Source organism: Scophthalmus maximus, chromosome 10 (genome assembly GCF_022379125.1).
Source record: "Scophthalmus maximus strain ysfricsl-2021 chromosome 10, ASM2237912v1, whole genome shotgun sequence".
Lineage (NCBI taxonomy): Eukaryota > Metazoa > Chordata > Actinopteri > Pleuronectiformes > Scophthalmidae > Scophthalmus > Scophthalmus maximus.
Genome location: NC_061524.1, coordinates 22,124,789 through 22,185,736, shown reverse-complemented (window position 1 = coordinate 22,185,736; position 60,948 = coordinate 22,124,789). Strand labels below are relative to the sequence as shown.

General features: G+C 44.2%; 2 protein-coding genes across 3 annotated transcripts in view; both read right to left on the bottom strand.

Moving 5' to 3' along the window:
• Positions 1-312: 312 nt before the first annotated feature.
• Positions 313-30,917, bottom strand: bmper (BMP binding endothelial regulator). The gene is made up of 16 exons (XM_035607949.2): positions 30,054-30,917; positions 24,188-24,273; positions 15,380-15,479; positions 12,446-12,528; positions 11,899-11,989; positions 11,090-11,172; positions 10,408-10,507; positions 10,122-10,231; positions 9,850-9,984; positions 9,302-9,406; positions 6,038-6,083; positions 5,364-5,533; positions 4,914-5,115; positions 3,397-3,739; positions 2,347-2,477; positions 313-1,746 (listed from the first exon to the last, which is right to left on the bottom strand). The coding sequence occupies exons 1-16, from the start codon at positions 30,157-30,159 to the stop codon at positions 1,565-1,567; spliced, it is 2,073 nt and encodes a 690-aa protein (XP_035463842.2). The 5' UTR covers positions 30,160-30,917; the 3' UTR covers positions 313-1,564.
• Positions 30,918-41,632: 10,715 nt separating this feature from the next.
• bbs9 (Bardet-Biedl syndrome 9) overlaps positions 41,633-60,948 on the bottom strand; it is a 171,393-nt gene continuing 152,077 nt past the window's right edge. For both annotated transcript variants that reach the window (XM_035608693.2, XM_035608694.2), the window contains one exon: positions 41,633-43,850. In XM_035608693.2, coding sequence (XP_035464586.1) covers positions 43,489-43,850 — 362 coding nt within the window. In that variant the 3' untranslated portion in view covers positions 41,633-43,488. The remainder of the gene's footprint in view (positions 43,851-60,948) is intronic.

Sequence of the window (60,948 nt, the reverse complement as noted above, 5' to 3'; positions counted from 1 at the left end):
GAATATTATGGTGAAACTGTAAAATATCAAGTACCTCAGTTACATTTATCTGTCATAATGGTTTGATAATGACATCTAATGGTGCGTTCACACCAGACACGGACGTCGGGCGAATGTCACCCTGTTATTTGCTTTCACGACATCGTGTCACGTGAATGTTTCGCTCAACGAGTGAAGCGAAACTTGAATCTTCTCGCATCTCTGCATAGACTTTGTACGTAATCTCATCACGTGAAAAATTTGCATCGTGTTTGTTCACCATTTGGTGCATCGACACATTTTTTTCCAATTGAAAATAGTATTGAAAATGTTTTATTCCTTAATAATCAGTATCGGCCCCAAAAATCCATATCGGTCAGACTCTATTTTCAAACCCTTGTCACAGGCTGCAAGTCTCAGCTGAGAGCAGTATTTCCTAAGGCAGAAGCAAAGAAAAGGAGAAAAGGGCCAAATAAACGTAACTTTGTTTGAGAGAATGACATTTGTCTTTGCTGCCTGCGAAACCACAGTTGCTGTCTTGGGGATTTGAACCAGCAACCTTCTGCTCAGACGTTCTCCTCTCCATTATCACAGGTTTCAAGACACGAAAGAGAAAAGACAGTAGTCAAAAAGATTTACTTTGATAAAAGATTATATTGCTGGTCTTAAATAATTGTTGTCAAGTGAAACATATGCTTAGTTGAGCACCTTCAGTTTGATACGAACCACAACAACAACCTGTACACGGAGCAAAACACAATACAGTACTTTTTCCCTGCGGTGGTGCAACAACTGAGTCACATTTGGGCATTTCTCTTCAAACAGTAACACAACAGTACACTAGAAATACATAAATAGCTTCTGTTTCCCTTTAAATCATTTATAACTCAATTATATTCATGATTCTGGCTCTTGCTACAACACGTCATTTGACTGATATATAAATTAACAACATCAACAACAAATAATAATAATAATTAGAACAATAATAATATAAAGGCTGTCTGTCTCTCATATAAATCTGGTTAGCTTACAGTATGAAATGATGATCACAAGGACAGATGCATCAGACAGTTTCTCCCTATTCCAAATGCAGATGCTCACTTTTCCCACTTCAGAGTGTTCATGGGAGAAACTCAGGCGCCATGTTGGCTCTAAACGGAGTCCACTGGCCCCGATTGCTTCCTGAGGGTCCATGGTCACATGTCGAACCTTCCTCAGATCATGGACATTGTAAAAATCTCCAAAACAGGGTCCCTTGTTTTCTCTTGGGAGTTGAGTTCTTTCTCTACCAAGGCTGAACTCCCTCCTGTGGTGGTGACTGGTATCGTAACAGTGCATGATATCGCAAGAGGAACAAAAAGGCGAGAAGCTGGATGCAGTGACGAGGATCAGCCTCCCATCCACAAAGTTTCCCTCCACTGCATCGCCACGAGAACCTTGTGACATCTGGTCTGTCAACTCCGGACCCTTCAGCGTCCTCCCTAACTCTTCTCACCAAGTTTGGCCCACATATAGTTTTGAAACCAAGTGACCCTCCCCCTAATCTAACCCGCCGCCCCCCTCCCACCCGGGCTCACAAGGGTCACCGTCCAGGGCAGGATATGGGTTTGATGCAGCGTCCCTGGAACAGCACCAGGTTGGCGGGACAGTGGCAGCCGGCAACGCACGGCTTGTGGCACGGCCCAATCTCGTTCCAGTTGTCGCATGTTTTGGTGCAGCCCGGGCCGCAGGTGTCGTACACGGCGCCGTGTTTACACTGGGTTGCTGGTGGAGGGAGGAGAAGGTTATTAAAAACACAGCCAATCATGCTGATGTTAACCTGGTTAATCGTGCATTTGATGGACTGATAACTGGTCATCTTTCTGTGGTCCATAACAACATTAGAAGATTTAAAAAAAAAACTGTTCTCCATTACTAATACGCAGAAACGTGATCTGCCTTTACTAAGCTTTGGGCCCCGCCATTATATTGAGTCTGCTTCCAGTAGATGCTATTTAAATGTTTTCTAAACATACAGCAAACAAACATTATTTTATATCTGTGAAATTTCACAGAGCTGGATTTTCACCAAAAAGTTGAAAAGCGAGAAAAAAGAGTTTCAGGGTGGTAAATCATCTTGTGAAAATGTTCCCAGACACGTGTCACATACATGTCAAGTTCAAAGTGCTTTGAACTGTTAAACATAATTATATTTGCTTTTGATTTATTTAGAAGCTGATTTAGTTGAAAAAAAATCTACATCACAATAAGCCAATAAAAAAAAAAGAAAAAGTCATGTTAAGATTTATTTGTACGATCATTTAAAATTGTCTTTGCCTTTTTATCTCATGGGAAATCGTGATTGGCTCGAGCGCTGTCACTCACCCATACAGGCGGTGTCGGGCCTCCAGACGACGGGCACGCCCTCCCTCTCGCAGGCTCGGCTGTAGGCGATGAAGGACTCGCAGTAGCAGTTTTTATGGACCGGACATTCACACATGTCCGTCACACACGACCTGCAGAGGACGGAATTTCATTCAGTGACAAGGATCAGCCTTTTTGGGGCCAGAGATTTACAGTTTCTATCAGACAGGATCAATTAGAACCATTGATGAGTACGCCTTCGTACAGCCTTAGGCCAAATTATCTGCTGATGTGTTTTTCTTGATACATCTCCTAGTTTCGATTGAGACTACTGTAAAATCCAGATAATATAAATAGTATAGTACAGTAAGGTAGGGATAAGGTTAAGGTTTATTCCGTAAAAAATAAAATATGGTTTGATATAAGGTTCCCGGGATGTGAACCTAGATCCTTCTTGCTGTAACACGACAGCGATAACAAATACACCACCGTGCAGCCCCTGATTTTTTTTACATTTGTTTGAATACAGGTGGGGTTTGATCCATAAACCATCCATTTTTCATTTTTGAGAATAAAGTTTAAATGTTCAGATGAAGCTAAATCAAAGGAGCTTTTTAAAATTTGACTCTACATTTTGAGAATAAAGTCGAAATGTCGAGAGTAAGAATACATCAAGCTACTAACATTAGCACATTTGACTGCCTCTACAAATGCCTTGTGCAGATAAAGTGGTGGAATCGGTTTCAGTAACCAGGGGCACTTTCCTCTTTTAGCTCATGGACACTTTGTGGTGACCGGTGACAGGACTTTGAAGACTTTCAGCTGAAAACTGTCTGTTCGGAAGAAGAAACCAGACGAGCCTGGAGGAGGAGGCTGTATTTGTACACACTGAAACAGCTGTTACAGCTCACATCACCAACAGTAGCTCCTCTTACTGGATCTGACGGACCAGAGGAGTTGACTTTATCCTCAACATTTCCACTTTAATTTTGGAAATTTTGACTTTATTCTCGAAATGCAAGGGGAAAAATCTTCACTTCTGGAGTTCTGAGCTTCTCGCTCCGTCCTCACCTGTAAAAAGGGCCGAAGTCGACCACACGGTGGCACTTCTGAAACTCCCACGACTTTATCTTCTGGCACTCCCGGTGAGCGCGGAACTTGACTTTGACGCTGCCGGGACACAGGAAGGAGGCCGGCCGGCGAGGCGGGGGCTGCTGGGTGCAGACCTCATTTCCCTCCACTCGCCACGACTCGGCGAACTCATCCACGTCGAACTTGAACTGGCCGTCACCTCCCATGGTGTCGTCGCGCTTGTGGCCATTGTAGTTGCCGCAGAGGCCGCAGAGGCGTCCGCGCAGGTGGGGGGCGGCTACAACCTCCACGAAACTGTCGCCGTCCCACGTGATCTCCAGGCCTGCAGAACAAAATTCAATGTTTAAAGTGATTTGAGGTAAGAAAATGATCAGAGGAGTGATGCATACCCTGCGTGAGATGATCGATAAATCTGAAGGCCAATAAAAATTGTTTCAGACTCCTTCATTCATAGACATATCGTATTGTCGGCACGCACTCATATGGAAACTAACAGAATAAACGATGCAAATAAGATGAGCATTGATCTCTATATCTTACATTATTTTCTGACTAGAGGTTCTATATATGTGATTGTATTTGTGATTTGTTTTAATTTCTAATTAATTATAATAAAGTTTATAGTTACAAAATACAGATATATCAGTATTGGAAATTAATTTACCACATTTCGGTCAGGCTTTAATATGTACTCAAATTGGACGATGCTAAGTTTTCATATTGTGATGTAATTTCATAATGATTCCTTCCATTCATATGGTCATGAATTATTTTTCGATCTATATAAGCTACAGGTCTTTTCTCTAGTACTGTAGGATGAAAAGAAAGCTGGACTTCTTCATGACGTCACCTATCATATGACATCACATTATGGGGGATCATTTTCGGATCAGTAAAAGCTTTACACTTATTCGCAGAGATATCTTAGAAAATGTGTTTTTCAGACCATATTTTTGACAACCTTGACCTTTGACCGATCAGATCTGTCCCAAGTGATATTTGTTATTTTCTACACACACACACACACACACACACACACAGACACAGGGGCAAAAACAATACCCTGCTTCTGGTTTTGTTGGCGCACAGGGTAATAAAAGGCTGAAAGGTTGGGCTCAATGTTTATTCTTGACCGCAATAACAGCAATGTTGACAAAATATTAATTTACCTGCGTTTTTCATAGATCTGAAATAAGCTGGTCTCATCAGCTCACAAGTCATGAAATCAATTGAAAGGGTCAGTAAGTCGTCCTTGAACATAGTTTATTCCGTGTGCACTTTTTCAGAGTAAAAAAAACAACAATGACATATTCATTTGTTGAATCATGCGTTAAATATTAACTGTTAAGTTTCTATAAAAATACATCAATTACATCAGAGAGACACAAAGGCTGGGAATTGATGGCCTCGTGACAATTAAAGGACTAAATGTAGGCGGCAGCGGTTTGACTAACAATTTAATTGAGTGTATTCAAATTGAAAAAAGGAACTCTGACCTGCTATGGTGGTGAGTTTGAGGAGATATCCATCCAGGTCGATGTGGACCCCGGGGCCGTGGTAGGGCAGCGCGATGCGGGTGCCGTTCCTCCGCACCGTCAGGTGCTGGTGCAGGCTGAGGCTCAGACCTCCCAGCCTCACCTCGACAGACTGAGTCCAGGAGAAAGAGCGAGTCCGCCGGGCGTCATTCTTCACCAACACCTGGGAGTTAGTGACACACGGGATGAAGGTGAAGTTTCATGTTTCACAGAAAGATTTCACAGATTCTGGGTAAAGTTAAGAATTATACAGCAGCAAATGTTCAAACACTGTGGTTTGATGGGAATTCTTGACGAAGATTGGTATCAATTTCACCTCAGTGCATTCAGTGGCAAAAACTAAAAGCAGGGGAACACAACAACTGTCTTTATTGTCATTGTATATTCATATCTGAGATTGTGTATTCCTACCGTGAAGCTGGAGTCCGGGCTGTTGATGTTGACGTGACTTCCTGGGCTAGCGGAGGGGACGCCGCCACAGTCCCGAGTCAGAACGTACTGACACGTTCCCTGGAAGTTGAAAGTCCTGCCGTCGAAGGTGTTGTAGTGAGGGTCCCCAAACACTGTGCACACACCCGGCTCTGCAGAGGGAAGAGCGACCAAAAGACACAAGTGAGTTATGGAAGAATAGATGTCGTTTGAACTTAGATAAGCTTAGAAATACCAGCAGTCAGGTCTCGTCCTAAAATCCAAGGGTTTAAAGAGGATACATGCTGATGTCTGACAGCCAGCAGCAAATACATCATTTATGATTAATGGGGAGCTGTGTGGCACGAATCAGACTGACTCAGCAGCGGAAATAGGATCTGTGCTGTGCTAAAACTCAACTAAAGTCTACATGAAGAAGAAGTGAAGACTTTGATGTCCTGAAATGGTACATTTACGGCCATTTTGGGGGGTTTTGTTGCAGTTCGCGGCCAAAAACCAAAGTAAAACGACCCGAGGGCAAACCACATCCTGGACAGAGGTTCATGGGAAACACTGAGCGGCCAGAGGGAGATTAGTTCTTTTCAAATTCAAGTCTTTTATTTCATCATTAAAGAAGAATCCTGAGGATGCTGGAGGTTTCGGAGCGACTTACTCACTTTCAGTGCAAACTGGACAGCAGCCGGTTCTGTTCAGGATCTTATTCTGCAAGAGACGAGGTCCAGACACCCAGTGTTAGACAACTGTCGCAGGGATAGACGACTCAAGGTAAAGATGACAGGACAACCGAATACAGGAAGACGGAATGCAGCAGCAGCAGCATCACAGGCTGATCGAGACAGAACTGGAGAGACAACTAGAACAGCACTCAGTAAAGAGCATACCAGATCAAAATCAGGATCTAGTGGATTCAAATTTGGTGCAGTTGAAGCATCTCTGAGATTTCAAAATTCAAGATTTAAAGTGTGTAGGACACAGGCAGCAAAACAGAAGAGAAAGCGAGGCCAGAGACAGAGAAACTGAAAATCAGTTAATGTGAAACACACTGGATATGAATGTTAAGATGCACACAGATGCATCATGGCTGGATGGCAGGAGATAAAACACTCAAAGATCTAAAACTGAATCACTCCAGTATCATGCACTTAATCCTTTTTCAAAGTTGAGACATAAAAAGTCGACCAACGATTAACCTTAAGAAGCGGTTCAACTGTCATGGATGAAAACACAACCTCTAACAAAAGGTGAGAATTCAATGAAAATTCAATGAAACATCAAAACTTAGGAAAAGTTCCCGTTTTGACAAGTTCACAGTCAAAACCAGGACGACCACAAAGACACCGATACTCGAACTGCAACCGCTGAGCTGTCTGTGTAACAGGAGCCTCTGTGTGTGTGTGTGTGTGTGTGTGTGTGTGTGTGTGTACAGTATGTTTCAACTCCCATCAGAAGCGCAGATCAGAGAACTCTTTAACACACCTACTTTTTGTTGCCTCAGGGAACCCCTTCATTGGTGTGCGCACACACACACACACACACACTCACACACACACACACACACACACACACACACACACACACACACACATACACACACGCACACACACACACACACACACACACACAATCATACACACACGCGTGCACACAGACCTCGTCTGTCATCACATACAGGAGTTCTCCATACACTGAATACACACTTCAGAGTCCTAACCTCTGCAGGGGGGGGGCACTCTCTCTCTTTGAAGAGGGCTGCCTTTTGACACACACACACACACACACACACACACACACACACACACACAGTGACAGAGATTGGTTTTCAGGGGGCCTAAATATAGGGAAACTCTTCTTTGCTGTCACTCAACCGTCACACAGACAAAAGGCCATTCGGAGACACACTGTCTCCGGAGGGACGCACACCGACCTGCCGCTGACCGCATCGTGACGGCACAGGAGTGTGTGTGTGTGTGTGTGTGTGTGTGTGAGTGTGTGTGTGCGTGTGTGTGTGTATTGGTTTAAATGAGGGTGATAGAGGCTTCGATGACCTTTGAATGAGAGTCACACTGATCACGACGTGGCACAGTTGTCTGCTCAGTGTGTGGATGTATAACGAGATTTTTCTGAGCCGTTAAAAAGTCAATTTTTAACGATTTCGTCTTTTCACTAACTGAGGGAAACGAAAACGAGCTATCGTAATTCTCTACTTATAGCTGGGTTTCCAGCGCATAAACCTCCCCAAGGAACTAGAAACCTTTGCAGGAACTCAGGGTCTAAAGTAAGTTCTGGTTTAATCACTTTATCCTCCCCAAAAAGTCCCTGCTCGAGGGGGTTGTACTTTACGCAGGTACAGCCACCTTTGGGGCGGGGCTTGCAGCGCTGAAGATGAATGGTTGGTCGAGTCCTCCAGCGTTTTATTTCAGCTTGTCAATCTCTCCAAAAGCTTTAAAAAATCTTTTTCCTCACCGAAAACCGGACTTCTGGTGAGGAAGTCCGGTTCAAAGACTTCCGGCTTTGAATGCGCTTTGATACCGTGCTCGTCTCTCTTCCGATAAACAGCATCACAATTTGAATTTCCTCCATGTTTATTGTTGTTGTAGTGTATCTGTTGCCTTTGGCATCATCACCTCCTGGTGGACTGGAGTGGAACGCTTGCGGTAGCCGTCAGTTGTTTGAACTTCAGCAGAATAATTTGCCTAATCCTGACTGGTTTTTAGATTATGAATCAGAAACGCATGTGAACAACGGTCTGCAGGAACGTTTTAGTTCCATGGAAATAGTTCCTGGGAATTAAAGTTCCAGACACTGTTGGTCAAAACAAAGCGGTAAAAATCTGTAGTGGGGGACCTCTGGCTTCTGGGCTGTATACGGCCTACGAGACAAATCAGTAATACAAAAAAAGTTGAGTCCTAAAATCTGACACCATGACGGATCTGTCAAATTAGAAATATTGTTAGAAATAATCTTAAAACCCTAAATATATAGGCTATATATACAAGTACGCTATACATCAGTATGTAATAATGACTCATTTTCCCTGCAGACCACCTACATCACCCTGCAGTCCACAAACAACAGGTGAGGGCTTGTTGTAACTGCTGGAAGCGTGTGAACTTGGACTAACGCTTTGACTGTGAGACCGCCAGCGGCCGGCGGTATGAGTGGAATCCACTTCATCACCCAGCAGCAGACAGATGACCCCCGAGCGGCCCCTGCGACAGGTGAACGCAGCGGCTCCCAGAGCGTCTGACAGCCAATGCCTCGCTTCCGCGGCGTGAAAAGTCGGCTAATGTGCTTAACCGAGCCCCTTTTTTTAAAGATAGAGGATAAAAGCATGCTGTTACAGCAAAGGGAACGCCACCGGGCCGGTCCTGCAGCACTGACACTTATCACCTGCAGGAACTAACTTTTTTTGACTGTTGGAAATCTGACATTGATGTATCATCTTTGAAATGCACAAGAAATGGGATGATATCATTCTGAATATATATATGTAGATATTTTTATGCAGCTAAATTAACCGTATATTTCCAACATTGAAACAGAAAGACTGTATTATATTTAGATTGAAGTAGCAAGTAGTAGTAGGTGGTGAGTAGGAATAACCTCTTAAAGTTAAATAAATAATTTTTGTTCACAGACACAGTTTATTTTATTTTTTGAGGGGGGGGGGGGTTTCAGTGGATCATGTGGCAGCACCGACAGTAAATCAGAACAATATGGAGGCGTCGCACATGTGCAGTGAAAATGACGGAGTTAGTCACAGGCTGTAAAGTTGGAGTGTCGGACAGAGAGAGAGGAGGGAAGATCAAGAGGAGCACAGAGACAGAGCTGCTGGACGAACGGCGACTGAACATCGCCATGTAAAATCCTGCAAATTGAACAGAAGGTTGGTAATTGGCCGTCGGGGGCCTCTCACTCACCGACGGGCAGCTGGTGATTGGGACACACTGTTTGGGCCGACACTCGATGCTTCCTTTAACACAGGCGCAGAGAGTGCAGTTCACCGACGACCACATGTCTCCTTCCTGCAGGGGAGAGGAAACACGACACTGTGAGAACACGTCCATCTTTTCATCCGCCCTCCATTCATCTGTTCACACTGTCCATCCATCCGTCCTCCATCTCTGTGGCTCTGTAAATCCATCAGTTGACAGTGTAACTGTCATCCATCCATCATTTGTCCCCAATCATTTATCTATGCGTCTGTCCGTTCTTCCCTCTTTTATCCATTCATCCATCCATCCACATCCTGTACTGAGAGTGGAGGCTGCATCGGAAGTGTACTCACAGTGGAGGCCTGCGACAGACCACCAACTTGTACATCCAACCATCTATCATCCATCCAAGCTTTCAACCATCCGTTTAGCCATCCTCCATTCATGCATCTTTCCATCCTTCCATCCCTCTGTACATTCATCCATCCATCTCTACCCATCAAACCCTCCATCTCCTGTATCTTCTCTCTCACCCTGTATATCTTGTTGCGGACTCTGCAGTACTTCACCTCCTCCACCTTCACGTAGGACAAACACTCCTCACAACACTGGTTGCCCTGGCAACTCCCCGGGCGTGAGCACCGCCTCTTGCACACCACTGTTGAATCCTGGGGGGGGAAAGGAGGCAATAGCCATGGGGTGGGATTTAGGATTCTTTTTCATTTAGTAAAGTGATAAAATAATATCAACATCAAACTTTTTGTTGCTCAATGAAAACAGCTGATATCTGTATCCAGGCCGGTACCTTGCAGGTGCAGGTGGTGCAGTTGTCATGTATGAAGGAAGTGCCGTTCTCATAGACCTCACTGTGGAACAGACAGCTTCCTAAAGACAGATCAAACACCTTCCTCTGACCTGGAGGAGGAAGACGAAGACAAAAGATGCAGAGAGACATTAAAGGAGAACTCTTGGATTTTTGCAGCTGGTTTGATTGTTAAACTTTTTCTTGGACTTTTTCTTAAAGCTTTATATCTTTCACGATCTCCCTTTTACTTTGTACCAGGTGACGGATGAATTTACTGGTTATTTACCGAGACATCTGGGACAGCACTGTCCGGGCGGGGTGTGGCTGAGGTGGGCGGGGCAGGAGAGGACAGGACACACCTCCCTCATGCAGAGAGTCCGCCCTCCCTGAAAGATAACAAATCACAGATAAGTTCACTTTTGTTCCCCATTGACCTAAACTCTCTGATCCCTGGAGCATATTATATGTACATGTATACAATTCATTTTTGGGCAGGATATTTTGGTGGTTTGAAGTTTTCACATTTAATTTAATTTTAAAAATCAACTACTTGTTTTTATAAATACCTGGTTTAAGTAAGAGTTGTACCGTTTCCCTGCATTAGTGTGCATGTAAACACATTGAAATTCAAATAAATAATAATATTTATATTATTATTTATTCAGTTTGGCAGATTTAATGTGCATGGTTTAAACATAAAATTCAGAGTAGTCCTGTTCCTTTTTCATACAGATGTTTTTTTTTTCTTTTGACACGTCTGTAAATGTGTTAACAGGCCTACAGGTGCCAGCACAGTAATGCAGAGCGTGTTTATGGACGAACCTGTAGGGTTTGTTTGGATAAAGGGGGAGGAGGTAGAGAGGTGAATTGGGGGGAGGGGAGAAGGGGGGGGCACAGAGACGTAGGAATATGGATGGAAAAAAAGAGGAAAAAGAAGAGAAACTGTGTGTGTGTGTGTCCACACTTACAGTGCAGATGCACTTGATGCAGGGTTTGCCCTCTGGACTGAACTCCTCCTTCTCTTTGTACAGACGACCCTCAAATATACAAGCTGCGAGAGAAGTCACAGAACACAAATGACTTGTTGGACACAAACATTCTGTCCCGGAGCAGAGCTTTTTTAAAAAGTGACTGAAACAAGTTGGACATACTTTGGTTCCAAGAAGAATACAAGTTTTACAAACCGGGCCAATACACAAAGGCTGGTTAATAACATTTTGAGAGTAAACTCAGTAGAGCACAAACTTCTCCTAAGGCCCAACAGTCCCCAAAAAGTCAATAAAGCTGCACAAACTCATAGATAAGTCCCTTAAATGTGCCTGATTGATTTTTTTCATCAAGATCCACAAATTACATCTTGAGAAATTGGTGAAAAGTCACAATGTTTTTGTTTGTTTGTTTGTTTGTTTGTCAGCAGGACTTTTTGGGGGATATTTTTTCTAATTCCCCAGGAAATAATTCATTGATCTTGGTGAAAATAATCAGGCAAATTTATCAGACTGATATCTATGAGTGTGTGAGATTTGATGCAGGTCCAAACAAAAATCGGGATCTAGCAGATTTAAATGTGGTTTCACATGGAGACTGTTGGGCCTTGGTGAAGGTGTGTGCTACTGAGTGACATTCTAGTTTGTTCTAGTTCTTTTTTTTTGAAATATCTTGTCTCCTTTTGTCTACGTGTTGACAAAAGCAATAACGTTCAAGTAAAAAACGACAACATTAGCCTTCACGTCTTTTTGTGGCACAACAGGAACAGTGGTTGTCAGTTGCTACTCACTGGGGCAGGTGGGGCAGCACTTCTTCGGGTGGATTTTGGGATTCTTGCAGTGGACGACACACTGCACATCTGCCTCGGTGACGACACCTTCCTGTCACAACCAGGACGTAAATCGTGTGCGTCTTTTAAAAAAAGGTGATTCATCCATCGCTACTTCCTCTGCCAAGCTTTCCTCTTCACTTTATCTTCGTTTTCTCTTCTGAACTCCATCCTAAACTTCCTTTGCCTTTCATCCCCACTCTCCCTCTGTTCGTCGATCCTTAACTCTTTCAACCATTTCTGCTTCAAACATTACTTCTTGCTTTTTAACCCCATTTCTTTCTGTCTTGCCTGTGCCCTCTCTTCCATCCCTTATATCTCTTTCTACTTGTCATGTCTTCTCCCTCCTTCCCCGTGGCCCTTTGTTCCGATGTTCCTACCTCCTCCGCCCATCCGTCCCTCGTGTGTCTTTACCTCAGAGGTCAGACATTTCAACATGACATCAGAGCTGAAAGAGCGTCTGTTCACTTCAACTCTCATCTGCTTACAAAAACACACACACACACACCTGACATCTTCGCGTTACGCAGGGTTTGGAGGACGAGGTCCAGGATACAGAGCTGTTGTAGGATCGTCCGTCCAACATGCAACCTGAGAAAGAAAAAAAAATCAGTCATAATGTAAGACATGACTTTGCGTACATTTGGATTTTCTTCTTTATTTTTTAATATAATGTAAAACACAAATTTTTTCCCAATATTTGTATTTTTTAATTTTCCTCTCACATATAAAAATTCAACATCTTGAAACCTAAAGTTGGAGTTTTTAGATTCACACACATCTGTTTTACGTTGTGTTCCTGCAAAATTATGTGGACAGGTATTTTCATGTATTTTCATGTACGAAGTAAAATAGCAAATTCTGCGCTAACTTTCTTTCCACCTCATAAGTTGGTAAAAGTATCCAGTTCATATGACAACGGACAAAAATAAAGCTTACAAACTTTAAACAGCGCAACAGGTAGAATCTAACTTGACAGAAGTTTTTCCTCTCATGTATCATGATCTTTCTGCCAATTGGCTAAATTAAGTGAGGCTGTGAGAGCGCTGATGTGGAACTATACAAATAAAATGTGACATGAAACCAAAACTCTGCACTAATGCTTAGTAAGATGCTCGCCGACATGTTGCAGACACCGATCTCTTCTTACCACTGATCAATAATACAGCAGTCAAGTCCATGTAATGTTATTCTAATGATTCCTTGAAGGGCTTGAAGTCAAATCCTTATAAAAATGCTGTGGTGACACGTTTTCACAAACACTCTCTCACATTGACGCACACTCTGCTGAGTGTTTGGATGTGACTCGGCCCGCTCAGCTCAAAATGAATCACCTATTCATTTCATCCCATTTACAGTAAGTGGTCTCAGATCAATGTTCAACTTTCCATAGACTGATATCCGATCACAGCCAAAGCTTCCGTCAGAGTAAATCCAACCCTCTGATGCGGAATCAGTGCTGAGAAGGACGAACAGCTGATCTGACCGGAGATCCTGTTCAGACAGACTGATATGACAACACTTTCCTCTGGTCGCCTGGTTATCTCTATGTCTTTATCTATAGAGCTCTGGATTCATTTAAAAACGTGTTAAAATTTTTTTAAATCGTATCATTGTAAAGTCAAGGAAACGATCTGAAGACCTGAAAACAAATTTTCTTAATCAGCTTCTTACAGTGAGCGATGACGTCTTATGCATTTTTCCGTCTTACATGAAATATTTTTTTTGTTTTTGTTTGGGCTCATCGAGCTGGTTTTAAGTTGGCAGGACTTTGTTGGACAAATATTAATTGTATTATTGTTAATTTCGATTATTGATTGTAAGATGTAATGTTGCACTCAAACCAAAAGTTACTCGTGCAAGTTTGCATCACGTTTGGTGTGAATGGACCATACGCTGGTAAATGGACTATAGTTATATAGATCTTTTCTAGTCGTATTGACTACTCAAAGCCAGATTCTCCCATTCACACACATTCATACAGCGCTGCTATTACCCAACATTTCTGTCACATTCATACACTCGCCGAAGAGGCAATTTAGAGTAACGTTTTTTGCCCGAGGACACATCGGCATGCGCACTGGGGGAGGCTGGGAGAGCGAACCGCCGACCTTCAAGTTAGTGCGTAACCGCCTCTACCTCCTGAGCCACAGCCGCCCCAAATTTGAAACTACGTATTCAGGGGCGCCACATCAATTGCAATGTTTAATGTCAAAACCCAAAATGTGAATTTTTCGGTCGATCCATCTTTCACATGGTGAGATAGGACGTTTGCTCTCCAAAAATAAATGGTTCATTACACTATATATATATAAAATTGTTCCCAGTAAACGGCGCAATCTGGCTGTGATTCTCTTTAACTGTGTGTATGATTTCATAAAAGTGAGAAAGAGTGATACGACACAAAAGGGTCCTAAAATTGGTCACAGAGGCCTCAAGTCAACCGCACAATAGAGAACTAACAAACGATTGCCGTGGCAACGTGGGGCTTTCCGCGTCCCACTTGTGCTCATTACACCTGTCTTAACGAAGTGTTGCGTCGTAAAACGCAGAACCGCAAAAACAAAAGGGCCGGACCCCAGCTGAGTGCTGGGAATTGTGTGTGTGTGTGTGTTTTTATATTTCTAACCACATGGCTTCATAAGAACAGAAAGAGCAGGAACGTCTTCCGAAGCGAAGATGTTTGACATGGCTCCTCACTTTGTTTTATTTGAATCTAACGCGCGCTGGGGCTAATAAGGAAGCGACTGACACTGCCGTTCCTCCCCATTCAAAAATAGTCAAACTGATTTGAAAGTATTGTGTAGTTAACGAAATTTTAAAGGACGATTTAAGAAATGCACACTTGCACATATATTTAAAAACAAAACTGTGAAGTACAGATGAGCCGGGGAGCTAATGCTGTCAAACGCATTGCTGGGGTGCTACCTGATGGACAGGCGTCTCAGCCTATCACAAGCCGCCGTTGGCGAGTGACTGCTCACACCTGATGCCGCTCAGATCTTCTGCCTCCAATGACGACATAAAGACTGGCAGTGAATAAATCAAATCAAAGCCTCACAACATCCTCTTCTACACAGTAATAGATGCTACGTTTAGGTTTTTACAGTGTAAGGTTTGACTAAGCTCAGGATCAGCTGAGCAGACGAGGATTTCAACAATTTTAATATATAAGTTCGCATGAATAAATACTCTGCGTCCAATAATATATATATATATATAAAGTAAAACCTTACACAGAGGAGGAAGATGCTGATCTGAAAAATGAATGTCGAGCATGTTGAGGAATTTCTGGCTAATAAAAGCAACTGTAAACCTGACGGTGACCCTGCAATGTCTCCACACACTGCAGTTGTGTGTGTGTGTGTGTGTGTGTGTGTGTGTGTGTGTGTGTAATTCAATGAGGAGGGAACTTAAAGCAGTCGAAGCGGTGGTAACTTACCTTTACACCTCTCACAGCAGGCTCCAGTCTGTTTCACCACCAGAGCACAGTCTTCAGACACCAGCGGACATTTCTCCTGTTTACAGTCGGCCTTCCCTTCCTGCAGCACAGGAAGAAAAAAACAGGAAGAGAGGAGTATATCAGTCAGAAAAGTTGCATTTTTAAGCTTCAATATTTTTGGGAATTTTCCAGGCATAGGAGATTTCTGTGCAAGCTAAATGACGCCACGTTCACATCATCATCCAAGTCATAACCATGACAAACATAGTCAAAATATCTTACTCGGGAAAGTTAACAAATATGAACAACTCACACTAGTCAGTACAAGTCAGTCTTATTCATGTGGCACATTAGAAACAGCAGGAATTGAGTCACAGTGATTTACAATCATGGCAAAGGAAAAAACAACACAAGTCTGGATAAAAAGAAAGTGGCGCAATGATAGGATCAAAAACAGTGCAAGAGACAAGACACATAACATAAAAGTAAATAAGATAAAACAATGACAGACATTAACAGAAACAGGCTAAATTAAAAGCAAGATTAATAAGGTTGGACAAGGGACAAGAGACTTTTCCAGCTCCTGAGGGGCAGCGGCAGAGAAAGCTCGGTCCACCAGCCCGTCGTTAAAAGTCCATCATTCAAGAAAGCCAGCCCCAAATTCAAAAGTTCAGCGACGTTGTCAAAGTTCAGTGTTTCCAGTCCTCACACTTTCAAGTGCTGCCTTGTCCACGTGGATTTAAAAGTTCCATGGTGAAAGTTTTTAAACTAGATCGTAAACTAATAACTTTGTCCTCTGTCCCAGCGCCAGCCAATGAAATCTCCCGCAAGAACATAAAAAGCTTTTATGAGTGTTGTCACAGTTTGATTAACTGTACATTATCCAGAAACTATTAGAAACACATCAATGCGACATACTGACGACATGTTCCTTCTTACTCTGATCGACACAGTTGCTTTTCGCTTTTTTAAAAACACACATTACTTGTTAGTAGCGGAAAATACTTATAACAAACAATATGATGCTGAAAAAATACAAAATAACATGTTTCCCCCTTCAAATGTGAATAATCATCAAAATATTTTCACATGCCAACACCTTTCACCTTATACATCACCTGTGTGCTCTGAAATCAGATGGATTTTAGGTCTGCAGCCTCAGTTTCTAAATAAAAAGTGACTCATTGTTCACAGGTTAACTGTGAATTTTCACACCAGCTCAACAGGCCTCCTGTCACCTCCATCACCATTAACTGCGCCGTGGGACTCGGCCGAATCTGTGCTCGTTTAATCCGCTCGACTTTCACACCAAGCTTTTATTGCCGATTTTATCCACATGCTGTGTGTGCGTGTGTGTGTTTTTATTTTACACACTGTGGGGGTTTATAAAGTGGAGGCTGGTGGGGCCCGGGGCCCCTGCGGCCCTGCGGCCCCGCGGCAGGCGGCTCTAACGAGGACGGATCAAAGGAGGGCGAAAATAAATCGGGGCGGTTTAATATAGCAGCGGTGCTGCAGCTAAAACCCCAACCACACCGAGGACAGATGATGTCAGGACGGAGGAGGAGGAGGAGGGGGGAAGAGAGGGACAGAGATGGAAAGAGGGGACAGAGGAAGTCAAATGAGCAATAGGGAGCAAAAAAGAAAAGGGAGATAAAAAAAAGGATCAACTCTCACATTGCACCGAGCAGAAACATTCACGTGAACGAGAGTCCATATTCTGGAAAAGTTGATCTTGCAGTACAGTAACACAGTACTGTACTGTACTGTACTCCATATACAGTTTAAACAGTTTAACATCCAAAATCTATGCACAGCCTCTGTCCCAATATGTTAACTCAACTATCCAATCAGATTAGATCCTGGATCACTTCGTCCCTTGTGGGCTTTTCCCACCCACAGCATTATCTGACCACAGTGTACAAATAAACCGAGACCACAGAGGTACCGCTGTGGCCAGATGAGCAGGAAGAAGCTGCAAAACAATGTGAAACAAACACACAACTGTCGTCTGCATTTCAACAGAAGCCCCAGTTGAATTATGATCAGTCACAATCCTCCCGTAAACTGAGCGGATCAGTTTCAACCCCCGAGACCAAGGTGTTTGCTGTTCAAGATAAACAGCAGCAGAAACACAAAGTGTGGACTGCTCCAAGGCAAGTTTCCTTTGAGGCAACGAGAAAAAGTGGTGAAACACTTCCAACACTTGTCCTGGTCCTGACTACACACATGAGAGAAATGCACTGAAGTCCTGACATTGTCCTGAACTTCTCCAGAGGGGCTGAATGTGGGAGCGCAAATTGTCGGAGAATTCTTGAGTGGGTATATTGATGACTGTAAACAAAAACTCTGGTTTCCACAGCAGAATTATCATCACGTCCTGAATCTTGCTGCTCTACACAGACGCCACAGAATGTTCCCGAAATGTTCCCGTTGCTGTGAACGTGTATGACTCGGACCAACTCGGACCAAACAGCTTCACTCACACACACACACACACACACACACACACACACACACACAACTGTCCCACCTGGAGGACAATGATTGATTTCTATTAAATGGGCTGAAAATGATGTAATGACCCTTTAAAGAGCTGGAGACAATTTGGTCCAAGGTCATGTGCTCCTCTCTCCTGCTCCTGTTATCCATTAGCACATTAGAGTGGTGTTAGTACATGTGACCCCCACCCACCCTCACCCGCCTTGTCACGGGGGTCACAGGTCACAATGGGTCACCACGCCTTATAAACACTCAACATACCACTGCGGCACCAAGGCTGGTTGACTGGACGGCTGTCTGTCGCTGAGGGCCCCCCCCCCCCCCCCCCCCACAACACACATACACACATACACACACTAAAGTGCTGGTATGCTTGAAGGAATATGTCACAGAAAGAGAAAGTGTGTGTGCGCATGTGCTTCTGGGTGTTAATGGCTTTGTTTTTGTGTTTACAAGCTCCTGCATGAAGATACAAGGTTTTTGCACCAGTTGCATTTGATAACTTGTTGATTACGCACCTATTTGTATGAACTAATATATTAACCTTAATTTAACCACAAAATATTTTTACCCCTGATAATGTGGAGGAAAACGTATTTTGTAGATACCAGCCCATCACCTGACGTTCTACTCTGTCTTTGTAGAAAGAACGGGAAGCTCCCGATTTCGGGATGTAAAAGCCCGGCGGCTGAATCAACATCACAACGGACGATGAAGAATTCAGTGTGAAGAAACAAGATTCCTTTTTATAGCTGCTTTTAGACGCGCGCTGAAGTCCGGACATTTTCCGGAACTTCTCCTGCCAGCCCCCTGGTACAATGTCCAGAAAATGTGCAAATGAGCCCATGTGAGAAAACAGAAGGAAAGACTTTGGCAGCAAGCGAGTGGGCGCTCTGCCCCCTGCACAGCCCTTTCTCCTGCTGTTGTTAACACTTCTGACTCGGACAATCTTCTGCTGTGTTCTACATATGTAAATCTTCCGGACATTTGCAATTTGAAAACAGTTTATGACTGTTAGTGAAAACAGCGGCCCTGTTAACATCATATACAATTTTTGTTTTTTGAAGTTTGCATGAAATGTTAGAAAATAATGTTGTTTTTTGGGGGGTAGTAATGATGTTAGAAATATAACATTTAAATCAGTTGAAATCAGATTATAGGTCTGGTCTTCAGGATTTCATCTTTCCTGGGTTCATAAACGACGAGGAAACGTTTCCATGAAGCTGAAACGAAGAGAAAATCTTCCTCAGAACAAATATGACATTTTTTCTTGTGAAACTTAAAACCAATAGATGCCTTCTCCGTCAGCTTGTGTGGTGCATCATCAAAACATAATAATAAGTTACTTCTACAAAGTATAAAAATAGGTTGATAATGATGAACAGTTGAGAGAGAGAAAGAAATCCAAGCTGGCCCAGATTCCATCAGATTGTTAACTTGTGATCTCAGTTTTTTATTCACATGAAACCATCTTCTCTTCTTCTGTCTTGGATCCAAACCTCCTCAGTCCTGCAACACTGTGGCTGCTCTGCCACTAGGAGGCGACAACGTTCACTTCTCCTCCTCACCAGCCCCCCCCCTTTCTTTTCCTTCTCCCTCTCTAAATCATCTCTCACCTTATTCTCTCATCCATCACTTTCTCTTCATCTGCCGATGTTTCTTTTTCTTTTTTTCTCTTCAATGTGGCCTGAAAGTTGCCGTTAGCGGCTGTATTCTTTCTTGTTCTCACACACTTCGGTTTTCATCAGTCTCCCCTTTAATTTTGAGGGGTTTCATCAAAACTCACAGCCTCTGTCTCACCCGTCCTCCTCCTCCCCCTCCTTCCCTCTCTTCCTTTTCATGCTCTCTGTCATGGTGAAGGATGGAGAGATCAGTCAGAGTCTGTCAGCGCAGGAGAGGAGCTCTAAAACTTAAAGGCCCACTTAAGCCCTTGGACTCCAACCCCTCCCTCTCCCCCTAACCTTAACCCCCTTTGCCACCAGCGACCTTTCACCTTTCACCCTTCCTCCAAAACAAACAGGTCGCGACCCCCCCTCCTGGAGAGCAGGAGCCACAGTAGCTTAGGGACGAGACGGGACGAGAGAGAGAGACGCCGATGGGAACCGGTTTCCCGGTCAAGAGAGATGCCGCAGCATCTTTTTCCCCCTTAAGCAAAGCCGCGACCCCGAGTGAAACAAGCACCTCACAGTCTGAGGGTGAAAGTTCGGCCTGACTGATTTGATTCTGAACTTGAGGATTTGAAAGTAAAATTCAAACAAAGTCTTTAGTTAAACAGCATCAGTTTGAAATGACTGTAACTGATCACTAGTTTAACAGCGATTTATAGTTTTTTCCCCAAGAATTAAAAAAATCTAAAGAGTGTATCACTGAGGGAAAAAACAATCCCTGTGAGATATTTTCTGATATAGAAGAGTAAAAATAACATGTACAACAAAGTCATGGATCCAATCCAGAACATTACACAGTGGCAGATTTTGGGCTGCAACTACTTCTACAGTAAATTATTTTAATTGACATGATTAAATCAATTTAACCGTTTTTCGTATTACTACAAAGTCTTGTAGCCAAAATTAACTTAAAGAACCAAGAACTCATAAAGTAAAAGTCACAGAGACAAACATCTGGTACCAGTGATGAAAGTCTGAAGGGGCAAAAATGTTGTAAATAAAGTCAGTCTGCGTAAAATAAAATGTCCGAAAATTAAGAGGAAAACGTCCAAGATGACGTCTTCGAGTTGCTTGTTTCATTTAAATCGACTTACAGTGATATCACATCCTCAATCACGGCGATTCGATGATCTCGTCGCTGAGGAATAATGATAAAAATGAAATCTCACTGACCCCTTCATTTGAGACGCCATTAGAAACCTTTTCTATCCTGTTTCTCCCAAATCACAGTAAACGCTGTAATAAATTTGGCTTTTTGTTCTCTCATAAAGATTCTCCTGGCACTGAGGCCACAGTCACGTTTAAATTAGTTCATTATATCCCAGAGTTTCTTCACTGAGGCTTTTTATTTGTAACTGTTGGTTTGACCAGACTCCTTTGGTTGTTTACTTGTCCTTTGTTCTCCTCCTGACCCCGTCCTGTCTGTTATCTCCTCCTCTCTGACCTCTCTGTCTTTTATATTCCTCAATCTACGTTATTTTGTGTTTTTTTACCGTTCATCTGCATTGAGGTTTCAGTTTAAAACACAAGCGAAATATTGCGTCATCAAAGTTATTTTGATTGATCGGGGGGAAATAGATTAGAGGACAACAGATAACAGAGCGAGTGTTGGTTGAGCGTTATCAGCCCATCATTAGATAAACCTCACCCCTCCTGTATTGATCAGCTTCTGTTTGAGTTGAGACACTGACAGGAAACAACCTTTAAGATTCTCTAAGATCGATCACAGGCTACACACAGTGCAAACCTCCACCACCCACAGCTTACTTATTATAAATTTGATATAATATTCAGTCGATTGGTTTCTTGTTGTTTTGTACATTAACAAACGAGGAGTTAAGTCACAGCGGGATGAGAGGAGCAGTAGAGTTGATGTGTGAGGATGTTTTCATAATTCGATAATTCGAACAATTATTTTGTCACAGAACAATGCACTGACCTCATCTTTATTCAAAGATAAAATATGATGAAACTAAAGTTAGGGTGAGGAGACTAAAACCAACAGGTAAGTGAAAACTTTCTATGACCCACATGACGTCTGCCACGGTTAAATCTTAGAATAAAAAACTTAAATATAATATGAAGAAATCAAATCAGGCCTCATTCACACCCGATATTAACAGACGTTAATGTCCCCCACAAAAAAAAGTTGAAGGAAAGTGAAAGAAAAAAAGTGAATGAAAAAAAGGAGCCAATCTGAGGGCGAGTGACGGGAGGAAGAGCCGATGAGGAAGTGGACAAAGACACGGACATGGACAGACAGATAAATGAGGGGGATGAAGAGCGTTACGGAGATGGACTGACTCCCTCCGAGATAACGGATCGTCATGGCGACCTGCCTGTCAGTCAGTCTGTCAGCCACATCCACTCCTGGCCCCATTACAGCGCTCGGCCTCACCCGAACACACACAATGGCTCTTCTGTGTGTGTGTGTGTCTCTACCCACAGAGCCATTAGCAGGTACTCTGGACCCCCCCCCCCCCCCCCCCCCCCCCCCCCACACCCACACACACACACTCCCATGTATGAGTGACACCGGTGCCCCGATGGCTCCCCATCCCCCTCAAAGACATCAAGGCGACACGCAGGACTGTCTGGAAGTGAATTGCTTGAGAATATGTTGAGGTTATAAACATGTAAGGATCCTTGTTTCTCCCCTTTTTTTCCCTGCTAACAATTAAATATACTCTGTTTTTAAGAAAAGGTTGAACTGGTTAAACGTGATTAAAACCTGGAAGTAATGTGTATCAAAGCAAATGTTTGTCTTCCTGCTACAAAAGGAAATTGTCCTGGGTTTAGAGTAAACAGGATCCTTTGAAGAAGGGCATAAGAATCCTGGACTTACAAAAGGTGAAGAAAAAATAAAGCAGTCGGATGAAACAATATTGATAATAATAATAGTTACGGTCAAACTTTAATATGTTTCTTCGGCAGAAAGAACTATTTTCAATGTCAATGTCTATCAATACAAGCTTTTATCGTTTTTCAACAAATAAATGAGGTAAAATGTTCGGAAAGAGCAGATTTTAATCTATATTTGGATTTATGTCACGTAAAGAATATGAACCTTTCATGATTTTCAATATTCAGTATGAGAAAGAAAACTTTACATTTACCAGGCAGGTGAGATTATGCCGGAAAGCAGAAAAATCTGGGTTCAAAAGAGAAAAAGAGAAATGTTTTAAGCAGATAAACAAGAGCCAAATTCAATAAAGATTGGGCCCTGAATGTATGTAAGTATATTAGTGTGTGTGTGTGTGTGTGTGTGTGTGTGTGTGTGTGTGTGTGTGTGTGTGTGTGTGCGTGTGTGTGAAGGGGGGGTTGAAGTCGAGATGAAAGGCCGACCATTGCCTGCTGATGACTGATAGCATTCAGCAGGGCTTTGGCTGATGTCTGCCTGATAACACAGAGGACGGCTGAGCCAAGGGCCACCTCACAGCAGCCAATCAGGAGCCAGAGGAAGATTTCCCGCAGCCAATCAGAGAGTCGTATTTAACAGGAATAAGTGTAGGGTATATGCAAGGTGTACATGTGCAAGGTGACACTGAGTCCCATTGTAAGAAAGATAACAGCAGAAGTGTGAGTGTGAAAGGAGTTATTCTCTCTTCTGTCACTTCTCACGCAAGTGAGCGAACGCAGCATCGTCTGCGAGGAGAGGGTCGGAAACCACAGGAGCAGTGATATCTCTCTGGAAACAAAGGGAACTAAACTATTAACCGGAGACTCAGTTGTGTTTGCTGCGACCAGTAACAAATTTATGCAAGAAATACCTCTATATGAAGTATAGATATTTATAGTTTATTTGGACTCATATGCGCATGGCCGCACACACATAATTTCAATGCCACTCAAGTGTGTGTGTGTGTGTATTTGTGTGTGGGCGGGGGGGGGGGGTCAGGGGTCAAAGAGCACATGTTCCAGGAAGGAGTCGTCCCTTAGCGTTTTGTAGGCTGGTTTTAACAACAGGCCTGAGCCAAGACAGTGTGATGACTGGCATGTCTGTTTAAACAAACAATCCGCACAATTTTGTTGTAAATCCTCAGAAAAAAGCCACACTATCTCCTGCTCTCGCAAATAATCTGCATGGTGAGAATAAACTTTGATTGTTGGGGGCCGATGTCGGTATCGATATTGGGGAGTAAAAGATATATATATATATATATATATATATATATATATATATATATATATATTTATTGATTTATTGATTTATTTATTATTATATATAATTGGAAGTTGCATTATTAAATTAGATTTTACTCGATGACTTGGCTTGTATCTTTCCTGAAAACATTTCTGAAAACTCTGTTTAAAAAAAAGGGATTTTACAACAATTCAAACTCCACTTTTCCACAGAACTCCCGCCAAAAACAAAGCATTTCAAAGTCCTGCCCATGTTTAACAAATCTTTCACAATCTGCCGATAAGAAAACGCCACACAAAGCCCAATTAATCGGCTTTGCAAATATTACTATCAGTGCTTTTTATCAGTCCAGAGTGGAAAACCTGAGGCATAAATTACACGTTGGATGAAAACAAAGTGGGCGGGCGCGGAGTCTTTCAACTGGAGCGGCGGCGCCGGCGACAACTCAAAGTCATGAAACAAACTGCTGCGAACAAAGGGAAAGTGGTGGGTTTTTACCAGGCAGACGCAGGTGATGCAGGGGTTGTCGGTGATGTTGGGGATGTGGAGGACCTCGCCTTCGTTGTCGCAGCTGGCCTCGGTACCTGTGGAGGACAGGAGGAAGGTGAGATGAAGGCGGAGGTTGGAAGTGGGGCAGAGTCTGAGAACTGTCACGCGTCAGGACCACGCCAGGTCGCGACGGGCTCGTGTTGAATAAACTCGCGTTCGGCTCATTGCATCTTTCGTGGCAGTTCCAGTAGCAGCAGAATCTGTTGCACACACTGGTCTTATCTCGACATGTGTGACTGTGAGTTAATGGAAATCTTTCTTTCAGCTGCTATTGCTTCACTGTTTGGATGACATGTCCGATTTCTGCAACGAGTGTCACGACTGCCAGTTTAGTGTTGCACATCTCCGTTTTTCTAAAAATGTAAAAGAAGCAAAAAAAAAAAAGCAAGATGTTGTCACAGGTTGACAATAAACTCATGAATGATTTCCCAAAATAAAACTAGAATTTTTAAATTCAATGTCCGCAAACGTTTCTCCTGACGTTTTCCAGAACTTTTGCAGCCAGCCCGCGGGCAAATTGTCCAGAAAATGTCAGAGTGAGACCATGTGAGAATAAAAGCGAGCAAAATTCAAGGCGAGCATGAGGACGCTCTGCCCGGGCCCCACATCTCGCCTGAGTGGACCCAATTTTCCGGACATTTCCCAGAGTTCATGTCTCGAAATGGCTCAAGTTTCATGGAAAACTGTTCAGAGTTTTTGGTGTAATCCTGCTGACAAACAAACAACCAAACATGGGTAACCGTCTTGATGGATAACAATATTGAACCTAGCCATATATCAGCCAGGCTTCGTTCTAAATTGAGGATGCGTTCAAAGCCAACGTGTTCTGGGTGGGACATTTAAACATTTATCCTCCGTTCAGTCCAGTTTGTCATTCCAGGTAAAAGCGGCAACGTTTAAAACTGAGGTCTTAAAAACGTGAGTCGGTCTGCTTGTTACGAGTGCCAGTGTAATCCGAACCAGCCACAGGAAACAACCCCAAACACAAAGGTTTATGGGTAAAGGCAGACAGATGTCAGCAGTCTCGCAGCCAGCAGTTGCTACGGCTCAGAGAGAAACGAGGACCGCACCGATGTGTCAGATTTGTTTTGAATCTCTGACATGAAAACTTCCTTCCCAGTAGGAGCTCACGGTCGTGAGCAGCGGGTTGAACCCGGGTCGAAGGAGGTGAAGGTGAATCCCCGCGCTGAGCGCTCTGTTCGAGTGTCAAACTACTTCCTGTTTCTAGCAACGTCTCCTCCAGCTGATCTTATCTCCCTCAGGAAAAGGATTGCACAAAACAGCCCTTTTACGTTTCAGGACTTTTGACATTTCATGACACACTGGACTGAACGATCTTTGTGAACCCAGAAACCAGAACGGTTCCTCTTTCCCTCCTGCGCTTGTGTCCACATCTGCTCGTGGAGAGCATTTTGATCAATATTTAGTCAGCCTCTTTATCTGTGACCTCTGACCTGCTGACTGTCTGGTTTCCTGTTAATGTTGATGACTCAGGAGATGACTGGAGGTATGTCTGAGGCCGAGAACACGGTACCCAGAACACTATAAGAATGAGCTCATTCATTGGTTCACTGCTTGCGCATACGTATTTCACATCTCCTGGAATTCAAAAGATGGCAGGCCACAGCGTAACATCTCACATAGTTTCTTAGATGTTCACACCTTTAAAGCTTTTAAGTGCTACCTTGAATTTTTGGGTGGTTATCGTTATGGTTGGGGTTGTGGTGAGGGGTTCGTTGTCGTTCGGTGTCCAATAAATTGTTTTTCAATCAATCAAAAATGTCACTTCAGCTTCTGTCGCTTTGCCGCCACATTATCTGCCACTGTCAGAGGAAAGGGAAAACTCCGGAGCAGAAGGCGCCAATAACACACCTGTTACGCTGGTTGCCAACCGCCATTAAAAACGACGAAGAAGAGTGTACAACCAATCACGTAGCGATTCTTGCGATCTCTCATCTGGTGGGGCCCAAGAACACAGCCTCAACCATGGCTCGATGACCGACAGGCCTGTCAAGCGAATACATCCACATTTCTCCACACACAATCAGACCTTTAGCATGTGTGGCTAACTAGCTTTCTTCCAACTATATTAGTTTAGTTTGTGTGGTTAAATTAGAATCAGTGCCTCGGCCAACCGGTCAAGTTGCATGAAATGTGGTCACAGTTTCCCGTTCCATTGCTGAGTTGTGGCGTTGAATCATGGCCAGAAGAGGATATAAGGATATAAGATGTCATCACTTAACAAGTTTATCGTAACAAAGACATTCGTTTGAATTTGACCTTTGTCCAAATACCGATCAAATGTGCCAGTATGTGCTTGTACAGAATGCCCTCAGAGTGTCCCTGAGATATATGACGTCGTTGAGGATCGGGACGGACGGATGAAAACATACTCCGCCTGTCTCTGGCATCAAGACATATGAAGCTGAACACATCCACAGTGAAATGATACTCCGAAAGCCGGTCTGCTGGATGCTACTTGAAATTTGCCTTAAAGTCCCCCTCCACTCAAAAAAGTGTTTTTTCTTCTGTTTCTGTCCTCTGAAATGTCTGACATTGACTATAGCGACTTGTATCTGAGCAAATCTTGTCACTATAGAGGTTTTTTTCACATAGGAAAGTTCTGTGCACTTCTCTGCAATTTGAAATTCCATTTAATCCCATTCAAATTCCCCTTATTTAAAAAGGTACGATTCATTTCTTTGCTTACTCTGCGACTCTGTTGTCACCGTAAACTAAAACTAAATCTCCCGGTTGTGGGACGAATAAAGGAATATCTCATGTAGCCTGAGGTGGAACGTCACACTGTCGCTTGGCTAATTACCTTAACAACCTTTCGAATAAGGGCTGTAAAGGGACTAAAAATCTTTTTCTTTGTCGAGCCGCCTGCGCTCGTCTCTGTGAGTTCAGCACAAAAACCAGCCTGTGGATTCGGGCAGAGCAGACAAAACCCTGCCGACTCCACCACCACTGTAAAGTTTACAGCCTTCCAGTGTAATTAAACTGGCAGGGCAGTAAGTGGTGGTGGTGGAGGGGTGAAGGTGGGGACCGGAGGAGGGGGTCGGTCAGTCCGACAAAATACCTTCCTCTCCTAACTTTAGCCTCACATCCATCCACCAACATACCTGCCCGTCTATGAATAACAATGATAAACGATGAACCTCAGAAGTAAAGTAATTGAATAAAAGAGAGAAAGAAGAAAACGTTCTGCACAGTTTCAACAGCAGTGAAATTAAAACGAGCTCCGACAGCCTGTCACGATACATATTTTTGGTTCCAAAACAAACCTGAATATATAATTTGGTCTATTGAACCCCTTCGACCAGTTAAGCTACCTTCTGATAGGTCTGGAAAAAAAAACCTCATATGTAACTTATCCTTTCATCACCAGAGCAACAACTGTGTTTTCCATCAAAGTGTCGAACTGTGGAAACATGTTCAGCTTCCAGTGTCTCACTGTGTGACCCTGAAATATACATTTCTTTATCACAAGAATGTCATTCAGGAGTGGCTCTTATGTAGAAATGTTATAGATGTTACTAGATTATAATATAATCACTGATATACTTAAGTGTTAAGGAGGTGGAGCTAATTTTAAGTACATTTGAATGCTGTTGGGTCGTATCAGATGTTATGTATGTAACATCTGAATCGAAAAAGTAAAAAAAAATGTCAAATGTTAAGGAGTAAAAAATAAAATGTACTAACTGTACTAACTTTGACAGTGTTTCAGATTAACAGGGTATTTTTGCAAATGCAGAAATATCTGATCTGAATAGTTGCATTCAAGATTTGTGCATGATTACAAACGTTAGTTTTGTTCACCTGAAAAACGTTCGGTCACAAAGCGCATTTTATTACAATCAAGAAGGTGTCAGACATGGTAAAGGGTGATCCGACTAATCAGTGAAGTCTGTGAGAAACTAACAGCAGCTACAGGCCCCCACAACCGCCTCATAACGAATCACAAAACATACACTAACACGCCATGAACACCTTTCTGTTCACGAACGGTAAATTAAACCCAAAGGAGAAGATGGGAACGACATGTGACGAGTTTTCCTGGAGAGGAGCTGAAGCGCAGCAATGCTGTGGTAGGGACACAGTCCTGACAGCGACAGGGTGACCTCTCTACCCGCTGCCGAACACACTGTGAGACCCTCTGCTCTGGGGTTCAGCAGCACAATGGACAGATGATACCGCGGGTTTGATGCCAGGTGGAGGAATCTGATCCGCTGGGATCAGAGACGCTGCGGCCTCATCACCTGATGCACAGTCTCATGTCAGACAGATGCACGTTGGACTACATGAGACCCATCTGGTACAAGTTCCGTGGCCCATCTGATTTCCATCTCTCTGTTTACCCCAGGAGAAGAGATAACCGCCAAGAGAACGGGGAGACCCTTCAAATCAGAAGTCATTCTTCTCAGGGGTGGAACAGATGTGGATCAAGTCGTGATGCTTCTTCTCGCGTGGAAGTCTACGCTGGTTTTATTAAAACTGCAAGAAGAAAGTGAAACATCTGTCTTGAATCGGCTCTAGCAAATATTTGTACTCCTTTAGTCAGTTGAACTGACATGGAACTCAACTACCTGTCGTTATGGAAACGCTCCTAATGACCCCTGCAGGCAGGACAAACCGAATACATAACCATCATCAAATGTAATGAATCCAATGCCCTTTTCCTCACGGTGCCAGGTGAGCTCAGTGAAAGCAGGTCAGCCGCAGAAGTCCCGTCCCTCGGGCTGCTGTTTGCCCAACGATAAGCGGCACGGAGGCCGGGCGGCGGGCGGCAGGCGGCGGAGCCCGGTCTGTGCGCACCACCACCGAAAGCACCACCTTTCATTCACGGCGTGCCTTTTATACTCTCTTTTCACAACAGCGCTGCAGGGCAAACGAACGACACGCTGTGATGCAATGCGGCTGTCAAAAGCGCAGCGGGGCCGGCGAGAGCGCGCGCGTAGACGGGGAGGGAGAGGCAGGAGAGGCCGCTGAGGAGGGACGCAGGGAGGGCATGGAGCTGTGACACGTTACTGCCTGCTTTTAACTTTAACTAAAAGTGGGTTAATTATAACGTGTAGAGACAAAAACAACAATTTGAGTAAAGCCCCGTTATAATTTGACGCAGACTTTCATCCTAAAGAATCCACATCCCACTGTAATCACTTCGAGTTTTGATATAAATCACCTTGATAATGACTCGTGTCGTGATTTGTGCGAGGCAGAAAACTGCTCGTGCAAAAATAACAAGCTCTGCTGCAAATAACAAGGTCGGCTGCAGAGAACAAGCGGGAGCAGTCCTCCGCAGGCTGGCACCGAGAGGATAACCCGGGTTAAACTGAGCAACGACGATCCAACTATCCAGCAAGTAAATCCACCACAACAACACAAATGAAAATGTATACACACTATATCGACCCCGAATTTATTTTTGAAAACTCTCTTTACAATGAGATTTTAAAAACAAATCAAGAGAATTTAGGTAATGCAAAATGTAGGAGGGAAGCAGTTAAAGAGAAGCCGTGACTGTTGAGCTTGCGCTCGTCTGGTGATCAGGCACCAAACTGGAGGCTGACTCGCAGGTTTCCCGGAGCCTCGGATGGACACCACATCACTGGTGCTCGGGAACAGACGCGTTTCCCGGAGCCTCGGATGGACACCACATCACTGGTGCTCGGGAACAGACGCGTCACGCTGAAGCACCACGGCGACGCGGCGGCAGACGAAATCACCGCGGTTTTGGGTCGATTTTTACGCACCGCGGGCGCCGTGATGTGCCAATTACGAAGAGGCCGTGTGATCCCTTCAATCGTACCTGTAATTAGCGGCGAGGAAGACCGGGGTGTTTGGAGCACCAGGAGAAAACAGAAGAGAACCCTACAGGTGGACCAGGAGGAAGGGTTCGGGCAGCGGAGCAACATCCTCGGGTTTGAACCGGGAAGGGGGAAAAAGTATCAAAGAGTTTCTGAGGAATAAATAAAATCAATCCAGTGAGGGGGGGGGGTGAAACGGATGCACGTCTAGCCGACTCGTGTCCCTTATTCCATCCGGGAGAGTTCGCTCAGAGCGGCATTCAAATGGAAAAAGACGCGCCGACGGGCAGGAGACGGCGGCGCTGCGCGTGTGGCGCAGGGGTCCGCCGATCGACCAGTCCCTGGTCCCGCTGACAGGAGAATCCCGGGAGGGCGGAGGAGGGAGGCGGGTTCGAAAATGGACTTCTCTCCAGTCCGGCAGTGTCCGACCAAAGTGTCCGAGGTGATGCGAGCTCAGGAAAAACATCCACGTGCCGATGAGACCGTTTCACAGCGGCTCGGGTCTGCGGCAGATCTCCAGTCTCCTGAGCGAGAGGAGTCGACTCGTATCCAAAGGTCCGTTTGGCACATGGATGCTCGACGCCGACTGTCAGAGGCGGAGGGGTGGACTGCAGTCTCTCTCTCTCTCTCTGCGTCTCTCTCTCTCTCGACCTGCCTCCCCTCCTGCTCTGGTATTAAAGCGGACCTCTGGTGTCGGGGCGCACCGCAGAGCCAAACAAGTCCTGCCTCCTCTGTGAAGCCCGGGACCTCCTCCTGCCTCCAGACGGTTTCCCAAAAACCTCCTCCAGCTCCTCTCCTGTAGACATCTCTGAGTGCTCCTCGATAAGAAAAAAAAAAAAAATCAAAATCTCTATCCATCTATCTGTCTGCTGCTGGACCTGTGTGTACTGTAAAGTTGTGTGTGTGTGTGTGTGAGAGAGAGACAGAGAGAGAGAGAGAGAGAGAGAGACCAACCTCCTGCGTTGAGATCCAGTTTCATTGCCAACCAGCCAGGGGAGCTACATGTGCTTCATGTCTCTATGTTGTAAATTTCATCCAATTTTTTTTTTAGAAGATAGAGGAGTAAGATGAGGAGGAGGAGGAGGAGGAGGAGGAGGAGGAGGAGGAGGAGGAAGAGGAGGATGCAAGGGGACTCAGGAAGTAAATTTACTTTTAAAGTTCCCAGAAATGTGATTCTGGCCCCACATTCTTCCGTTTAGAGCACACTCATATACTCTTGTTGGTAAAACACTTGATGTCGAACTGACAGGAGAAAATGACCATCTGCAACTTTTTATTTCATAATTTTAGAAAGACATTTTTCTCTTTTTGGATACTCTCTTTAAACACTTCTTTTTAAATTTGTAATCATTATACACTGTTTACACTACAAGGCCAGACTCTGGTGTCTGGGGCTGTGTTCCCTTTATCCTAGAGAAGAAGAAAAATCTATTTATCAGATTCATGAGGAACTTTACCTGCCTGGGCATGAGCCGTGATCGCCAGGCTCGTCCAACACGACTGGGTTGAGCTGGCGCTGCGACTGTGATCAGAGGCTCATCAGCTGTTGGCTCCCGAGGCTGAATGGAGCAAATTCCTGCAGGTCCAGGTCTTAAAATCTGGTAGAAAGCCTGAAAGCAGAAGATGTGGGAGGCTGTTGGATCAGGAGGTGAATGAGCAGCCATCTATAGGTGTGATGTTCAGGTGTCTGCATACTTTTGGCCATGTATCTTTTTTTTGCTCGGCTACATGTCATAGGTCAAAATGTCGAACGAGCAAAGTTGTTTATCATAGTGAACATTCCTGTAATATTTTTCAGTCACCTCTTCTCCTCCTGTAGTCAAAGGCCAGGACCCAATTAGGGGCCTTGAAAGGGCCAAAGGTCAGCGGTTCCTCATCTGGAGTCTGGCGGGAACCTCCAGGGGGCGCTGAAGTGACCCTGCCAGGGTGAGTTTATCTTCAGCTTTTGGAATAAAAAAACAATGCCATTTTTAATGGAGCAAGTGACATAAAGTGACAGTAACATGCGTCTGCAGCTCTTTCTTCTTGAAGAAAACACGCTGCTCCACTGAGCAAACTCTTCTTCATTTTAGCATTAACATCTGCAGCCTGAAGTCGACATTAAAGGCCGACAGATGAGGCAGGCTGCATGATAGTGTGTTTGTGTGTGTGCGCGTGTGTGTGCGTGTGCGGCCTCTTTAAAGTGAAGCTCGTCAGAAGCTCAGACAGGGAGGAAAAGCAAGTCTTCAAAGAATTAATTAGGACCCAGCTGCTTTTAACTGAGCGTCAGCCGCCGCTCGATCTTTGCTGCTGCATGCTGGAAACACACACCGGCCATGGGACAGGTGTGTGTGTGTGTGTGTGTGTGTGTGTGTGTGTCACACAGAGAGTGATAAACAGAGGTAAAACTGGGAGATATCAGAGAGAGTGCGTGTTCAGTGCTGCAGGGAGAAACACAACAGTGTGTCGGGTTTTTTTTAAAGTGTTAAAGCTAGAAAAGTGTGTGCTCCAAAGGAACACGGAGCATCAGAGCGAGATCCAGTGTGTTCAAAGACGAGCGAGTGATTCAGAGAGAAAGTGTTTGTGTCAGGAAAAACTGACCAGCAGGAAGTGTGTGTTCAGAAGTTTAGGGGGGAAAAGTATGAAATGTGTGTTGGAGGTAAGAAGTGTCTCAGTTTGTGAGGATGACTTTCAATAATATTAGCCACTAGATGGCAACAGAGAGAGGTGAGGGTGAGGGGGTCTCTCACACACACACACACACACACACACACACACACACACGCACACACACACACAAACACACAGACACGCTTAATTCTCTCTTCTATTTACCTCATTCATCTTATGCATTCATTTTTGAGTTTCGGACTTTCGCTGCTGTTTGTTCCCGGATGAAAAACATTATCCGCCTCACACGTCTAAAGTTGATGCTGGATGATAATTAATTAAACCAAGTGAGAATCATAATTTAAGTACAATATTAATTGATTTGATGATGTGATGAGTCCATAATTGTCAAGAGAGTATGTAGGTCGAGAAGTTTTTTAAATTACCTGATTAAGATGGATTTAAACGTTCGTGAACTGTTTTGCTTCTCAGTGAAACTGCGAAAAATTGAAATGCTTGTTATTCGTTATTTCACCAGCTGTATTTTAGTTGGTCTCAGAGGCGTTGACGGAGTCTTAGGGCGCTTTCACACCTGTCTCGTTTGGTCTGGACCTTTGGCCTTTTCAGTTTGGTCCGAACCAAAAGAGGTGGTCTCGGTGTGGCTCACACTGAACCATAGCTCGATTCCTGAGCAGTGTGAAAACACTTTTTTGGATGGTGCCAACGTTTGGAACAATTATGGGAAGTTGAGGCAGTGAGCTATCACAGAAGAGAAAAAAGAGCTGGAAAAAGAATTGTAAAACTGAGCCGCTTGTAGAACCCGCGGAGAGGAGGGGACACAATATTTTATTGCAATTTGGTCCAAGAAACAACTGGAAAAAACACATAAAAACGCCAAAATGTATTGGATGATGAGAGGATGAGAGAGAGGATATGAGAGGACGGCAGAGCGGAAACGTAAAGGTCTTCCCGCCGAACTGACAACAAACCAATCAGAGTCAAGTATCAGGAGAACGCAGCCCAGGGAGGTGATGACGACAGGACATAGTTTCGTCATGTAAAGTTGAGTAACCCGATGAAATGGATGAAACAGTGTAACAAAAACCTGAGCGTTGGTTCGGACCAAGTTTGAAAACGCCCTTAAAGACACTATGGACTGAAATGTTTGCTTGATGTATTCAATAAATATCTTGCATGAAAGAAGGTTTTTCCTAATCCGCTAGAAGTAAAATCATCTGAATCTGTTTGACAAAAAGAAGTTGTGTAGAGCGCAGGTTGTTTGTGAAATCACATCAAGGTGGACACATGGATAAAACATAGGTGATGGATGAAACATATGTGATGGATAAAACACACGTGATGAAGACATTGAACCATAACTGGGGGGCAGAAATAAGGACTAGGAAAAGATGTCTTCTTTCCTTCACAGAAAAGAGGTCTCAGTTCTTTTACAGAGAAGAGAGCAACGAGAAGGAGAGCAGAGCAGATGAGAGCGAAAACCCCAAACAATTAAATCCCACATTTTTGTGTTGACATCAAAAAAGGATTGGGTGTGGAGGTAAAAGAGGAGGAGGAGGAGGAGGAGGAGGAGGCTGAGTGTAATGGAGCAGCAGAATCATACTTTACACTATAAGCATTTGGTTCAGTGATGTTCTGCGAGAGAAACGTTCATTTTTACCATTCTCCAATAACCACTCCAAAGAAGATCCAGGAGTGAGACACCCTAAGAGAAACGGAGGGAATCAGATGAGCTCCACAGTAAAGCTGTGGGGGGGAAAAGACCTCAAAGCACCAACGACAGTGTAACTGTCCGTCAGGTACACATATCATGTAACATGGAAGATTGATGAATGTCTCACACAAATCCGCTTTTCTCAACACCGAAACTTCAAAAAGCACATGTCAGGAAGTCTTCACTTTGTATGTAGAGAAATAAACCGAGGGATGACAAGGTGAGACCGCTGGAGGTGAGAGTTTTCCTCCCTGTGACGGAACCGGCTGCCGGGGGGACAAACCTGGACCGAAGGCGGCGCTCGGATGCTTTTTGGGGCATCCGTACCTCCTCCTGTCCCTCCTCCGGTCTGGCGGGAGGCGGCCCCTGCGGCCCCTGAGGTTAAAGCCCCCTGCAGCCGGCAGGTCTGGCTCTGAGAGGCTGAGGGGGAGGAGGAGCAGGATGAGCAGAAGGGGGGGGTGAGGTTAGACCCAGCTGTCTACAGCGAGAAACACCGACAGCTCGTTTACACCCGGCGAACCTTTGCAGGAACTCTACTGGTGCTCTTGGTTTAAATCAAATTTAGTTCCTCTGCCGCCCCCCCAAAAAAAGTCTTCTGATGACCCAGGAACTACCGAGGTGGAGTCTGCAGTTGCTGACAAGCACAAAACTGTTCTGTGTAGAACTTCATTCACACACACACAGAGAGAAAACACAGTGATTGAAACTGGCATGATTATAATTTCACCCCCGTCTGTGTGTCTGTCTGTGTGTGTGTGTGTGTGTGTGTGTGTGTGTGTGTGCGTGTGTCACCAGGATAACAGAAAAACTACAGAACACATTTCCATGAAACTCAGTGGAAGACTGAGACATCATGGTCAATATGGAACCCATTGGATTTTGGCGCAGATCTGGACAACGTTGTGATTGTTTGTCTTACATTTCCCAATGACTTCCCAATGAAAAATGTATGGAGTTCAAGGAACAAAAATCGTGCATATTTAGGGTGCTGATGTGAGTTTGTGACATTTGGTGCTGCACGTGCTAAAAGCCAGAGCAGAGTCATCGCAACCGTCTCTCTGTGACCTCCTTTACTCTCCGAGCAGCCTCAGATGAAAGCGTCGGGACAAATCACACTCGCCTGCTCAAACTGAATAGTCGCAGTTTCTAGTAACGAGTAGTATTAGCCCAGCATTAGATCGCCAGCTAGGGAGAAGTCACTGCATCAACCAAGATGCACTGAGGTAAAGCTGAGCCACTTCCATCACATCAGTCCTCACATGTGGCTGAAACCGTTCGGGTTGCACTCATGCGGATTTACCCCTGAAATAGGCCCAAGGTAAATGTAGTTTAGCATAAGAAGATAAAAAAAAACCCAACTCCTTCAGCATTGAATCCACTTTAAAACGGGTGCGTTTGATTTTCCACCTGAAAACTCGAATCTTCCCTTTGACCTGTAGAAACACTCGGCAACGTGTCCAGCGTGTGTCTACCTGTAGGAGAAGAACCCAGTGCTGAGAGAAGGTCATGACCTCCGCACCCTGGAAGCCTGTAAGAAAAAGCAATCCCTTCGTCCTTCCCTCGGACAATGTATGTGGCGTCTGTCCGACAACAGATCGACTCGTAGCCCGACGTCTCTGCGTGTAAACCCGGGGGAGCGTGGAGTGTGATGGACAACGGACCTCCCACACTTAAATTCAGCAGGCTCTGACAAAACACTTCTCCTCCGTCCGAAAGAGACGTGGATGAAAACACTGGGCCAGTCGAACCCTCGGCTTCACTCTTAAACCCAGTTTCCAGGGTTTCCTTGTGAAAAAAGTACAGAGAATAGCTCATGAAAAGGAAAAGCTCCATAAACTTCTGAAATATCTTCAGTCTGTGCCGTTCCAGCGGATGTAAAATGCAAAACAATTACATGAGACAATTGGTGGTTTTACGGTGCAGTTCCACTCCACCCTCTGCTGCTGCTTGTGTCTGGTCCAGGACTTCAGTCTGGGACAGTGTCAGTGTCCTGCAGCTTCTCTTATGTTCCTGAGCTTTAGTGCGATGGTGCAGGCGACATGTTTTTACCTTTTTTAAAACAGCAGCGAGAGCTCATTCAGCTTCCTCAGTGAGAAATAGTTTTCAGAGGAGGAGTTTTGTTTCACACCGTCGTCCTCCGCGCACAGCCGAGCCCTTGTCGGGTTTTTCCACACACTCTGGCGAATGAGAAAGCCCAGGTCTGATTTTGGAAATGGCAAGAGCACACTACCTGTGCAACGGGACAGTGATGGATGTCCGTGCCCCAGAACAAAAACTGTCCGGTCACCCAGCATGGGCCCGGACAGGCTGCCGTCTGTGCCGAAATCAGCTTCCAGGGAACATCACCCCCGCCCTCATCCATCCTCCTTACCATTTTAGCCCCTCTGTACCCTGCCCCCCCCCCCCCCCCCCCCCCAGTACCTGCCTGACGTCCTCCACAACTATACTCTAACTGGAATTCATGCCCCTGAGATACATTTGCAGCAGCGCTAACCAACAGTAGATTTTGATTATTTGATATTGGTTAAATGTTTACGGGACGAGAAAATAAAGTTGTTTTGTAGGAGAAGAATCTATTGCTGATCCTCTTCCTACAAAACAAATTCACGTAGTTTGTTCAAAAGACAAATTTGCATCATGGAAAATGCAAAGAACTCCCTTTATGTGGAAGAGGAGGTTACCTAATAATGCAAAGCCAACATGTCTGGCTGAGTGACTCAACGTCAACCATTTCATTTTAATTCCATATTCAATACAATGGTGCAAATAGCTTGGATTAGAACAAACTGATATTTGATTATTAAAGGGGTCTGTTCATAAATATTTAATATTTTCCAAAAAAGTTCGCATTTACACTCTCAAACTCAGTTTTTATAGGAACCTGGGCAGTATTGATCTGTTTCTCTGGAACACTTATGAACATAAAATTACAGAAAGCAACATAAGTTAAACCCGTGAATAAGGAGGGTCTTTCTCTACCTGATCGGACTGTTAATATATGTACCATTATGTCTTATGCTAAAGAAACCTCTACAGCCCCCGATATCCAGATATGCAATGAGAAGAGTGTTTGCGACGGCCTCTCAAATAATCAGGAGTCGACAGCAATGGACCAGACCGGACCGCATGAACAAAGTCGGTATCAGTGTTTCGCTTCCTTTGAATATCCAGCAACTAAAGTTTAATAAAATATCAAGCAGACTGTATAATAGGCAACAGAAAAGATCATCTAGTTGTGTTACTTCAAATATATCTAAATCGAAAATATTGATATAAAGGTAGATAGCACGATAATGCTCTTTTTGCTAACAGAGATATTCTTAAAGGAACAGATAGAATAAATATGAATGCTACAGGAGGAAGAAACATTCTCTTTCCACATAGCAGAGAAAAAATATGGTTTAACACCATGGGCGGACAAAAACATGATGTAGCTGTGTTACCAAGGAAACTAAACATGACTTCTGGTAATTTTCCCCTGGGATCAGTATTGTTCACACAAAAAAGAAATCCGAGCCACTTAGGTTCGTCGTGGCAGAGGCGAAGCGCTGCTGACGATACAAATCGGGTAAAAGGATGCGGCAATTACCTAATCCACTTTGTTTACGCCTTGAAGCCCCAGAGACAGAAATAAGCTCTAAAACAGGAGTCGGCCGCTCCTCAGCGTCTGAATCCAAACTCCGCTTTTATTACAACAACCATTGTTTTGTTTTGTTGTTTGAAGTTTTTTAACTGCTGGGTGTGTGCAGCCACGCTTGGCGGGTTCCTCACATCGGGCCTGGTTTTACTGGACTGAGGCGTGAACGAGGGAAGAAGTAACTTAGGAGCAAAAGAAAATGATGAAATGCTGTGATAATAAAAGGGTTTTTTTTTTAGACGCGCGACTCCAAAACACATAGCAGAGCGTGAAAGGAGGAGGCCAGTGAAGCTCTGGAGGAGTGGGAAGCCAAAGGAGGAAGTGAGGAGAGAGAGAAAAACAAACGGGGGCGATGGAAGAGAAATGACCCCGGACGCTCACGCTCTTCTTCTCCTGTTGCCGTTCAAATGACCGGTGAGATCCCATCATGCCCTCTCGTCTTGTGTTTTTACCAGCGCACAGTGTATAACCTCTGTCACCGAAGGTCTCGTTGAGATCCAGACCTCGAAAACAGAAGAGATGGCAGAAGAGGAGAGGGGAAAAAAACACACAGCAGACGAGGAGCAATCACAGAAAAATCCTTCAGTCGGATGAAACATTCATGTGTCATATGACGGATGCGGCCTATTGAAGCCTGAATGATCAGCCATGTCATACAAAAACAAACTTTGCTGCAGAACCAGACAATCTTCTTTCTTCTTCGGACTTAAGGTCCATAGTTGACGAGAGTTTCACTGCCGGTCTCTCTTTTTTATTGTCGACATTGTGCATGACTTCACTGTTTGGATAAACTTCACTGGAACCGTCCTTGGACAAAAATGACTACACGTCGTGGCCGCTCGACTCATCTGTACAGTGTGAGCATAAAAACTGCGTGAACGCAGATTCAAAAATGTCCAAAAGATTCATTAAAGCTCGTCCAGTAGAAAAGTGAAGAGAAACACACAAAAGCAGTAAAGTAAAGTAGTTTTTCCTCTCGACAAAGTCAAAAACAAATGTAATGATTTTATTTAATATCAATTTCACACCATTTATCAATAAATATATGAATTTTAACATTCACAAGTGAATTTCATGCTTCTGGCACTTCCATAAAGTTGGGGGACTTTCAACAGACTGATTAAAAAATGGTAAAAAATCAAAGAAGCAGAAATTGATCTCTCCTGATTTTTAATTATCCTCTGGTAAAGCTCCTCAAATACTGGACCCTACATTTCCCACAATGCAATTCGGTCCAAATCCTTCAAACTCAATGCCCCCAAAACCTTCCAGGTAAAAAAAATATTTTCCAGGATTTGACCGATCTCATTCAGAGGCTCAGACATTTTTCACAGGCGGAGTTGAACTAACCACGAGCAGCAAACTGATTCTGACAACTGTAAATGTCGGGAATGACAACATTTTGTTGATCGTGATTCAGCCCAACACGACGGAATCTTCTGAGAGACTTTTCAACTCCATTTGATCAGTCGCTCTATGATTCAGTCGGGTTTGTGAGACGCTTTCTATTTGTTCTTGGACCAAATGGTGGTTGTGAAACACACTGAGCTTGGTTTTGACCAATCACAGATGTTTATTTTTTCAAACAAATATTCAAAACAAAATTCAAAGAATCCCAAACTATTTCTGGCAATTGGACTTAATTCAGAGGTGGAAAAACGCCCGGAGATGTGAAGTTAGACCCAGTTCGTTCCTCTGCTGGACAAAGGGGGTAAAGTTCCTGAGATCTAAAAAAATAAAAAAGGATTTCCAGTAAAAGATCCTGTGGGCGGATAAGGGATCTACAAACGTACTGAAATAGGAAAGAAAACAACGCCGAGAGGCAATTTTGTGAGAGTTGATAGATGGAGGGATTGAGTTGTGGGAAAGGGGAGAAAGGAAGTGAAAGGTGAAAGTTATAGGAGCTGATGAAAGAATAGAGAGCATAAGAAAGAGACTGAGAATGAATAAGTGAAAGAGGAAATGGAGATTCAAACTGAATATAATAAACAGAAACTGATAACGAGTGAGCGAGATGATGGAGAGAAAAAGGGGATGGAAAGTTTGGAGGAAGAGGTGAAGTGGAAGGATAGGTAACGGGGCGGATTAAGTAGACAAGCGGAGGACAAGTTCAAAAATAGAGACGTAGCGATGAAGGGATTAAAAACAGATACGAGCTGAAAGGGTCAAATAAACAGAAACCTGGCTGCTGAGAAAGAAGAGGTGAAACTGGATCTGCAGCGCTCCGACATGCACACACAGTGGAAGCTGCTACCAAGTTCAGCTTTCGCTCTGCGACTCAGTCTGCAGGAGACGTTCCCTCCAGAGCCGGAAAGCAAAGAAGAGAAAAGACAAAAACAAAAAATCACTTCAAAAGACATCAGGCCGAGCACTGTTCACCGACGTGACAAGTGCGAGGTGGATTTTGACACTTTGTGTGAGGGGGGGAAAAAACGAGGGGGAATATAAGAACCATGCTGCATCTGAGAGATGAGAGAAAGTTGGAAACTGGAGCTTTGCGCAACTCAAGTGAGAAAAAAAAAAGTTCCCTTCAGTTTAAATTCAAAGAGGGAAACTCTGGAAATATGCTACAACAAAGAAGTTTTTTAGTTTTTTTTTAAAGGAGCAATGTCAAGCCAGAATGGCTTCACACACCAGAGGGAAGTGACGCACCTGAAAAAAACCTGCGGGCGTTGCGTTTTCTGTGTGTGTGAGCTGCCGTTTTTCGCATTTTGAAGAGTGCCATCTTGGTTTATTTTATTCGTTTTATTCGTCCACCTCCACCTGCAACCATGCAGCAATTGGACGGACCAGCTGTCAATCAAGCTGTATCCACGCAACAGCGCTTAATCGTCTGTTTGAATAACAATGGACCATAATGTACAACATGAACATCATGTATTTTAGAAGACTTGAAACTAGTGATTAAACCATAAATTTCCTTAGGAATCCTATTACTGACGTTCAAGTAAATCAAGCGAGAAGTCGAGTCATTTTCTCATAGACTTCTATAGAAAGAACCTGTGAGTCGCCCTCTTCTGGTTAGTATGGAGAATACAGGCTTCAGGCACTTCTGCATTGGCTTCATTGTCCACACATGGTGACTACGCCCATTTTTTTCTTCTTCTTTGGTGTAAACCTTTCTGTCATCTTGTTTTATCAAATTCTCATGATGAACATTAGCACTCATTTTTGTAATCCTTTTATCGCCATTGGATATAATGACAGTGGGAAAAAATGGATTACTGGGTTACCAGGTAACGTCACTAAACACAAATCGGAAAGCCCTAGCAACACAGAGCAGCCTAATAATCTGGACAAGATTATAATCTGAAATTTGCGTAATCTGCTTCACTAGAAATATTGAACTCAAGCAAAATATTTTTTCTGACACAATGTCGTGGTCACCCAAATCGTAGCTCTACAGTTTCCTGTGCATGTTCACGAGGTAAGACGAGTGAAACTAACTAGCTATCAGTTAATTTGAGCTGTGAATTTGACTCAGTGATGATTTACGTACAGCGCCAGTGCAGAGGAAGACAACCCGGAGCAGAGCTGTTTGAACAAAAATCACACCAGATTTTACCTGGTGTCGTGGCTGCCACCCAGCCAAGCAGAACAACAGACTTAATCCAAGGCGTTGATCTATTACAGTCTTTTATTTACTTTTATTACTAAATATTTCATAAATAACGTTTATTTCATTCTCAAACTCCTCGGTTGGCAATCTTTTTCAGGCTGCAAACGTCCCACAGAGTTGTCAGTTGGTCTGAAGTGCTGAGCTTCTCCTTTGGGAATGAACGGTGGCTACAAAAGCAGAGTCAGAACAGGAGCCCCGCTCATCTGAACAGCTAAGACAACAGTACAAAACTCTACATCTCAAACATTCAATGCAGTGTGAACCAGTATAGATCCAGGGGGAACCTCTGTAAACTGATGCTTGTTCAAGTTCATTTGTTTTCTGTGGTCTCAGTTCCAAATATTTAAATTCTAAAGACACAAACATAAAGAAATACAGCCAAACTAGATCAGGGTCAAAGGTCAGTTAAATGACAGAAGCTGTGACCTGCTTCAGTCGACTAGAGAAAATATAGTTCAGTACAATACTTTTCTTCTTCTCGGACTTTAGGGAATATAATCATTTTTTGTTCATTTAACCAAAGAGGCTGACACTCTTTTTCTCAGAGATTACATTTTGTCTACAAATTATTATGACTGTAAATCTGATCCGACATTTGGTGCCATTTCTGTACTTCCCTGCTCAGAACGTGCACAAACCACCGGTCTGCACCATGAGGTTCATCCAAAAGCAAGGAAATATGTTTTATTTGTCGTTATTTGATGGAACTGACTATTATTATTTCAAACTGTGTCTGTTTCATTCTAAAACCTGCTGAGAGACTCTGTTCTTCCTCTGACCCTGGCAACAGTCGTCTTAGAGTAACATATTGCATGAAACCAAATCGTTCGGAGATGGTTGATTATACGCTGCTGACATCGCAGGCGACTCGAGCCTCCGCTTCATGATGTTCTTGAAGATGAGCGGAAGAAAGGCCTCGGGTGTAGAACTTGGCCCTGCAGACTCTTCTCCGCTCCCGATTGCCACCCTGCTTTTTCCAGAAACGCCCTGTTGGTTTCCGCCGAGCAAAAACATTCTCAGGTTTTGACCCGGCAGCAGCGAGTTTGTGTCCATCAGCAGCTGCGTGTCCTTGAGTGTCCCAGATTAAAAAGAAAGAAACAACACATAAACTGACTGGCGGAGGTCAGAGGGGCTGGTGGTGAAGGTGGCTGTAGGATGTGGCCTTGATTTACCCGGAAGCAGCCAGGCGGCTGGACGCGGCGGGCGGTTTATTCTTAGCGGCGAGGCGGGGGAGGCTCCGGCGAGGCCCGGTGCCACAGGAGGGGGCGAGAGGGCGGTTCTGACATCCCATCCAGAGGCGAGCGTGGGCGGGGGGGTGGTTTGGGGTCGGACTGGGATTAGAGGAGGCGCAGGGCTGCGGGTTCGACTGCTGCCGGGGCCTCGATGCAGAAGACGAGGAGGAAGGAGAGAGTCAGCGAAATGTCTGAGGAGGAGGAGGAGGAGGAGGAGGAGGAGGAAGATTCTGCCTTGGTCCTCACTCTGCCTGGGCTCAGACCTCACCACAGTCACTCGATGCCCACACACCGAAACTACTGAATGTGTTGTGGTCCAGCAGCAGCAGTGTGTGTGTGTGTGTGTGTGTGTGTGTGTGTGTGTGTGTGTCTGGGGATCAGTTATTACTAGCCGATGTAAATATGCGTCTGGGAGGAAATTGCCTTGCTACTGAGAAATGTGGCCATGAGTATATTTACATGTAAATGTATATTTAGGCTGCACATGTGTGTTGTCAAGTTATGTATACACATGTATGTATATAACTGCTGTATGTGTGAGCCCCTGTACCTGTGTATGTGCATAATGTTTAGACACGTATGTTGTATTTTTGTTTACGCGTCATCTGAGCTTATTGCACTGATTCTGTCAACCGTCCCCGACCTCTGGCTCCTTCTTCTTCTCTTTCACTTTTACCGAAGCCTTCTTGGACACTTTCTTGTCCCCCGTTTCCTTGCCTGCGTCCTTCCCTTCCTTTTCTTTGTCCTTCTTCTCCCTCGATGACTCTTTCTTCTCCTTGGAGGCTGACGATTCCTTCTTGGACTCCTTCTTCGCCTCCTCCTCCTTCGGCTCTTTGCTTGAGTCCTTCTTGGACTCCTTCTTCTCCCTGGACGACTCCTTCTTTTCCCTTTTCGCCTCTTTGACTGGCTCCTCTGCGCCTCCTGCTTCTTCCCTCACGGTGGCCTCCGACGGATCCCTGGACACCTCTTTCTTCTCTTTGGAGTCTTTATCTAAATGTGAAAACAGAAAGAAAGACCATTAGTATAAACACCTCACACAATTGATTGATTCGATCACTCACTTTTTGTTCATTGACACTAAAACACAGGACAGGGGTTTTCAGATTTGTGCACGTCATAATTCGTAGTTTTTTCGATGGAAGTGAGGAATTTTCAGATTTAGCTGGTTTATGTTTATATGGTGGATGTAGACACAAAACCTCACCCTTACCCAAATGTCTACATCCCCATAACTATGTTTGGGTTTAATTAAAAACTGCAGCTTCATTTTCCCCGGCCGTCCACGCGGCAGAACCTAAAACCTAAAACAGAGAAGTTTGGAAACGGTGCTCGCCCAGTTTTAGTTTGAAAACTCCGGGGCTGCGTTTAAAGTAGGACGATGACGCAGTCGCACGCGTTCGCTTCCTGATTGTTTTTCGTGAATAATCATTTACAACGTGATTAAATCACTTGTTCAGAGGTCTAACATTATCTAGGCATCGTGTGAACAAAGTCGCAGTCTCCTACAAGCAGACGGCACCGACAGTCAGGCGCTGGCTGGCTGCAGGCCTCAGACTGGGCGTCACGCTGCGGGTCTGTCCGTCAGAGAGTAAGAGTGGGAGTTGCCGAACGTGTTCACAGTCAGCTGTTTTTGTTCTTTAACAGACTGATGCTGTCGGCTCTCAGAGGTCTTAAGCATCGGGACAAATTGAGTGACAACAGCACCTGTTGCATGACAAAGAACCCCCACTTAACTAAAGTACCCCCCCCCCACACACACACGCACACACACACGCACACACACACACACACACACGCACACACACACACTACCACCACTGCCAAACACACATTCTGCAGCCCCGCCTCCTCCTGATTGGACCGGCTCTCTGATAAGATGATAACGGGGCCGTTGTCTGCCAACAATGAGACACACTTCTTATCTCCATGAGAACAGAGAGGATTAAGAGACTGGAGACTACAGCCTGGTATCTCACTGTGTGTGTGTGTGTGTGTGTGTGTGTGTGTGTGTGTGTGTGTGTGTAGAAGGAGTACAAGAACGGCCTCTTAGCGTCTGCATGTGTCTATGCATGTATCTGCCTTTGCATGTATATGGGGACGACGGCTCCATAAAAGTGTGTGTGTGTTCACAGACTCCAGAGAGGAGCCCTAATCAGACGGCTCATCGTCTAGAGAGACAGAGGGAGAGTCTGTATGTGTGTGTGTGTGTGTGTGTGTGTGTGTGTGTGTGTGTGTGTGTGTGCATGTGTGTGTGTGGCAGCCAGACGGGTGACATAAACTGTCCTAAAGTATGAACCTCATTGAAAAAGGCTCACAATTTAAGTTTCATAATGAAGTTCAGACACGTTTGCAGTCACGAGTTGCTTCCTGATTGGTTCGTACCGGTCATGACTCGACTACCAGCGGTGAAGGCAAAACGCTGTTAACACTTAGTTTAAGTAGCAGTTCCACCTCGTCGTCAGTCTAAGAAAATAAACCCCTCGTCTTACTTCACATTTTTGTTGTTTCTCATTCAGAGTTTTTTTTGTGAAACTAAGCAACCAACTGCAGCATCGACAATCTGCTTTCTGTTTACACCGACACACGCATATGCTCAGTGGACTTGAATGGGCACGTGATATACGTTTTCAGGTGTGTTAGTATGGACGGGGATTAATAATAACGAATTCAATTTACTGATGAAGAATTCAATTTATTGTTATCTATTACCTCCTCCAAGGAGCTTCTCCCCTGTCTGTTTGTTTGAAACTTGGTGGAAGAACTTAAGGTTTTGACTCAACAAACCACTTGTGTTTTCAACATTTTTGTGTGAAAAGTGTGAATTTACACGTTGACATGCAAACGCTCCCTCTGCCTGTTCTCTCAGTGGCTCCTCACAACTTTTACAATCAGTCACAACAGAAGTGCTGAGTGTGTGTGTGTGTGTGTGTGTCCAGGCAGTAAACTAACGCAGTGTGTCGCTGTATACAACTTCAGATATGTGTTTAGTACATCTGTGTGTTTGTGTGTGTGTTAAATCAGCCATGTGTGTGAATCAGTGCTCTTAAATGTGAGTCAGTGATTTTGTACATGAATGGGTTAATCCTGTAGCGACAGTCTAATCCTCACTGGATGCTAACTGTCTGGTCACCAGTAATCACACACACGCGCACACACGCGCACACACCCACACCTCGGTCTGCACATCACTTCTCAGCAGCTGAGCTAACACATACCAGGAGCCTGTGTGTGTGTGTGTGTGTGTGTGTGTGTGTGTGTGTGTATGAAACATAATTTGAAAACCTAAATCTATCTCCATCCAGACGGGCGTTTTAACTCCACATCTGAAATAATCTCTGTCCATACTAACACACCTGAAAACATCCCATGGCCATAACCATTTTGTCTTTGAATCAAGAATTAGAAAATCATATTAACTTTACAAGTCGCCCATCTTGCTGAACAGATGCCCTTTAAGGTTCAAATCATTTTTTCAATTTTTATTATAGTTTTATTTAATTTGTTTGAAATAAATATTTGAAATTATTATTTTAATAAAAATAGAATACATGTAAAACTACAGCGCTGGGTCACCTTAAAAGCTAAATCCCAGTATTTATATTATCAGCTGATTTAAATGCGATGCGTTAGTATCAGCTGTTACTAGACAGAGGAATTAATGCAAGGTTTTTTAGAGCCAAACATTTGCTCTTCAAAAATATTCACAAACCCTACAAGTCTCTCTATTCCATGGTAGATCATAGTTTCATATAAAGTATATTAGACTGAAAAAAAAAAAGTTAAGTTGCTTTTTCTTGTTTTGTAGTCTTGTGGTGCTGAACGGACAGTTCCCATAAAGATGACTGAAAACTTTTAGCCACATCTTCTAATCATTCTTCGCCACATTTATTGGAGTTTTTATTTATTGTAAAAATGTTTTATTGTTTTCAATCTTTATCAACTCTTTAATTATTGATAAAGATGTTTCAATGTTTGATGTTTTCCCCCCTTTTTTGTCTGTTCCTCACTTACTACCTCAGGCTACGTCCACATTACTACATTCCAATTTTTAAAACACATCGCTGCTGCTACGTTTACGCCTGCTGTCCACACTACAGTTTAATTTTATATTGACCTCACTATGTAAAGTGCCTTGAGACAATGTATGTTGTGATATGGCGCTATACAAATAAAATTGAATTGAATTGAATTGAACTACTCTGGAGTTTTCCAGTACCTAAATATGAGAAGTCTGGAAACGCTGCTGGCCTTGTTTTAGTTTGAACACTCCCAGGGAGCGTTGTAGTATGGACGGGCAGAAACAGAAACGTTTGGAAATGACGATGGAGTCACCCTCATTCGCAATCTGATTGGTTCTCATGGTGCGTTGACACCAAGTGCCAAGCATATTTTCGTGTCACGCAAGTTTGGACGCAGAAACATTGGTGTTAACTCGTGCAAATGACGCTATATTTTTTCGTTTTCTTTTGGACACTGACGTCAGTGACTGCCAGTGACTAATTGGCTTCATTATAAATAACTCAATATTTCAAGTGCGAGTGAAGCGAATTAACGTCGGCTGACGTGAGTGACACGAACTTTGCTTCTACTCTTTTGTAAGTCATTTCATTGCGTGAAAAGAAATCGTGCGTCACGACTCGACCGCTACTGACAGTAGAGTAGAGTAGAGAGTCAGCACGGATCATTTCAGTGATATGGAGCAAAAATGCTGGCGTGGCTGGAGATCGTTCTAGCTTCACAATGAAAACGTAGTAGTGTGGATGTAGGCTCAGCCTGTGCGGCGGATGACTGTCCGTCTGTGTGATGTTGAGGAATCTTCTAACTTGTGCTTTGACTTAAATGACGTCAGAGCTTTAGTTCTCTGTGGTTGTATTTGTTTTTCTTTATAGTCAAAGCACAGACGTTCTTTTTGTTGATGGAAAGGAAATCGTGGCGGGTACGAGGTCTGACGGGAAGGATGCAGAACATTCTAATGTAGGACCCCGGATCTGCGTAGCATAATTCTCCTGTCAGAGCAGATCTGTGAAAACCTTCCCCGCACTTGCACGTCAAGAGCATTTTCCCAGGGAAGCTATCGTCCCCTCCCGGGTTTTCTTTTCTTTCACTATACGAGCAGAAAATAAAAGAGTGCCGTGTGGGAGCTGTGGTCTCGGGGGAGAGGTAGCAAAGGGGTCGATAAACATTGACGTTGTAAGACAAGATGGCAGCTTCCCTCCTGTATGGAAATCCAGAGGGGTCAGGTCACATCTTGTCAGTCTGCTAATTCAACAAACTAACAAAGTGGAAGTCTGTAGACTAAACAGAGCAAGAGGCCGGTGCTTCACGTCCCTCCGAGCAGCCCCGGAACGAAGTGACGTTAAGCCCTTTTCACATGGGACAGTCGCTACCTGGAAACGCCTGGTGGTTTCCGCCAAGACCGCCGCAGTCCGCCGCAGTCCGCAGCATTCCGCAGCCATTTGAATCCCCCGTGAATCTGCTGCAACCACGTCTGGATGCGATCCGTCTGACTGACAGGAAGCCGTGGGTAATGTAGTTCCTTACATTGCACATCGTTGACTTCAGTGAACGGACCTCAAGGGAGTGAATCTATTATAGCATTGCTCCCCCCGAATTGATGAGGAGGTGTTTCATTTTCAGCAACACGCAAGAAAATGTTGGGGAAATCCCCCTGCGCATGCACAGGCTGTGTGGCCTAATGACACAACGGCCCCTGTGTGGTTTGGTAGCTGGTTCTGTGCAACGGAGGCATTCGGCTGTGCGCCTTCTTCAACCTTAGTTTCCATGTTTCCGTGTTCCCTTTAGAACAGCTTGATTTGAGCATAGACTGTTTATTAGTGCATTGTGGTAACTTCACCTCAACTGTATGATTATTTTTTTTGTCATGGAATCAGTTTTTTTGTGTATATGCATTACTCAGGTTTTGGTTTGCGGGTTGCCAGTTCAACTCCCGTGGTAAACAGCGGATAGGAAAAGTGAATGACTAACAGTGTGGACGCTCCCAGTGTGGACGTGAGGCTGGAGAAGAGCATGAAGCTGAACCGACTGTCTGGAAATATTAAGATTGATTTTCTCAAAGTGGCTGTGCTGTGGTTGTCCTGGCCAGGCCCGTCTTGAAAACAACGTTTTATGTTTTTACATTCTTCCTTATGTCAAACGGAATGATGAATGCAATGTGGTTAGAACGGTCGTTCCACAGGTGAAACAGTTACGGGTTTGAATCCGACCTTCCAGTGGGGTGTTTGTCTCTGGAGGTTTCTTCCCACAGTCCAAAGACAAGCAGGTTAGATGAATTAGAATATGTGAATGTGTTTTTCTTTCTATGATCTTGAGCTCCGGAGAATGTGCGGAAACTTGGGTTGAGGACATTTCCCCGGAGTTGACGATGGTGTTTTTTACAGTCATCAACACGCTCGCTTGCTGCGAGTCTTCCGGAGATTTTCCTGCTCGATGTCTCACGTGGGCTCACTCAGACATTGTCCTGAAATTTGACCGAGCAACACCTGTGGACATTTGAGTTCCCACATACAGCCCCTCTGGAGAAGTTCTGGAAAATGTCCTGGCTTCAGTGTTCAGTGTATGTGTGTCCTCCCGGCTAAAACAAAACGTTATCCAAAAATGCAGAGCTGAGAATCAATTATCAATCTCTCTGCAATTGTGGTGTGAAACTATTGGCTTTGACATATTGTCCCATGTGTTCGGAGTAACACGCGCTTCCCGGAGCGTTGTGTCATCGACCCAGGATGTGTGCGGCAAAGATGGAAGTTGACCTGGTAAAGTGGCCACGTTTTGTCAATGTGATGCGTGAACGTGAGGAAACTGTTGATTTTCTGCAGCGCTGATGTGAAGTGACGCTGCGAAGGTGGGCAGTGGTGAACCCTGATGTGTTGACGAGTGTGAACGTACTTGAGAATCATGCGATACACATCTCTGTGCTGCCCCTTTCCAACGAACCCTGAAATATATTGTATGTATTTACTTTTTCTTTTAAGTACTGTAAGTTCCTGTAGCTATTGGGTGGGTGGGTATTAAATTAATGTGCTTAATTGTAAAGTACATGATTTCTCCCTGATTTATTTTCTGTCACTAAATCTTCTGAAGACAGAAACCGTCCTGTTCCATTCCCACAGTGCTTTGACTCCTGCAGTGAGACTCTCTGCTTTCGACATATCACGACTCCTCATCATCCTCTGGAGTTTAGAGGGCAACACTTGTTTGTTCCTTGTGGAACAAAAACAAAAACCGCAGCAACAAAAGTCAGCGTGTTGATTAGATAAGGCGAGCGACGCTATCTGCGCTGCGTTCAAAGCCCACGTTCCGCCTCAGTTTGCGTGTAAGCGGCAGATCGCGGCATTGCATTCATCTGCAGGCAGCCGTAGTCAAAATAGAGGCGGCCGCACAGATCGCCCGCATCCCGGACCGATCGGCATGGAGGAGACCGAAGCTGAAAAGCTGCTGATTTACAGAATCCACTCTGGAGAGTGTGTGTGTGTGTGTGTGTGTGTGTGTGTGTGTGTGTGTGTGTGTGTGTGTGTGTGTGTGTGTGTGTGTGTGTGATCCAGATTAGGCAGGACACAACATTATGTGGAAAAAAAAACTACGTGGTTAACAGCGTGAGAAATGACAGTATGTGACATAAAGAGGAACACACAAACACACACACACACACACACACTCCAGACAGGTCAAAGTTAATTTGATACTGTCCATAAGTGAGAAGAGACTGTGAGTTTATCACTCAACTCACAACTCACCTTAAGTGACTTACTAACTTACACACACACAGGCCCCTAAGGTCTAAGTCCAGGGACAGTCTGTTGACCCAGAGTCTCTGACAGTCCGAGGGACCACATGCAGGAATGACTTCCTGTGGGGCTTCCTGGTGGAATACGTCTGTTACGATGTGTACTCCTGTGCTGAGACAGCCTGTGAGTCGGACGGTATCCCCCTCCTCTCAGAGGGTCCGTCTCCACCACAGCAACATAGCTCCCCTCAACCTGCCTCGCCGGCACACAAAAGCTCAGCCTCCTCAGGAAATATAGAAACGACTCTGGTCCTTCTTGCAATCACGCACTGGGGCAGCAGCATTAAGCTTTGTTTGGTTCAGTCGGAACAGGCCAAGGTGGAAAAACCAACACACATACACAAATATAAATGATATAAATATTCTATTAAAAAAAATATAATACTATCTAATGATGCAGACGGATGTGGAGAGTGTGAGTGGGAGAGAGAGAGAGAAGCTTGACAGAGGCTGGACAGGCAGTATTTAATACTATTCTTGGTTTGGAATGTGCTGTTGAAGCACAGCAGGCCTACCGCTGTGTGTGTGTGTGTGTGTGTGTGCAAACCAATGTCAGCTTAGCAAAGATTGTAAGATTGAACCTTGCTACACCACAGTGGTGCAGTTATTTATGTACAAATGGGCACGTACACACACGTACACACACATACACACAGACACACACAGACACACACACACACGCACACACACACACACGCACGCACATTATTATTGCAGTCTGCGTCTCACATGGATGATGGGAAATGTCCTCAGTGGTCACCTCAGGTACCACCCCTCTCTCTGGCGGCAGGCTTTTCACCGCCACGCTTGAGTCTGACCAATCGGAACAGCTGAGCACAAGGAGGTTTCCCTCCACACGTAGAGGAACAATATGTCGTAGGAACCAACGGGGCATTTTTATTTTGCAGAAATAGAGAATTTGGAAAATAGATTTGTGAGCTTTGGCTCGTAGGGCGTTCTCACACCTGGAAGTCTGGACTAAGGGTCATGTCTTGTGTTACATTGTTTACATTAGATCCGGTTAATCTTGGTTTTAGGGAGCAAACTAAAGAGTTATGACATACGTACATCCCGTCGTCATCACCTATGTGGGATGTGCCTACCTAAATTGATATTGATTGGTTTGTAGACAGCCGTGCGTCCGCTTCGTCAGTTTCATTGCCACTGCCTCATCATTACGGTTTAACTACCAACATCCCCAACTTAAGGTTCAGAACTCGACACTAGTTCAAATGCACCAAATGAACGTCTTCGTCATTCAAACATTATATTGTCGGAGGTAAAGACCGCAAGCAATTCGACAAAGAATGGTATTGAATATTTTTGTCCCCCCCATGTGGTACTATCCCTTTTTATCTTCTCTTTGGTGGTTTATTGTATAATGCTGTATCAACTGTACTTGCTCCGAAACAGTCCAAACAATTCACTCTGCTAACAAACCAAACCATGGTTCAGTTTGATCAGGACCGAGACTGCCTCTTTTGGTGGGACTACATTTTCGTGTGGACCCTGGTCTGAGGAACCTTTCACGCCTGATATTTTGGGTTGGACTGAAATGAAAAGTACAAAGGTCCGGACCAAACGAGGTTGGTGTGAAAGCGTCCTGAGAGAATCTGAGAGGCATTTTATTAATCTAAGACTGGAATCAAAAGAGAACCAGGTGTGTGCACTCTCAGACGAGAGGATCTAAAAAGAGGTGCATAAAGATACAGCTTGAATTAAAAACTAAAGACACAGGGAAAGATGGTCATTTTTTCTATTTTTAAAAAGAATAAAGAGAGAAAAGCAGTGAGAGACAAAAAAATTACCAAGGAGAGAGAGAGAGAGAGAGAGAGGTTGATTGAGACCACTGCTCGCTCTCTCTCATTCTCTGGGTGTGGTATAGTGGGTGGGTTCATTCCCGCGGTCGGCAAAGATATTTTCTCTCTGCTCAGCTACGCCCTGCTACTAACCAACACACACACACACACACACACACACGCATAATGTACAGAAAAATATACAGTGGCCAGTCCGAAGAACCAAAGTTTTGGACTGATACAAAAGGACATGAAGTTTTCCAGGTCTGGTGGTGACATAAAATGTCTTCATCACACACACACACACACACACACACACACACGCCTCCGTCAACTTCCTCAGTGCACTCTGCTCTCTGCCTAAATACAGCCAACCACATCAGAGAGGACATTTACAAGACTGGGTGAGCTGCTTGCATGCACGCACACACATGTGCACACACACACACACAAACACGCACGCACACACACACACACACACACACACACACACACACAGATTTCCACATGCAAACTCAGTTTCAAACTATAAACTGACCATATCTCAACATACTTTACATCCTATGTACACACAATCATAATGACAATGCTATACACAACCATACACACTTTGCACGAGTGAACACACACAAGTGCTGTCCAGACAACGCCGAATGAGAAAGTTATTGCCTGCATTTTGGCTTCTTTGTTGCGGTTTGCTTTGTTGTCCTGCTCTGAGACACAACAGTACCAGCCCTGGATAGTGTTTTAGCACGTCAACAGATAGACACACACACACACGCACACACACACACAATTTCGCATGGTTTTACAGAGATCCCTTGGCATCACACACCCACCAAAAATGCCGAGTATGCTTTTGTTAAAAATATAACCTGTGTTTGTGTGTGTGTGTGTGTGTGAGCGAGGACTGTGGATTTTCTGTCTGGTCGAGCCACAAATGGTCCGCCAACATCACTTACACACACATGTTCACACGAGGAGAGGATGAAACATGAGCTGCCCAGAAAAAATAGGACTTGGTGGGAGAGATCGCCTGTCCCGTCACCAGGAGCTCACAGGTTTGACTTCTGGTGTGTCCGTTAACAGAAAAGTCTTTCTGCTACGGGGCAAGTCAGCGAGCGGGGCACAAGCTGCCCACCGGGTCGTCCTGCTGAATGAAAGCTCTATGCAGTATAGCCACAGAGGAGCGCTGTGCATGTTCACTCCATTGTCTGTTGTCACTTTGAACCTTTGTACTTCTTGTGAGGTAATGCCACAAATCAAAACCACTGCACAGTGACTGCTATCCTACACCGTCAGAATTTATTCGTGCTCATGTTTCCCTAATCCTACATTTCCCAAAGCCCTGCTGCCCCTCCGTGAACAGATTAGACATGTTTCTAAGTGATTGTCCCAGTCAATCCCCCAAATGTTTTTCATCTTTCAGAAAGCCTTGGATCCATTTGCTCTGAAACACCAGCACCCTGTCCCTCCTTTGTGCAGAAGGATTCTGTCAGATTTTGCTCCGACTCTAACGCACTGAAGTACGGACATTTTCCTGAATTTTTCTCTGGAGGGGCTGTATGTGAGAACGCAAATGAGCGCAAAGGTCAGTCAGACCGTTTTCCTTGAATTTTTTTCATGTTTAATTTCCAGAAAAAGTCTGGGTGAGATCACACAGCAGGAAAATCTCTAGAAGATCCACGGCAGGTTAGTGAGTGGGCGTGTTGATGACTGTCAACCAAAACTCTGCCTCTACAGACGACAGTGTTCTGGAAATGTTCCTTTGGGTCTGAATGCATCTGACTGGGACAATCTCCTGCTGCGTTCATCACCTGGACATTGAACGGAAAGTTTGCCAAGGGGGTTGGCAGGAAAAGTTCCGGAAAATGTCCGGAGCAAACTCTGTGGACATTTGTGTTCATGTCCGGACTTCAGTGCAGATTATGTAATTTTGCTGAATCCTTGCTGGCGTCTCACACCTTGTGTCTAACAAAGTGGTTCCTGAATCTGTGCTCGTGCCGGTCTGTGATTTAGCTCTGAATCGATTCCGAACGTCTCTGTTGGTTGATTTTAGCCTGGTCACTGCTGAATGTACAGCTCGTTTCTCTGCTGCCCCTCAGTCCAACTCTGCTCGTGATCACAGCATCCACAAATGTAAATACAAAGAGCCCGTGACCTTGGCTGTCCCTGAAGCCAATTATGAAAATATTTGCAGATATTTTCAGAGCTTTTAATAGTTCAGGGGGCTGGGTGTTTTCCTTGTCGCTCACGCAGAGCTGAGGGAGGAAGGGGCAACACCCAGGCTGGGCGGGCCACAGACGGAGCACCCTGCTGCGAAACCCCTGCACACACACACCCCCAAACCTCTTAACCAAGCAGCAAGACCCCCTGAAGAGCTGAGGGACACCACAGTGTATACATTACAACATGTACACAACACCACCAGAGTACCTACTAAATACACACACACACACACACACACTCACACACACACACACACACACACACACACACACTCTCACAGGCTATGTCCACGCTAATGAGTTTTCATTTTAACACAAAAACGATCTTCGTCCATGACTAGCACATTAGCACCAGAAACAATCTCTGTCCGTATTGACACAAATTCACATCACTGGATTGCTCATGTCCACAGGTCATGCATGTGCCGGAACAGGAAGCAGTTGGTTGCTTAGTTGCAGAAAATACTACAAACGCAGAATAGCAATGGAGAAAAGTAAGAGCAGGGATTTGTTTGCATTGAACAGAGGTGAAACTGTAACTGACCGCTGGAAGTCGAGTTGAGACAGATAGGAGGCGAATGTGGGCATCATTGTTTCCCAAAAATCTCTGTCCGTCCAGACTAAAATAAAACCCGGGAGTTTTCACATTAAAACGGGGCTGGCAGGGTTTTCAAAAGTCGCAGTTGTATATGCTCGAAAACGATAAACGGAGGAGCAAGGACAGCGGGCGTAACCGTAGCACCAATGATGTGTTTTAAAGACTTGCGTGATGAGATTACAGCCAAAGTCACTGCAAAGACGGGGTGGGCGACGTGAAGATGCCAAATTCGTGTCATTTGCTTCACTCGCTCAAGTTTAAAATATTTGAACTCGAGCGAAATATTCACGTGACACGATGTCACGAAAGCCAGTCAGCGTTGTGATCCTCCCAACGTCACTGGTGTCCGCGTCCAACAGAGAATGTTCAAATTCCCTTCGCGTTCGGTGTGAACGCAGCGCCAGGTGTTTCATGAAATACAAATGCAGACAGATGCGGTTTAAGTGGGTGTAAACAGGCTTTGGTCAAATGTGGTGCCATCAGATGACACTAGTGGGGTCAAATTTTCAACATGGCAGGCTGAGTTCATGTTGTGGCTGTTCGTGTCAACGGTGTTGCTGGGCTAGAGGTTTATGGTTAGATGTTCACGCTCACCAGCAAATAGAGGAACATCTTAATGTTAAGTTTAACATGGAGAAACAGGCCTCAGGTGCTGAGGTGCGGTATAAAAGAAGAACAGAGAAGCTACTAATTTAACCCTGTGATGAGACAGTTGTTTCCTCTGATGGGCAGCATCCCTTTCTACCATTTCTTTCTCTCATTGCTTCTCTAGTTCACACCTGCTAAGCTCCTCTTTACGACCTTTACGTGTGTGTGTGTGTGTGTGTGTGTGTGTGTGTGTGTGTGTGAGCTAGCTGCACTGTGATCAGCCACCATTCGTCCTCCTCCTCTACACCATCTCTGCCAAAGATGCATTTCACCTCACCACATCTCAAGCGGAAAAGAAAAAAGTGAGCAGTGAGAGAGGAGAGGAAACTATGAAGGAATATTTCTGCCCCATAAGCTCCTCCCCCTCTGTAAAAACAAAAGAGACTTTATGCTTGAGTGGGGAATCCATAGATTCCCCTTTTTCTCCTGCACCACCATCTATGAATAAAACATCCCCCCTTGATTTCATTCTTTCTCTGGTGTTTCTGCATTACACACATATGGCCTCTCAGCTTTGACATCCTTATCTTAAAGCGGAAAACTTGTAATCATGATGTTAAAACTGGTTGCACAGTGTAATGGCGCAAGAAAATGACACCGGCACACAAATCGATTTACGCCACCAAAGAACTGCGTCACTCATCCCGTTATCGCCAAATTGGTGTTGACAACTTCCTCAGCAGCTCTGAGCAGAAGTACCTGCGTCCTTATCGACGTCTTTACAACAGTGACCAAACAATAATACCGCCTGGAACCACTAGGGTCACCACAGTTGTATGTTGCCTCTTAAATAAAAAGTAAATAATAATTAAAAAAACACCAAATATTTGGTACACTATGAATGATTAATAGAAAAAAATAATGAGAATGATTAATAGGTAATCAGAAATAGTCATTAGTCCCAACACTAATCTTAATGTTGTTCTGTTAAAGTTTCATTTCATAGATCCATAATTGAATTCACAGAAATAAGTTGCCTATAGAACAAACTGTGTATTTTGGTTACAATCAATGCGACAAAATCAAGTTCCTGAAAAGAAAAATTTGCTGGCTTTAGGGTAAATGTTTTTGGAAAGTATTAGAAAACTAATCAACATGAAAATTAAAATCTTGCCAAGATTTTACTCAAACGTTTAGTGTTTTAATTCAAATCAGGAAAAAAGGTTTTTAAAACCAAAACTGATGCTGGAAAACTTTACAAACGAGCTCTGTCTCAAAATACAACACAGGTTTTAGGATCCGGTGCCATTCTAACGCATCTTAATTTAATATTTTCATTTCTAAATAGTGTAACAAAACATTGTAAATGTTCCCCGCAGATGACAGCTTGACAGTGTAACCACGTAATGTGAGTGCAGAGTGTGCGCTGATCGCTCACACTGTGTGTTTGTGTGCGAGTGTGTGTGGTAATAAGGTTGCCAGGTTTATGTCTAACAGATTTACCCATCACTGGTAAACCACATATTACACACACACACACACACACACACACGCACATTAGACAAACACATCACATTTACTGTAAACACACTTTATTCCGCTGAATTAACTGGTGGAAAAGTCGAACCTGGAAACACATGGGGCTCTTTCACAAACACGCCTAATTAATTCCACCCAGCCTTCGAGTGATGCTCAATATAATTTCAGAATTGCTCAGTTATTTTAATTACACTTCACCTCAAACATACACAAAAACACACACACGGAGGAAAAAGCAGAACCTGGGCCGTTCTTGGCCTGTGGTGCTGCTGGTTGCAGCTAAAGCGACCTGTACTAATTGAGCAGGTAAAGAGTGGCTGCGGACTGACCCCTGAAGCCACGGTCCCGTGTTTCCCTGTTTACTTAAGGTTCGGTGACGCAGAGCCCTGGACTGAACCCTACTACTGAACGGATGTCCCTCGAAACTTGGTGGAAGGATGCGACATGGGCCAAGAAAGAAGCCAGTGAATTCTGGAGGTGATCCGGACAGAGGGGCTGTTCCAGGATTCTTTTTTTTTCCACTTTCTTCAACATTGCAAGATGAATTTTCACTGATTTCCCAGGGAACAATTCATGGATTGATCTTAAGAGTAAGTGCAATTTGGCGCAATTGTAGTTCAAAGTGTATTCATATTTTTTTAACGTTTATATCTAGTGCACTCCCCCCCAGCAACACACCAGCCAAGTGTGAAGTAAATGGAGTGAATCGTTCTTAAGATGAGGTGAATTTAAATCATCCATACATACAGACAGAGATTGCTAATATTATATTAAGTTGTTGTTGCGCTGCACTAACACAAAGCTGTTTGGCCAGGAAAAGATGGAGGAAAATTCCTATTTTCTTTTCTTTCTTTCTTCAACAGAAACAAGGTTGCGCAACTAATCTGCTTCACGTTTGGTGTAAACACAGCATGAGGCTACATCCACACTGATAGGTTTTAGTTTTTTGAAACACATCATTGTTTCTACGGTTACGCCCGCTCAGCAATATTAAAATTTTTAAAAGATCAAACTCGAAAATTTCTAACAAATCCCCCCAAAATAGAAAATGTTCAACCAATCAGATTCCTGATGCAGTGTTGACCATTTCCTCCTTTCAAAGAGAAGGTAACACTGTTACACACACACACACACACACACACACACACACACACACACACACACACACACACACACACACACACACACACACACACTCAGGCAGGTAGTAAACATCTTCTACTGTATAATTACAGTAAATTTACTACCTCTTTACTTTCACGCTCATTTTCAGTCCCCTCCTTTTTGCTCCCTCCATTTCCTCCTCTCTCTCTCTCTCTCTCTCTCTCTCTCTTTCGCTCACCCACACCAATAAACTCTCAGCTGAACGTAAACTGTTGTGCAGTCCTGTAATCACTGCTCCGACCAGCCGACAACATGGAGAGCCAGAGAGTGAACACGAGGAGGAGGAGGCGCTCAACAGATTACAGCTGATTACAACATTAACACAATCAGTCAGTTCAAACTATTGTGAATTGATCAGTTTTGGTATATAGATAAACACGACCAACATCAAAGAGATTAGGGTCAGACAGACAGTCAGTCAGACAGACAGACAGACAGACAGTCAGTCAGTCAGTCAGACAGACAGACAGACAGTCAGTCAGTCAGTCAGACAGACAGACAGTCAGACAGTCAGTCAGACAGACAGTCAGTCAGTCAGACAGACAGACAGACAGACAGTGAGTCAGTCCGACAGTCAGTCAGACAGTCAGTCAGACAGTCAGTCAGTCAGACAGACAGACAGACAGACAGACAGTCAGTCCGACAGTCAGTCAGACAGACAGTCAGTCAGTCAGACAGACAGACAGACAGACAGACAGACAGTGAGTCAGTCCGACAGTCAGTCAGACAGACAGTCAGTCAGACAGACAGACAGACAGACAGACAGACAGACAGACAGACAGTCAGTCCGACAGTCAATCAGACAGACAGTCAGTCAGACAGACAGACACACAGACAGACAGTCAGTCCGACAGTCAGTCAGACAGTCAGTCAGACAGTCAGTCAGACAGACAGACAGTCAGACAGTCAGTCAGTCAGACAGACAGATAGACAGACAGATAGACAGTCAGTCCGACAGTAAGTCAGACAGTCAGTCAGACAGACAGACAGACACTGGATATAAAGAGACAAACAGAGACAAACAATGTGCACATTGACAATATGCACATAAAGAAAATCAAAAAGCATATTTTGATGAAAAAAAGGTTTGGTGGTTAATGCTTGAAATCTTTCTTACAAGTATTTGTCGGCGTTGTACTTCCTGAATCTGCTCCTTCACAGACTTCATTTTGGTTCCCACCAAGTATGTTGTTTTATATTTTAAAGCTTGCACAATTACACAAAAAGTAACTGTTTTAACCTATCAGTTAAATGTGCAACAACCTCTCGCATCTAACACTCACAGAGAGAGAGAGAGAGAGGGAGAGAGAGAGGTCAAATAGAGAGTTTACAATCTCCACATCTTTGGCCAGTCCATCAAATTTCCTGTTGCCACAGGTGTAAGTGTGGGAGGAATTAGACCGTGTGTTTGTCAGTGTTTAGCAATCCAGCAAAATATACTGGTGATCAGCATAACACACGCACGCACGCACGCACGCACGCACGCACGCACGCACGCACGCACACACACGCACACACACAGACAAAATTTAAAAACTAACTCGTAAACGTTACGACAAAGCAAAGAGCCAAATTGACAAGAAAAAAAAGGAAGAATAAATATTTGGGGTCTACCAGGGTCCAGAAGCATGTACTGTACCCTCTCTGGTGTGAGGCCGATACGACACGCATCTCCATACAATGTCAACTAACAGATGCATTAATATAAAATATGCAGCAACTACCGACATGATACGATTCTCACCCCTACCACGATGAAGTAAAAATTCACAGAGAACATAAAAGTGTTCTCTGTCTGTTTCAAGTTTACAGCACAGACGTTTAATACACCTGCTCACAGAATTAATGACGCTCAGCAGCAGGTAGGATAACTCAGAAGCGAGTAGCACAAACCAATTTTTCTACTATATTATTAAGACATGGAGGAGGACTTGGAAGCCTTCATTCTCTGTAACAATGAAAGACTGGATATCTTTACAAATAAAGAATGTTACAGCGTCAGTTATTGTCTTTGATGGACTGGAGCCTTCAGCCAGCGGAGAGTGGAAACAAATCTTCAATACTCTGCACATGGTCACCACTATCGAAGCCGGTGAACTGACCGTCGCCTCCACGGTCACGCAGCCTCGTCTCTTCAGGTGAGTTATGGGGTTAGTTCTACTGCCTGTGTACTTACCAGCACTGCGGCACATTTTGGAAACTGCACAAGACGTGTCAATGTTCCCGACTCTCTGGTGAAACCCGTAGTGATCCCAAACTTCCCATTAGCGGTTCACAGGTGCTCGTGTTTGTCGTGTGAACCTGCGGCGCACACAATAGTTTACATCCGCAGCGCACGCCAAGGTAACGTAGGTCCAATTGAGGAGGAATA

What these genes read in the sequence shown, in the direction of transcription:
- bmper (XM_035607949.2), bottom strand. Translation starts at nt 30,159, where the DNA reads ATGTTGCTCCGCTGCCCGAACCCTTCCTCCTGGTCCACCTGTAGGGTT. An exon ending in GCATCAAGTGCATCTGCACT is followed by an intron (nt 10,508 to 11,089) that starts GTAAGTGTGGAC and finishes GTTATCTTTCAG; the next exon opens with GGAGGGCGGACTCTCTGCAT. An exon ending in CAAACTCACCACCATAGCAG is followed by an intron (nt 3,740 to 4,913) that starts GTCAGAGTTCCT and finishes TTTGTTCTGCAG; the next exon opens with GCCTGGAGATCACGTGGGAC.